Source organism: Camelina sativa, chromosome 1, assembly GCF_030686135.1.
Source record: "Camelina sativa cultivar CO46 ecotype springtype chromosome 1, ASM3068613v1".
Classification (NCBI taxonomy): Eukaryota; Viridiplantae; Streptophyta; class Magnoliopsida; order Brassicales; family Brassicaceae; genus Camelina; species Camelina sativa.
In genome coordinates this window covers 14,573,841-14,636,845 of record NC_141880.1, presented here as the reverse complement: position 1 = coordinate 14,636,845, position 63,005 = coordinate 14,573,841, and the positions used below count along the sequence as shown (strand labels likewise).

General features: G+C 35.3%; 8 protein-coding genes, 1 long non-coding RNA gene and 3 pseudogenes across 12 annotated transcripts; 5 read left to right on the top strand and 7 right to left on the bottom strand.

The window, feature by feature from the left end:
* Positions 1–8,444: 8,444 nt before the first annotated feature.
* LOC104792075 (putative inactive receptor-like kinase BSK12) lies at positions 8,445–10,880 on the bottom strand. Its single transcript, XM_010518113.2, has 9 exons — positions 10,530–10,880; positions 10,305–10,440; positions 9,911–10,038; positions 9,749–9,815; positions 9,586–9,671; positions 9,267–9,455; positions 9,012–9,173; positions 8,812–8,922; positions 8,445–8,763 (listed from the first exon to the last, which is right to left on the bottom strand). The coding sequence occupies exons 1-9, from the start codon at positions 10,854–10,856 to the stop codon at positions 8,521–8,523; spliced, it is 1,449 nt and encodes a 482-aa protein (XP_010516415.2). The 5' UTR covers positions 10,857–10,880; the 3' UTR covers positions 8,445–8,520.
* A 2,680-nt stretch (positions 10,881–13,560) lies between these two features.
* Positions 13,561–14,501, bottom strand: LOC147949933 (uncharacterized; annotated as a pseudogene).
* A 1,617-nt stretch (positions 14,502–16,118) lies between these two features.
* LOC104792067 (uncharacterized) lies at positions 16,119–18,110 on the top strand (annotated as a pseudogene).
* A 2,567-nt stretch (positions 18,111–20,677) lies between these two features.
* Positions 20,678–22,455, bottom strand: LOC104708514 (putative inactive receptor-like kinase BSK12). The gene is made up of 8 exons (XM_087509056.1): positions 22,425–22,455; positions 22,132–22,343; positions 21,907–22,042; positions 21,616–21,743; positions 21,452–21,521; positions 21,287–21,372; positions 20,930–21,118; positions 20,678–20,842 (listed from the first exon to the last, which is right to left on the bottom strand). The coding sequence occupies exons 1-8, from the start codon at positions 22,453–22,455 to the stop codon at positions 20,729–20,731; spliced, it is 966 nt and encodes a 321-aa protein (XP_087365182.1). The 3' UTR covers positions 20,678–20,728.
* Positions 22,456–29,711: 7,256 nt separating this feature from the next.
* On the top strand, positions 29,712–30,491 carry LOC147949932 (uncharacterized). The gene has a single exon (XM_087511411.1). The coding sequence runs from the start codon at positions 29,712–29,714 to the stop codon at positions 30,489–30,491; it is 780 nt and encodes a 259-aa protein (XP_087367537.1).
* Positions 30,492–33,219: 2,728 nt separating this feature from the next.
* On the top strand, positions 33,220–35,178 carry LOC104792058 (iron-sulfur assembly protein IscA-like 1, mitochondrial). Its single transcript, XM_010518088.3, has 3 exons — positions 33,220–33,572; positions 34,579–34,696; positions 34,784–35,178. The coding sequence occupies exons 1-3, from the start codon at positions 33,380–33,382 to the stop codon at positions 34,872–34,874; spliced, it is 402 nt and encodes a 133-aa protein (XP_010516390.1). The 5' UTR covers positions 33,220–33,379; the 3' UTR covers positions 34,875–35,178.
* Positions 35,179–37,770: 2,592 nt separating this feature from the next.
* On the bottom strand, positions 37,771–39,079 carry LOC104792047 (transcription factor MYB7-like). Of its 3 annotated transcripts, none has more exons than XM_087459157.1 (3): positions 38,817–39,079; positions 38,135–38,726; positions 37,771–37,887 (listed from the first exon to the last, which is right to left on the bottom strand). In XM_087459157.1, the coding sequence occupies exons 1-2, from the start codon at positions 39,077–39,079 to the stop codon at positions 38,174–38,176; spliced, it is 816 nt and encodes a 271-aa protein (XP_087315283.1). In that variant the 3' UTR covers positions 37,771–37,887; positions 38,135–38,173. The 3 variants fall into 3 exon arrangements, with proteins under 3 accessions (XP_087315283.1, XP_087315275.1, XP_087315278.1); XM_087459149.1 differs by having other exon boundaries at positions 37,771–37,872; XM_087459152.1 differs by having other exon boundaries at positions 38,143–38,726.
* LOC109125849 (uncharacterized) lies at positions 38,319–39,446 on the top strand. Its single transcript, XR_002032966.2, has 3 exons — positions 38,319–38,458; positions 38,701–38,995; positions 39,063–39,446. It is a non-coding gene; the product is annotated as an uncharacterized LOC109125849 (long non-coding RNA).
* Positions 39,447–42,005: 2,559 nt separating this feature from the next.
* On the bottom strand, positions 42,006–45,229 carry LOC104792033 (L-ascorbate peroxidase 3). 2 transcript variants are annotated; one of them, XM_010518060.3, is made up of 10 exons: positions 45,024–45,229; positions 44,795–44,936; positions 44,548–44,672; positions 44,162–44,211; positions 43,371–43,436; positions 43,236–43,284; positions 42,979–43,061; positions 42,820–42,899; positions 42,615–42,720; positions 42,006–42,495 (listed from the first exon to the last, which is right to left on the bottom strand). In XM_010518060.3, the coding sequence occupies exons 2-10, from the start codon at positions 44,905–44,907 to the stop codon at positions 42,295–42,297; spliced, it is 873 nt and encodes a 290-aa protein (XP_010516362.2). In that variant the 5' UTR covers positions 44,908–44,936; positions 45,024–45,229; the 3' UTR covers positions 42,006–42,294. The 2 variants fall into 2 exon arrangements, with proteins under 2 accessions (XP_010516362.2, XP_019083899.2); XM_019228354.2 differs by lacking the exon at positions 45,024–45,229 and having other exon boundaries at positions 44,795–44,982.
* Positions 45,230–49,661: 4,432 nt separating this feature from the next.
* Positions 49,662–51,927, bottom strand: LOC147949931 (uncharacterized; annotated as a pseudogene).
* A 2,783-nt stretch (positions 51,928–54,710) lies between these two features.
* LOC104792024 (L-ascorbate peroxidase 3) lies at positions 54,711–57,472 on the top strand. The gene is made up of 9 exons (XM_010518048.3): positions 54,711–55,017; positions 55,148–55,272; positions 55,436–55,485; positions 56,195–56,260; positions 56,353–56,401; positions 56,580–56,662; positions 56,756–56,835; positions 56,933–57,038; positions 57,135–57,472. Exons 1-9 carry the CDS (start codon positions 54,902–54,904, stop codon positions 57,330–57,332), a joined length of 873 nt encoding a protein of 290 aa, XP_010516350.1. The 5' UTR covers positions 54,711–54,901; the 3' UTR covers positions 57,333–57,472.
* Positions 57,473–58,270: 798 nt separating this feature from the next.
* Positions 58,271–62,788, bottom strand: LOC104792009 (beta-galactosidase 13). Its single transcript, XM_010518037.3, has 18 exons — positions 62,326–62,788; positions 62,140–62,235; positions 61,932–62,044; positions 61,760–61,826; positions 61,570–61,662; positions 61,311–61,454; positions 61,130–61,224; positions 60,947–61,052; positions 60,783–60,867; positions 60,554–60,672; positions 60,301–60,468; positions 60,042–60,217; positions 59,806–59,915; positions 59,606–59,715; positions 59,409–59,519; positions 59,233–59,337; positions 58,643–59,137; positions 58,271–58,551 (listed from the first exon to the last, which is right to left on the bottom strand). Exons 1-18 carry the CDS (start codon positions 62,551–62,553, stop codon positions 58,417–58,419), a joined length of 2,556 nt encoding a protein of 851 aa, XP_010516339.1. The 5' UTR covers positions 62,554–62,788; the 3' UTR covers positions 58,271–58,416.
* Between the last annotated feature and the right edge of the window lie 217 nt (positions 62,789–63,005).

Genomic DNA, 63,005 nt, shown 5'->3' with positions numbered 1-63,005 from the left:
TTTGATGTTGTTTGAGTTAATTTTTGAGGTTTAAAGAAAAATGATCGACGAAAAACACATTTTATTAGCTATACATGTGTTCATATTACTTTATCTGCAAGAAATTTGTAATTTTGTAGTATGAAATATTTTGGTTCGAGAAGTTTCAATACATGTGGATCTAAAACCACTACAAGAAAACATGGAATTACCGACTGCAATTTGCGACTTAAAACACAGTCGCTAAATTTAGCGACTGAATTGCGATTGTTTTGCTACTCAATAGCTACACAAACAAAACAGTCGCCAAATAGACGCTAATTCGATACTAATGTAAAATGTCTCATTTTAGTCGCCAATGTGCGCATTGGCGACTAATTTGGCGACCAAGTTTTCAGTCGCCAACCTTTGCGACTAAGCAGCTACTATTTAGCGACTGATTTATTTAATTTGGGCCTTAAACCAAATTTGGTCCGTAAGAAAACGGCCCAAACCCAAATCTATCTCATCTTCATCTCGAGAAAACCCTAATCCCTCATTTCTCTTCTTCCCCGAGAAAACCTTAGATCTCAATTGCTCTCAATCGAGAACCCTAAATCGTTGTTCCCGTTCTTGTTTCTCTTTTGTTGTTGATGGCCGGAGTAAAGAAAAGAGGAGGAGGAAGAAGAAACTCCTCAAATCCGACCACTCGAACCTCACAACCGGAGAATCGAAGACCCGCGAATCTTCCCAGCCAGTATGCCTTCACGCCGGCGAACCAACGAGACCTAGACACTGATTCTCAGGGAATTCCTGTCCCAATCCTCCAGCCTCCAGCGAGACCGATGGCTAATTATGGAGACTATCCAACTCCGAAAAACCTGTTCCATAACTCGAGGAGCTTTCCAGGAGCTTTCCAGGAGCAGCCCCTTCCGGCGAAACTCCAATCAGGCGTCCTTTTCCTCAACCTCTCGCCTCTGCGATGGATCCACCAGAATTCTCGAGTCCACTTCGACAATCTCCTCAACTATCAGTCACGAATCATCCTCGACAGTCTCCTCAGGTCTCGACTCTACCTCGACAGTCTCCACTACCTCGACAGTCTCCTCAGGTCTCAAATCATCATCCATTGTCTTCTCAACCTCGAGCTGGCTCTGGATCGCACCACAGTTCTCAAGCGCAGAACTCGCATCAGAAAAGAAGAAGACCAAGCTGATTCTGATGATGACGGTTTAAGGGACTCACATCTCCCAACTGATGTACTCGCTTCTTTACATACCATGCTCGTCGAGCCAGGCCGTGAGTTGTACACCACTGTCCTCTCTCCCACATTAGAGCGTGGAACTACTTGGTAAGGATTGTGTGTGTAGATTAGATTGATTAGAGTGATTAGAACGATTAGAATGATTAGAATTGAATTAGTAGGTTTGTTATTGTTGTCGATTAGTTTAGTAGGTTTGTTGATTGGATCAGTAGGTTTGTTGTTGTTGTCGATTAGTTGTTGATTAGATTAGTAGGTTTGTTGTTGATTATAATTTAACTTTCAATTTGTTTGTGTTTTCAGGTTTGGTAAGGATAAGGGTCAGATTACAAAAGTGTTTACAAACAAGTTTGATGGGCCATATTACAGTTGGATTTGTGTTCCTAATCAAAGAAGAGAAAGATACTTCTTGGAATTCGCGGTAAACTTCTACTCCTTACAATTTTATTTATTTATTTATAGTATTTTTTGGGATTGGTTGATCACTAACACTTTTCTTCTTTTGTAGAAAACACACACCTGGGATCCCTCACTAACCGATGTGGTTCAGGAAAAGTTCTATACCACTTGTAAAAACCGTATGAAAGACATGGTTTCCAAGGCAGCAGCTCAGCGAGATCATGCAAAACCAAGTTGGATTGAGAAAACTCTTTGGAAAGAAATGTGTGACTATTGGAACACAGAAGAAGCCATGGCAAAGAGTGCAACCGCTTCAGCAGCTAGAATGTCTGACCGTAATGGTCTTGGCCCTCACAAGCATGTATCAGGGCCAAAGTCTTACTTACAAATCGAACAAGAGATGGTGACTTATCCTTTTCAATGTTTAATAAGTTACATCAAATGGTTCATTATCTAACCTTTTCATTGTCTAACTTTTCAGGAAGTTGAATTGGGAAGACCGCTAACTATTCCTGAAGTTTTCGTTAGGACTCATACCAGAAAAGATGGGACTTTTGTGGATAAGAAGGCGTAAGCAGTTCATGAGGCATATAAGAAAAAAAGGGAAGCTAAGTTGGTTGCTCTGGACAATGACGAGTCTTCTCATGGTATATCACGTCGATCGGAGCTATCTCACGAGGAGGATGATTAGCTATTTCTTCAGGTAATGTTGCTTCTTTCTAATATGCTATTAAGTTTTTCATTGGTAAGTAATGATGTTAACTTTTTCTCTGTTTTGTTATGCAGTCTACTTTCATAAGCGATAGAGGAACATACTTTGGAGTTTGAAGCCTAGGGAGTTTCATCAATGGCAAGCGGAAGTTCCCTGAAAGCTCTTCTTCTTTCAAAAGCCTGCAACAACAGCTTGAAGAAGCTAACCGCAAAATAGAGCAACAAGCAGCTCTACAAGCAGAGCTCGAAGCTGAGGCTTCCCGGGTTGCAGCTGAGCAACAAGCAGAGATCAAACGCTTGGTGAGCTTCCTCAAGACTAACCCAAACTATGTTGCCTTCGTCGAGTCTGAAACGAATAACCCTGACCCTGCTCATGTTCAAAGTTAGGTGGGTCCTTCACTATCCCTCATTCCCTCATGACCTAAACATTTGTAATGTTTGTACTTAAACATTTGGAAGTTGTGTTTGGATGTTTATTTTAGAACTTATGTATGTTGAGACTTCTTTGTTTAATTTCATGTTTGTTAAGTTTTTGTTATAGTTTTCATAATCTGTTTTGGTATTACAAAATCAAATAATTCAATTTGACCCAATTTACAAGATTAAAACCTGATAAATCGATAATTAAACAGTCGTAAAACAGTCACGAAAACGTACACAGATTAGTAACCAAAACAGTCGCAAATGAGTAGCCAAATCAGTCACTATAGCGTTGCAACTCAGTCGCCATTTTAGCGACTATTTCGCGACGGAACAACGACCAAAACTATTAGTCGCCAATTCGTAGCTATTTGCCGGCTGTTTAGCGGCTTATTATTAGTGACGCTCTTTTTAGCAACAACGGTTTTCAGTCGCCAAGCAGTTGTTACTACGTATTTGCGATTGTTTAGTGACTGTTTTTGTAGTCGGCAATTCCATGTTTTCTTGTAGTGAACTGAATAAATATACGAGTTAAAGTGAAAAGACTCGACCCACTTTTTTTTTTAATATCTTATTAAACTTGTGATCTCATACTCTTTAACAACCTAACCCCAATCAACCAACAACGGATACCATAAAACGATATCATTAATCCAATAACCAATAAACCAAAAATTAATTCATCATAAACAGTCATAAAACTTCCAACAAAGTAACTAAACATTAAACTAGCAACCTAGCAACATTCTAACGATTCAACTTTAGCAACCCAACAGAAGCCAAACAATACATAAACGAGCCACTAAAACATCCTCCTCATCTTCGCCTTGATTCCACGATCACACTTTGTCTTTATCTGCACCACAAACACAAATGAGATGCGTGCGTATAATCATAAATACTCTGTAAGGTGATCCTCCCATCTACTAAGCTATACACACAAGGGAAAAGATAAACACAATCAATACACAAAGAAACAAGCAAACCCGACAACTCTGAACGCACGCGTCGACTCTACAAACCTTGTGCCAGCCGATGCAACGTCCTTAGCCTGCATCGACCAATGCACTCTTTGCAACGACCGATGCAATCCTCCAAATCCCTAACTGCGTCGACCGATGCACTCCTTGCATCCTTGCATCGACCGATGAAATTCCTTGCGTCTTCGACAAATCCCAAACTGCGTCGACTGATGCAGACCTTCCATCGATCGTTGCAGTCGTGCGAAGCATCGCTGAACACGATCTCCTTTGACTTCTCTTGGCTCTGTGGATCCAGAAACGTCCCCAAAGGCCACAAAACTCACGACAAACACTCACACACATGCAAGCAAGCAATCAACAACCAAATTCACACAAAACAAGCATCTAATCGCTTAGATCAGCCACAGTCACACAATCACCTTTGAGAATGATGAATCTGATTCTAAAACCCACGAAAATAGCCTCCGAGAAAGCTCCTTTCACGTCCTCAGCCTCAGATCTCCACTCACAGAGACATATCTCTCTAAAAACGGCTTAGAACTCACCAAGAACGCTCTCAGAAACCTTTAGAAGTTTTTCTCTCTTTCTTTTTCTCTCGGGAACGACTTAAGTGGCTAAACCTCTCTATAACGTCGAGCATTCTCCTTTTCTATCCGTCCTTAGGGTTTCCAAACCAAAAACTCAACAAAACGAGCATTTAACTTAAGTCGTCCCACAAATGTATACCTATCATCGACCGACGTAACCTTGCGTCGATCGATGCACATCCCAAATTGGGATTTTGGTTCGCGGGCGTTACAGAAAGTATCAATAATTAAGTGCATGTGGTGACTATGCAGATCCATGAAATTTAACGAGAAAAGAGGTAATGATTTTGGGTTTGGAGTTTGATGGGTTAACAAGTTATGTGGTAGTCTAAAAAGAAGGTTTTAAATAATTATTCAGTGGAAGAATGTGAATAAACTGACGAGGAATAGGAAAAAGAAGAGTATAACGAAGAACCAGACGATAAAAGTAATGATGACAATCATCATGAAAATTTGAGAATGAAAATGACGAGAAAGAATATGAAGAGGAAGAAAACAGTGGAAAAAAATACGAAGACATAGATGATACGGTCAATTAAATATGAGAAAACAAGATTAATTCATGATTCTAAAAATGGTTTGTTTGTCTAGTGATCAAATAAATGGTTTAGTATATGCAAGATCACCAGTTTGAATGTTCGATCCGCCTCGCCTCAAAATCCAGTTAAATTCATGATTCTTTTGATCAGATTTGACTTTTTAGCACAACTGATATTTATATTTTTTGTTAAATGTGTATCTGCAATAAAAGTTTTGCCTAAATAGTAATTTAAAGTTTTCTGTAAGATAATATTTCATAATTGTCATCGATCATATATAACTAGATAAGACCAACGTTATTACGCGGGTAAAAATTAAAATTATTTAGAATAATTAAGTAGTAATATACATGTTTTTAGAATTAATCTTGTAACATTTTAATATTGAATATAAACCTATCATATTTCATTTTAATACATTCTCAGTTCAATTATATAAGAATTTTAAGGCTTTCTTTTGCTCTATTTTATAATATTTTCTCTAATTTCTACGTACAATTTCTATTAATATAACAATTTATGACTATTTGAACTATGCAGTATATTTTTTTATTGGTTGAAATTTTATAAATGACAAAATATTTATTGTTTATTAATCTTTGTGTTTTTACCTTAAAACTTTTATAGGATTGGAAGTACCATTTAAATATCTATACCCTCATAATAAACCATATTTTAAGTTTAATTATACATTTCATCTTAATGCATATAACTAAATATTTTATATCAGACACAATTAATACATTATATCAAATCTGTATCTTAGTAAGAATCATAAATACAAATAAAAATTAACAAAATACAATTCACAACAAAAAACTGAATCAACATTATTTAAGATGTATTTGTTATGTTGTTATCTAATAAGTACTAATTTTACCTCATGTCATAATCAGTTTTAAATGAGTGAAATTTATAAAATAAAAACATATATAAAAACATAGAGACATTCTCATCAAATAACTTAATATTCATTCCTATAAATTATAATTTATTTCGAATTATCTTATGTTTTAACATATGCATTACAAAAATACATGTGTTGAAATTATAAAATCAAATGTAAAAAATATTACTAATATTCTTAAGAGAATTTGTTAGAAATACCCTTTTTGGTATACCCCTTTTCAAAAATACTTTTTTTTGAACATTTTTATTTTTACACTCTTTTACACAATTACAACATGTTAAATTAATTTTTGGAATTTTTTTTAGGTTTGAGGGATTTTATTTTGGTATTTGGAATTTAGGGCCTAGAATTTAGTTGTTTTATACATAGAAAAGACGGATTTTTGAAAATAGACAACATGATAGAGTATTTCTTAAAAGTGACATAGGAAAAGTGATATTTTTGAAAATCACCCTATTTTTAAATGATTTTTTTAAAGATGATACATATTAATATTTGAAAAAAATAAACTTAAATAAATTTCAGTGCTAGACATTCAGTTTAGTAATCACATGTCTATTTCATCGTAAATCCATAATTCACTTCTTCATGTATTAGAGTTAAAATTTTAATAAAAAATAATATGAGCATCGTATGAGATAATATGTATATTGGTTAGTATTTTAAATTTAACAATAAAATAATCAGTAAAAAATCAGTTAACATCCACAAAAATTTTGGAAATCCAAAAATATCCTAGATATTATTCTTCTATATGTCATAATTTTATAAGTAATACTTTTGTCAATTCTCATTAATTAACCAAAATATCTTGCCTACAAACTCAATTTTTCTATTATTTTTAGGTTTTTCATTTTACTACATGCATTAAAATCTTTAAGATAAAACATCTAAAACTATAGTAATACACATCATGTATTGAAATTTTTTCTTTTTAAGTTTATATTACAACGATAAATACAATTAATATCTGACTAAAATTATGTTAATAACTTATGTTATTCTTTTTAACTTTGTTATTCATTATTTATTGATTAATATACATGCTTAATAAATTAAGTTTTTGATTACACATGTCAAATTTTATCAAGAACACATGTATAAATTATAAAATATATTGATTTTGTTAGTTTTCCTTTTTGATTTAGAAAATAAATTTTTAAAAATATAAATATGTAAAATTCTGTAGATATAATTAAGTTTTCCTACTACGTTTATAAAAAAAATAAATAAATAACATGTGTCAACATCTGAATGATACAATTGACATGTGTCACGATCTCGTTAATTAGTAATTTTGTCATAAAACTTTATATAATAAGATTTTCACCAAAATTTGTCAAGTAAACCTACCCATTGCATGGGTTCAAAACCTAGTAATTTTAAAAATTTATAAATTTTCATACAAATTATTAGTGATATTTGGAAAATCGGTATAGTAAAACTGGTAATTCTCAAAATTTATAAAAATAAATATGTAATCTAAACTAATTTTACATTACTTTATTCGGTGATAAAAATAGTGAGGTTTAGTAAGAATGAATTTATAAATTAATTATCAATATATGCATAGGTTATGTTCCTACCAAAAAAAAAAACATAAATTGTGTTGTACAATTTACTTGTAAATTATCTAGACTCTAGTAACTAAGGCAGAAATAACATTTTCAAAAACATTATAACTCTGCAAAAACAGATCGGTTTTGTAAAACGAACGCGAGAGAAATCATCAAGGATACGATTAAAGTTACTTGAGTTTTAGTATGCAAGGCTTTAAGTGTTGCAACAAGCTCTGTTGTGATGACTCTTTTTATACTCGCATTTCAAACATTCAGATCAGTAACATCCTTTCCATCAATCATCTCAAGATCCTAGAATCAGGAGAACAACAAGTTAACAACTCACTAAGTTGTGGCTTGTGTTGCAAGAATTTGACAATGAAAGAGAATCTAATGATCACAATTCACAAAAGTCAAGGTGAGGACTTGAACAAAATCACTTACTTGGCTTGAAAGAATTTGGATTCCAGTAAGCAGATTCACAAGAAATCTTTATGTCACACTCTCTGTATTCACGTTCCCTACAATGAGAATATAAGCATCATTTTCTGATATGAATAGTCTGAAGAGACTAGAGAGGAGCAGCAAATTGAGTACTTCTCGTTCTTCGATCACAATCGACGATCTCCACAATGTAATATAACCTCTATATTCTAAACTTGGATCTTGTCTACTTTTCCTGTCACAAACTACAATACGTGTGAGTACGGACTACGGAGACATGACCACAAGAACAAGACATGAGATCTTTAATATATGTGACAAAACTTTACACACCCATTTCTTGCCACACTTGTGTGTTCATGTTCTTGAATTTTGTTGATTGAATATTATCTAAATCCAAGACAAGAGGGTTGCTAACACCGTTGTTGAACTTGTTGTTTCTCTTCTAGTTTCATGCATGATTGTTATACACTTAACCTTTTATAAGAGTTAAGCTAAGTAGTCTACGTGCCATCTCCATAGACAAACATTGGATCTTTACACAAATAAGACTTTCTTCCTCTATCTATAAACCCAAATGCAAAAGATGAAAATGAAGATTCACATAAAAAGAGGTTTCAGCTTGTTTTAATTCTAAACTCAGAATTTACACAAGACTTCTCTCAATCAGAAACAAACAAAAATGTCAAATCTATTATTATTAATTCACATTTTATCCTAAAGGAAATATGCAAAATCAAGATCCTTTCTCACTGTTGATGTCTCTTTGCTTCAAGAATAGCTGCTTCTTTCAACATATAAGTAGAGTCAGAGTTCATGTTGAGTTTGGCTAAGGCCACAGACTGCAAGTAGAAGGCGGTTGGCCAATCCGGGTACACATTTTGTGCTGTCATCCCATCAAGGAGAGAGTTATCTGGCTCATTGCAGAACAGATAGCTTATACTACGCCTGGCATAAACACTTGGGTACACCAGTTTCCTATTCTCAATGAACTGTGAATACCAATATGCTTGCTGAAAGGCAGAGAATGTTATAACTACCTGCGAATAAAAGGCGATGGCGGTTTTAAAGTCTTGCTCTTCGAAGGCTTGGTCACCTTGTTTTCGTACGTCTTGAAGTTCTTGCACCTCTGTCCATTCTCTGAAAGATGACTTAACTCATGAACAAATAAAATAATAGTTAGCCTCTTTGATGCCAAATTAGTTGTAAGTCATGTTTAAGAATTGATGAGTTTGGTTACCTCGATTAAATCCTTGTCATCGTTGTATGCTGTCGACACCAGGATTTGATGAATAGATGCAAGGTCCATTCTCGAACAGGCCTCTCCTAGTGGCGAAAGATGAGTTGACGATGATGCCTCCTCTTGTTGCGTTGTCGTTTCAATCACTTCATGAGATGGAACCTACAAGCAGGAAGATCAAGTTTAACATGAATGCGAGATTAAAAAAAAAAACAAAGAATGACGAAATTATGAATATGATGATAAGGTCATTACTTGTGGTCTAGTTAGCAAGGTTTCAAGCGTTGCAACAATCTCTCTTGTGGTGGGACTCTCTTGATCCTCGTGCCGCAGATATTGAGTGGCGAGTTTGAAAACTGTGGTAGCTTCATCCATGGAGAACCTCCCCTTCAGGTATGGATCTACCAACTGGTCAAGAGTCTTTCCAAGTATCATCTCAGGAGCCTAGAAAGCAAGATAATAACAACTAATTAATCGACTTATATATGACTTGTGTTGCAAGAAATTAACAATGGTAGAAATTAATAAGATGAATGGTTTATTCACACAACTAAGAAAGCAAGAGATGACTTACATGGCTTGGAGGAATTTGCTTCCCACTTATCAGATTCACAAGGATAGTGCCAAATCTGTACGTCACATTTTGAGGGTTCACACTTCCTGAAAATGAGAGTATACCATCACATTTTGATCATAATAGTAAGAATGATACGAAGAGAGAAATGCGTATTTGTTACCTGTTGATCTTTGATCATCATTGATCCCCTTCACCAAGCCGAAACTGGATAGACACGCATCACCATCCTTCAACACATCCATTATAAAACAGTGTAGCATCCTTATAAGATCACACGAGAGAAGACATAGGCATGATGAAAATATTGTTTTAAATTACACACCTTATCAAACAGAACTGTGTAAGCACTTAGATTATTGTACAAGTCAAAACCAGCGGTATTGCAATAATCCAATGCTTCCGCTATATGATACGCCACTCGCAACCTCATTGACCATTCCATGTTTTTCTCTGTCAATCACACAACCGATACAAACTTCAATAACAGAGAATACTAACACGTTCTGATTCAACCGTTCCTACAAGCAGATACATGTACAGATCTAAATCAACAATGCAGACGCTCTATGTCTTTAGATTCAAAACAGAGAACCCAATAAGCTCTGTTTCAATCGATTCTACATGCACAAATCACAATCATGTCACACAAACCAACAACGCAGCGTCGTTAACCTCAGATTCACAAAAGAAGAAGATGAAGAGAGGAGGAATCATACGATGGAACAAACGCTTAGCAAGAGTATCGTTAGGCATGAACTCTGCAACAAGAAACCCTTCATCTCCATCGCTGCAGTATCCTAACAACTTGACGAGTCTCTTGTGCTTTAGCTTCCCAACTTCTTTTGCGACTTTCTGAAAGAGAAAGAGTCAAACCAATCAAAAGAGATCAACGAACGTCGCAAAGTTGATAAGCTTTACAGGAAAAGAAAAGGTTACGGTACCGCGAAGTAGTCAGGATGATCCTCCTGAGGCGTAATCTTGAATACTTTGACAGCGACGAAGCCAAGATTCTCTGATAAAAGACCTTTGAAGACGACATTGGAAGATTCTTCTCGGTTCTCTGATATGATCTCGTCGGAACTGAAGTTCTTGGTAGCCGTCGTGAGATCGGAGAGGGAGAACTCTGTGAAAGGCCAGTTGATGAATCCGTCGTTCTTGAGTTCGTCGTTATTGACTTCATCGTTCTTGGGTTCGACATGCTGAGTCTGTGGCTGTTGCGGAGGAGGTTGATCGTTCACGAGAGGCGTTGAGACGCAACAACCACCCATGGTTTCGTTTTTGCCGGCAAAAGCAGAGTATCCAAAGCGTTCTTTGCGAGAAAGATGAAGAGAGAGACCGTTGGGATTGATTATGAGAAAACTTTCACATAAAAGTAGTTATTTGTTGCTTTATATATTGTTAAAATTGTCACGAATGATAGTATTGTTAAGCAGGAATTTACTCAATTCACTAACCTATTTGAAGTTAGTAAATTATTCTCTCTCCAACACAAAAAGCAGAACGAACGAAGAACTCGCGAATCTCTCTCTTGTTTGTCTTTTCAAAGCTTGGAAATTAAAATGGCAAAATCGGTAATAAAGGGAGATTTGTGTTTTTTTGTTTCTTGTATTTTTTTATTGGGCTTAATTTTTGGAGCCCAAAACTTTCTAGTCCATCACGAGTTTTCCAGTTTAGGTTTCAACCGAGCATAGGTTAATCAGATCTTATTAATCTACTAGAAGTAGACTAGCGCATCTATAACTTTATAATAATTTTAATATATCTTAGATTTATTAAATATTTAAAATTTTATACTTTCTGTTGATAAATTATCTTATATTTGTTACTTATTTTGTTTTTTAATAAGTATTCACAGTTACTTAAAATGAATGATTATTGATTAGTTAAACATTAAGCTGAAAACTTTTGTTAATATAAAAGGCTACTTCAAAATATTTAGTTTATATCCCATAATATATAGAGCTCTTCATGTAATGATGCACAATCAAGACGTATAAATATTTTTTACGTTGGAAAAAGAACATTGATTACATATAAAATTAAATGCGGCTGAGCATGAACATTATGTGTTAGTTTGTCCGCTTTTAACATAATCTATAAAACATCAATATCTTCTAAAACCAGAAACCTCCAAGAAGAACGAGACAATAGCTTGAATTTCTCGAATAACCTCTTCTTGTGCCGAAACTCATGCTATTTCTTCATTCTCTGTGTAATAAATTTCATTAATTAGATAATTAAAGATAGCATAAATAATTTTGATATTTATATATTACCAGCATGCTTCACACATGCTTAAAAACTTTATTATTATAATTTGAATGTTTTAGCAATAAAATAATTTAATTTTAATGAATTATACAAATGACTTCAAACACATTTGTGTTCTAGAAGTAGAATTCTTTCTGTTTCTTGATTAATTGCATTTGGAAAAGAAAGTTCTATGTTAGGTATTTCTATATTTTAATCACATACTTTGTATCTATTGAACATACTAAATGCAAACTGAATTTTAGTTTAGAATTGAGTTAAAAAATGTTATAAATATATATTGATATATTATTCTAAATATTTTTCTCTTTATATATATATATATAGAGATATGTTGTATTATACGCAAAATGACCAACGAAAAAGAGTAAAATACCATTTTATTATCGAGTTACTTTTTTAGTGTTAACTACATAACCTAAGAGAACAATAAAATAATTGTTCACCAGATATGTTTTTTTTTCTTTCTATGTTTTTATTTCTATAAACCATGTAATTAATGGGTGGAATAAGAGATAACTCAAATTTTCCTACTTCTCAAAGACATTGTTTTTCTTTTTGGTTCCCTCCGTCTCTCTCTCTAGAATGTAACTAGGATTAGCTTAATTAGGGTGATATTTGGATCTTTCGAATTAATAAAAACATGGTAGATGTGAGTCTTGTGAAATGCGTATTGGTGAAACTTGCACACATGGTCAAATCCCATTGTCTTTCTCTGCTTGCGGGTAAGCACTATCATGACATCATCAACAATCGATCATGGCTAGAAAAAATATGAGACGAAAAAAGTGCATACATAGTATAACCCATACAAAAATGTTGTGAAAAGAAATTAGATGTTAATTATATTTAAAGAAAATAATTAAGACTAAAGTGTGTAAGAAAATAAAAACTGAATTTGGAAGAATCACATGGCTTTGAAAACCCATATCATGAGTTATATATCACCTAGACGTCCAAATCTTCCTCGACCCTTAACTCTAAACATCGCAAAACCTTTTTTTATTAGAAGTCATAACCTGTCAATAAAATAAAGGACTATGGAAATGGTTATGGGAAACAAAGTTAATAAATATATAGAAACACAGTTGTAACGTTAAGGAACAAATTTAAAGTAATATTATTTGAAACAGTTAATATTTGTTTAAACTCATTTTCATGGGTAATACATACAAACACACTTGTATAAAATATAGCATGGTAATAAGTAGCATAAATATTGTGACTAAGATATAGAATCTATTATGGTTTATGAATTATGATCAAAAACTAATATTTTTATATTTAAAATTTATCAAATGGATAAAAAGAAAAACAAATTACAACATTAATATACAAAATAGGCATTCGAAACACCATTTACAAGTGAGAATGTGTTATGTGCCTAAGACCTTCTTCATCTAACTCTTTCTAATAAACAACCACATTTCAGATGTTCACTTCTGTATATGCTTCAAAATTTCAACTTAACTTATTTATTTCAAAACCTATAAATGTCACATAAAGAAAAAAAGTTTAATATTACAAAATTTAGAAAATTATGTGAGAGGTAGAATATGATGTTAGATGAAGACTTTGTCTAGCTATTTATAGATAAATTTTTTAGTAGTATGAGAGGTTTTTCATATTTTTTTGGTCAAACATTATGGAAGTTATGATTAAATTTCAAAGAATATTTTTTTTTTCGACAAATCAAATATATTATATCGCAAAGAGTTTTACATGATACATGAGTCACTCAAATACAACCAATGACACAAATATAGGAAATTGAATATAATTTCGATGAAAGAGTGGAAGTGACCCTGCTTTCTAATAAAGCCTTACAGGCTAACAGATAAAATCTGTTACGTCCCTCCTTCACATACTCGTAATTGGCTATCACCTTATAGATGAAACTCCAAAATGCTTTTCGCATTACTTTTGTTAATAGAAAAAACTGAATAGTTGCTTGGAGTGATTCTGAATCTTGTCTTCTGAAACTCAAAGCGATATGCTGGAAATGCCTAACCCATCGTTGCCGATTATTGAACATGATTTTCCTTTTCATAGACGTAGAAATTTCCGACCAAAGGAAAGAGAAATAATCATCATCATAGTCACTCACCACAACTGTCATTCCCATCACGCTCGTGTCTTGGACACATCAAGTGAATAAAACGACGAACCAGTTTTAGTAGAAGAAAGGGTTTCAACCAGGAAAAGTTATCACCATCATCATTCATCGCCTTCATTTTAACACCACATCTATTTCGGATTCTGATTAGCAGACTGATTCCTCCATTAATTCCAGGATCAAAAACCCATGTTAAAACTCCATACCTTTGGGTAAGAGAACATTCACCGGTTGAAACCCGGAAATTCCACCGGCAGTGACCGAGCACACCGGAAAAAAACTTTCTACAAAGAAAGACATCACAATTCTTTCGAATCGACACTACGTGAAACGAGCGACAATGGAGATGAGATGAATCTCTCATATATATTAGTGAAATCTCAACGATTTGATAGATAATCCAAATCAAGGATTGATCTGATGGGGTGACCATAGTCTGATTTGGAAATGATGGACTTAGTCCATGTAACACCATTGTCGTGAAGAGGCAAGTTGCGTGGGTTTGATAATCTCGATTTGCCAGTTTTAGTTACTGAAATTTTAAATCTGTGTGGTAATTAGGAGATGTAAAAGCAATTGCACAAAGAAAACAAAACAAACGATGGCCGATGCCGGAGAAGCCGACGCTGGCCGGAAAAGGTGGAGAACGAGGGTTTTGCTGTGAAACGGTTGGTTTGAGGAAACGCCTATGGCGAGAGAGGAAAACCCTATTTCAGAGTATAAATATACCATAAGTTTTGTCTGTATTTTTTTTTCTGTAAAACACTAATTGAATTGCAATTAATACATTAAAGTGTATTCATTTGATGAAAGATTTGCTTTTCAATTTTTTCAAACATCATGGAAGTTACATTTTAAAGAAATAATATGCAATAAATTGTGTTAATGATTAATATTCAAGAAATATAAAATATCATATTGTTTTATATTTTGAAATTATTTTAGAATAAATTGATTTGATCTTTTGGCACAAAAACTGTGAAACAAATATTATACTTTTTTGTCCAAATAACCATCACATTATAGTTTTCCAAAATTATGATATTAATATTTAAATCTTTAATTATCGGATTTTTTTTGTCAATATCGTAAATTTAATTATGATAATATTTAATTCTTTCTTATTTGAAAATTATAATGTTATGATAATTATATATAATATTTGATAAATGATATCTATGATAAACATAATATATACATTGTGCAAGTGTTTCAAAAATAATATGTTAAAAGTGAGAAGTAATATAAACAAATATAAAAACTGAGGAAAATAGTCGGTAGATATAAGACAATGCATAAACTGATGGTATTCTTTCAAATCAAACCTAAGTAATTATGTTCATAATTTAATTTTATAGAAACAAATTTTTTAAAAATTTAAACTAATTTACTTAAATATAGAAATTTAATGTTGGTATAGTTCCACCATCTTACTTAAATTTGATTCCGCTTGTCCCCGTGAAAATTATATAAGATTCAAACATAGAAATTAAATCCAAGAATTCAAACCTATAAATTTACTTTAATGTTGGTATAGTTACAAGATGAAACCAAGAAAGTATGTTGATGGTTTAACCAAGAAATTTAATTTAATTTAATGTTGGTTTAATCTAATGTTGATGGGTTTTTTTTGGTTTTATGGGCTTGTAGTTAATTAGGTCCAAAAAAAAATACAGTTGTCAGAAATATAGCAATCCAAGTGTCATCTTCTTAGTAAAAGTTGAAAAAAACCTTCTCATATTATATAATTTAATTTAATTTAATGTTGGTTTAATCTAATGTTGATGGGTTTTTTTTTGTTTTATGGGCTTGTAGTTAATTGAGTCCAAACTATAGTTAATTAGGTCCAAAAAAAACAAATACAGCTCCTGAGAAATATAGCAAGTCAAGTGTAATGTTCTTAGCAAAAGTTGAAAACCAACTTCTCATATTCTATAAGATTTGACACTAATTAATTGATCGAGAATCTAAAAGAATCGGGAAATCTTAGCGAAAGCTAACTGCAAAGAAAAGTTATTCTTTGTTTACATGCAAAGAAAAAGTTATTCTTTGTTTGCATGCAATGAATAAGCAGAACATTATTTATTACCACTAGAAGAAAACTTTTAGAATCAAATTTTCAATTATTTATAGTGAAAATTTGTTAAGAACTTGATATCAATCTTGTTTGATAAAATAATTTTAAAAAGAGCCCTGAGCAGACGTACAATAAAGAAAGACTAAAAGAGTGTGTGACATGTATTCTAACGGTGCATTTCATGAGGTTGAAAAGGATGGCAAACTATTACTGATGTACCATCACCCTAAGTATTGTCCTATACCACAAACACAGTCCCCAACCTTTTCCACTGACCTTCCTCTCCAACCTCTTTTCTTATGCCCTCGATTACGACGGCTGAAGTACATGTCTTCTAGAAGTTCAGACACTTTTCCGCTTAGTTCTTCCCCAGAGTACGTCTTTCCTACAACAAGAAACTCTAATGATCATCATGTACTCCCTTTGTTTTGGTGCAACAATAGAGAATTTGATGCCAATGGTGGATGCCACATATGCCAAGGCTCAAATTTCGGCACAGACTATTATTTTTGTAACTACTGTAGCGTAAAATTACACAAAGAATGCGTTCAATCTCCACCTAAAATCAAACACCCTTTCCATCCTGAGCATTCTCTCCAACTTTTCTTTCATGATGATATGTCTCGCAAAATTGAGTGTTTGTGTTGCGGAAGAAGAGCACATTGGTTGGTTTATCATTGTACCATATGTCAGACTTTTATGCATCCAATCTGTGCGATGAACCCAATCCCCTTTGTTATAGACCCACCAAAAAATCATGTCCACTCTCTCACCTTTTTCCCTAAACAAACTTCCTTAACTTGTAACCTTTGTGGTATCTTGAGAAAAATTTATCCCACCTACGTTTGTTTCAGATGTAACTTTGTTGCTCATAATGATTGTATGAATTTCCCACACATCATCAAGATATCACGTCATCGCCATCGTATCTCCTTCACTCTTTCCCTTCCATCTAGAGAATGGTTTTGTGGAGTTTGTCGTTCAAGTATTAGCGCTGATTATGCTGCATATACTTGTGACACATGTAGCGATTATGTTGTTCATTCAATATGCGCTATTGGGAAGGATGTGTGGGATGGAAAAGAACTCGAAGGTGTACCAGAAATATTGGATATAACACAAGATGATGGGCCGTTCAAGGTGATATCTGAAGGAGTGATACTTTATTTTCTTCATGACCATCATCTCCGACTCGAGGTTAGCAAATCGAAAACATGCTTTGTCAAGCGTGTGTCCTTCCTATATATGAAGGTAACTTCTATGTTTGTATGGAGTGTGAGTTCATCCTCCATGAAACATGTGCTAAAGCTCCTCGTAGAATCCAGCATGCGTTACATCCTCATCCACTTATATTGGAGGTCCCCAAGAGATATACTTACAATAATGTCCATTACAACATTGTCCATTGCGACACTTGTGGTCGTCGTTCTCTTGGCTTTGCCTATGGGTGTAGGATAGGGGTATGTGACTTCAAGCTAGATGTAAGGTGTGCTTCAATTTCTGAGCCGTTTTATTACGAAGGTCATGAACATCCCGTGTTCCTAGCTTTAGGCGCAGGAATAAAACTCATATGTCACGTATGCAAAATAAAATGTCTAAAACCATTAAATTGCATCAAATGCAATTTTATTATGTTTCAAGTGCGCAACCTTGCCATACAAAGCAAGGTATAAGCATAACACACACTTTCTTACAATTGCATGTGGTGAAGAAGTAAGTGAGAAAGAATGGTGTGAAGTATGCGAACGTAATTTAAAAGATACTTGCACAAAAGTATTCTACTGGTGCAACGAGTGTTACACCACTTGTCATATTGAATGCTTAATTGGTAGAGACCCATATATGATGCCCGGTCAATACTTTAATAAATGGGTAATAACGGCTCAAGTTCTTCGCAAATGTAATACTTCTCGACCATTATGTGGTTCTTGCAAGAACCGCTGTCTGGGGAGAATATATGATTTAGGCCACCGTATAGCATGTTCATATGAATGTATTTAAACATATTTATCTATCCCTCTGAATAAAGTATATATATAAGTTTCTCTTTTACTCTCAGTTTGGTATTTATTAACTGATAATGTCTTTAAACTATTTATCATCCGTTAAGGCAATGGCTTTGGTGATTTAAAATTCAAACAAGAAGAAATGAGATTTGCAAATGCATTGCTCAATAAATAAAATATGTCAATGTTAAACATCATTGCAATGCCGCTAGACTTTAAAACTTAACCAGTCACTCAAACCTAAACCTGATTTTAGGACAAACGATCTGCAACTAGAGAACTGCATTTACACATTTGCACTTCACATCAGAGTCTTTTTATGATAAATAGAAACAGCCATTCGCTCCACACTTTATGTACATCTCAAAACAAAAACAGTGGAGACTGAATGGTTTAACTAAACGATAAAACGAACTATACCTTCTTTGGTTCAAAATTGAAAATACACAGATTCAGATCTACAAATCATTGAGTATATAACGAAAGAATCTTCTTCAAAGACAGACATCTCTATCTGTCACTTGTTTGTGTTTTTTGTTTCTTGTATTTTCTTATTGGGCTTAATTTTTTGAGGTCAAAACTTTCCAATCCATTGAGAGTATTCTGGTTTAGTGATTTGAATTTGATGTTTACTGTATATGACATTTACTGTATTTTTATATAAATACTATGTATTAGTATATGTGAATAAATAAGGAATTTTATCATTTCTAAAAATACCATTTTTTATTAAACATTTTCGAGAGGGAATTATTAATAGCATAAACAGGTAAAAAACTGAAAACAACTTAAAAATACATATATATATATATATATTACTTTATATGTGTATATTTTTCACATAAACATATTTATATACTAACTACTTAAAAATACACATATATATATATATATATTACTTTATATGTGTATATTTTTAAAATTTTAACTTTCTTTTCTTTATCAAAAAAAAAATTAAAATGCATACTTAAATATACTAAAAATATTAAAAAAAATCTTGAAGGAAAACTAACAAAATAGCAACAAATAAAACATTTTGTAAGAGAAGTTGTCTCTGGATCTTATTATGGTTGCTCTAGAAATATATGGATAAAAACGTTTTTCAAGCCACGCAGCTAGAGCCGTTGATATTGTTACTCAGGCTTTATGTGAAAAAAAAAACATTATAGGAGGAAGCGCAACTACAATCAGAGGAGTCTGGGGTTGTCGGGGCAATCCAGGTTCAAGTATCTCATTGTCAGATCGATGGCTCCTTGAAAGCATCAAATCTCAATTCAAGACAGGGATGGTGGTGTTGTGACTGTGAGAATTAAACTTTACTGTTGGGAACAAAGTGTCTTCGACGAAGCCCATCTCCTCTTAACTTAGAGTTAGAAGCTCTCTTATGGGTCATGGGGAGTATTCTTTCTAAAGAAGTTGTTTGCGAGAGATTTGAGACAGATTGTGTAGAATTAGTTGTGATGGTCCACAAGTCCCTGAAGATTGACCGGCGTTCTCGAACCTTCTTGATGATTTCTATTTGCTCTGGGCTTCCTTCCCTAGCTTTACCCCTGTCTAAAATCTCACGCTCGTCGAATTTGAGGACGAATTCTCTCGCTTGGTCGTTCAGATCGTTAATTGTAAAAAATTCCTTTGTAAACTCATTTCCTCTGGTTTGGACAACCAATCTTGGGGTTCTATTTTAATTAATGTTTGGTTGAAAAAAAAAACAGATTGTAAGAGTGTCAATCAATCAATTATATTTTGATATTTATCAGTAAACAAATTAACATCTATTTTAAGTGTCATTTCATAATGGCTAAAAGAGTTGATACATCTTAAATCAAACAAATGTAAAATCAAATACATTAACAATCATCAAAGTTATGATGAATTAGTGAATTCTTTTTTTTTTTGTCACGAACCGAGATTGGTTTTCATTAAATCAAAGTTGGTACAATAGGTAAGGAAAGTAAAGCCTATTTAGCTAACGCATCAGCTCTCCTATTCCTGTCCCTTGTACGAATTCAAAAGAAACATAATCGAAATTGAGAGATAAGTAGAGGATGTCGTGGTGAATCCCGTGAAGCTCCTTGAAAGAAGCCTCCAAATTTAGCGCTTTGATCAACTGTAGTGAATCTGAAGCGAATGAAACTCTCTTGAAACCCAGATCAAGAACTTGGTGGATGGCCAGGAGTAAAGCGGATGCTTCTGCCAGTAATGGGGAGATGAGATAATAAATTCTTTTCCATTTCATAATCAATCTTTATCTAGTGAGATTGTTGTTCTTGGCGTATCATCATGATGCATCTCCGTTATGAAATTTTATAATCTGGTCTCGTACAGTCATATCCATAGTCTCAAAAAAACAAAATAGGTTCATCGCTGTCTCCACCATGATGGTTTTCTATAACGACTATTTCCAAAACAATACAGTTATGATATATATCATGAGTTGATTACTTAATTGGTGAAGATTCGTGTTCTGAAAGTGAGCAAGAACTGGACGACAAAAAAAAAAAAAAAAGAGTGAGCAAGAACTGAAATAAAAAGAAGGTTTAACAAACCAAAAGAAAAAGTCTATAGAACATTTTTTTTATCCAAGAGAAACTCTTGCAAAATCAAGAATCTTCACCCCCTACTAAGCATATTGCTTCAAGACGAGTAGCTCTGTTGAGACTTTTAAAGGATTCATTGCTCATGTTGAGCTTGGCTAGTACCACAGTGTCCAAGTTGTTGCTGTTGACTCGAAGATGATGCCTCATCGTGCTGCTTTGCCAGTTCGAGCATTTCAAGAGATGGAATCTACAAGCAAAAAGATCGGATTTATCAAACGAATGCGAAAGAAATCATCAAGGATAGAGATACGGTTACAGTAAGCCCCCTTCTTACTTGCGTTTTAGTATACAAGTCTTTAAGTGTTGCAACAAGCTCTGTTGTGATAAGACTCTTTCTGTACTCGCATTGCAAACATTCAGTGGCGAGTGCTAAAACTGTGGCAGCTTCTTCTTTAGAGAAATTTCCATTTAGATTTGGATCCATCAGATCAGTAACATCCTTCCCATTGATCATCTCAGGAGCCTAGAATCAGAAGAATAACAACTCAGTAATATGTAGCTTGTGTTGCAAGAAATTGACAGTGAAAAGAGAATCTAATGATCACAGTCACAAAATCAAGATGAATTGGTTGATCCATAAGATTAATAAGCTACTAAGAAAGCAAGAGAGGACTTGAACAGAATCACTTACTTGGATTGGAAGAATTTGGATTCCAGTAAGCAGATTCACAAGGATGGTACCAAATCTGTATGTCACACTCTCAGTGGTCACGTTTCCTACAATGAGAATATAAAACATCACACATTCTGAAATGAAATAATCTGAAACGACTAGACAATATCACAAACTGATTACTTTTCGTTCTTCGATCACAATCGACGACCTCCTTCACCAAGCCAAAACTGGATAGACACGCATCACCATCCTTCAACATATCCATTAAACAGTTTAGCATCCTTATAAGATCACACGAGAAAAGGCATAGGCGCATGATGAAAATATTGTTTTACATAACATACCTTATCAAACAGAACTGTGTAAGCACTTAGATTACTGTATGAGACAAAACCAGCGGTATTGCAATAGTCCAATGCTTCGGCTATATGATACGCAACTCGCAACCTCATTGACCATTCCATGTCTTTCTCTGTGAATCACAACCGATTAAAACTTCAAAAACAGAGAATACTAACAAGTTCTGATTCAAGCGTTCCTACAATAAGATACACTTGTAAAGATCTAAATCAACAACGTAGCCTCTTTAACCTCAGATTCAAAAAAGAAGAAGATGAAGAGAGGAGTAGTCATACGATAGAACAAACGCTTAGCAAGAGTATCGTTAGGCATGAACTCTGCAACAAGAAACCCTTCATCTTCATCGCTGCAGTATCCTAACAACTTGACGAGTCTCTTGTGCTTTAGCTCCCCAACTTCTTTTGCATCTTCCTGAACGAAACAGAGTCAAACCCATCAAAACAGATCAATGAACGTTGCGAAAGTGATAAACTTTAGAGGGAAAAGAGAAGGGTACGTACCGCGAAGTAGTCAGGATGATCCCAAGGCGTAATCTTGAATCTTTTGACAGCGACGAAGCCAAGATTCTCTGATAAAAGACCTTTGAAGACGACATTGGAAGAGTCTTCTGCGTTCTCTGATATAATCTCTTCGGAGCTAAAGTTCTTGGTCGCCGTTGTGAGATCGGAGAGGAAGAACTCTGTGAAAGGCCAGTTGACGAATCCATCGTTCTTGGGTTCGTCGTTCTTGACTTCATCGTTCTTACGTTCGACATGCTGAGTCTGTGGCTGTTGTGGAGGAGGTTGATCGTTCTCGAGAGGCGTGGAGACGCAACAACCACCCATGGTTTCGTTTTCGCCGGTAAAAGCAGAGTATCCAAAGCGTTCTTTGCGAGAGAGATGAAGAGGGCGAGAGAGACTGTTGGGTTTGGTTATTATATTTATATAAGTAGTTTTAATTGTTGCTCTATAATCTATATATAATGTGCAATCATTAAAATTACTTGTATTATTGATCATGTTCTAGCTATGTCCGTACTGTTAGAGATTGATGAGAGTCTAGGAATGGAAGAATTATATATTGACTCTCATAAGAATATGGTTACAATGTACAAGCATATATATAGGAATAACATTTAACCTACTTTCCTAACTAGTGAGATCATATAGAATATTTACAAATTATTGATATGATTATGAAAGATTTACATATCTTCTAGATATCCTCTTATACGCCCCCTCAATTTCAAGTTAGTGAAATGTGGAACTAATGGCTTGAGATTAATCTTAGTAGAATGGTAGAGCTCGTGCTTGAACAACACCATCCAATCTTGCTTTCGACATCTTGGTGGTGACGAAGTTAGATCCTGTATAGATCGGGTGATGGTTGTAAGCTGACGTGATTTTGTTTGATTTTTTTTTAGTGATTTGAAACAAATAAAATTTTGATGAAGTATCGATGGTTTAAAAACTGGAAAATAAGATGGTTTTTTTAAAAAATAAAAAAATAATTAAAAGAAGCACTATGGCTTGATTCAAAGGCTCATAAGAAACTTGAATGAGAAAAACATTTTTTTTTTAGAATAAAAAGATGAAGCACTTAGTTTAGAGTGAGAGATCAATGATGATAGACCTGAACAAAAAAAAAAAAAAAAAGCTTGATAGCTTAGATTCAGAGGTTCATGATGAACTTGAATTGCAGAAGCACTTGGCTGAGGCTCATAAGAAGCTTGAATGAAAGATAAAAAGAAGAAGCATTTGGCTTAGATTTAGAGATCATAGATCTGAACAAAGAGAAACTCGATAGCTTAGATTCAGAAGCTCATGATGAACTTGAATGTGTAAGCACTTTGCTTAATAACATAAAATAAAAATATAACAGTTTGATCGTTAGATCTAAACTCAGGAGCAAACCTGCTCTCATACCATGTTAGAGATTGATGAGAGTCTAGGAATGGAAGAATTATATATTGACTCTCATAAGAATATGGTTACAATGTACAAGCATATATATAGGAATAACATTTAACCTACTTTCCTAACTAGTGAGATCATATAGAATATTTACAAATCATTGATATGATTATGATAGATTTACATATCTTCTAGATATCCTCTTATACGTACGACCGTCCGTATGTGTGTCCAATAAGGCCCGTCCGTACGTGTGTCCAATAAGGCCGACTACCATCGACGTATGGAGTAGAGATGAGGCCTTACCATATGTGAAAGCCCAAGAGAAGGATCTAGAAGTCTCCTTGTAGCCGTTAATGGATAAGGTCACGGGTTGCTTCACGTTAGGAGACCAAGACAAGTCGCTTTCACCATTGGGATCTGCTTATTCTCTCTCTCTATGTCCCTATCACCTAGTTGTCGAGTGTAGAAGGGAAAACCCTAGTCTCCCTTGATATTTAAAGACATTAGACTACATTGTAAAGATAACACTTATGGAATACAATTCTCTTTGTCGATTCTCTCTTCATGTTTATCACTTTACTTCCGCTTAAGTCTAACATGGTATCAGAGCAAGTTTCTCGATCTATGACACTCTAAACTTCCTCTTCTTAAGTCTATTCTACTCTATTCCTAATCTCTAGATACTCCTTACACTCTCTACACTCACTCGCTTATATACTCTCTACACTCACTTGCTTCAATACTCCTTGCTATGGACACCACAAAGCCTATTGTAACTCCGGTAGTACTCAAGGGCTCAAACTACTTATTGTGGAAACGCACCACAAAGACCGCACTTAGTGGCCGGGTACTATGGATCCATGTTGAGACAGACCAACTCCCCAAGAAGACCATGAAGGAAGACGGTAAAGAAGAAAAGGAAGAAGACAAGGAGGCTGATCTTGAGAGGGAAGTCAAGTGGTTCCAAGAAGATCAGACCGTGCTTGCCATTCTTCAAAACTCACAGGACGCTCCTATCCTTGAAGCATACTCCTATTGTGAGACGGCCACGGAGTTGTGGGAGACACTTGTGAACGTTTATGGGAACGTAACCAACTTGACTCGAGTATTTGAAGTCAAGAAGGCTATCAACGGTCTCCACCAAGAAGACTTGGAGTTCACGAAGCATTTTGGGAAGTTTAGGTCCTTATGGGCCGAACTAGAGATGCTCCGACCAAGCACCATCGATCCGGCTATCCTGAATGAGAGAAAAGAGCAAGATAAGGTCTTTGGCCTCCTACTAACTCTCAATCCGGCATTTAACGACCTCATTAAACACATACTTAGAAGTGATAAGCTCCCAACACTCGAAGATGTGTGCTCTCAAGTTCAGAAAGAACAAGGCTCGCTTGGTCTCTTCAGCGGCAAAGAAGAGTTACTCACCGCCAACAAAGGAGTCTACAAGCATGAGGACAGGAAAGTGGTGGTGTGCAACCACTGTAAGAAAAGGGGTCATGTGAAGGACAAATGTTGGATCCTTCACCCTCATCTTAAGCCGGCGAAGTTCAAGGCAAATCTCTCACAAGAAGGGGCGAGTGGTCACAGTACCGGTCCTATGAACCAAGGAGGCGCAGCAGCTACGGCCATGGCAGCCTCCTATGGAGATCTTGTGAGGAAATCTGACTTGGAGGCTCTTATCAGATCCATCAACGCACTAAAGGAATCCGGTACCTCTTTCTTTGCTTCAAAACCTAGTAAATCTCTTGTTGTTGATTCAGGGGCTTCTCACCATATGATAAGTAATCCTAGTCTCATACACAACATAAAACCTGCCCTAGGAAATGTTATTATTGCTAATGGGGATTACATACCAGTTAAAGGAATAGGAGACTTGAAACTGTTTGATAAGAATTCAAAAGCTTTCTTTATGCCTAATTTTACCTCTAATCTCTTATCGGTTAAAAGAGCAACTACTGATTTAAACTGTTATACTATCTTTGGACCTAATAGTGTACATTTTCAGGATATTGAGACTGGCAAGATTCTTGGGAAAGGAGATGCTAGAGGAGATCTCTATGTCCTAGAGAATGCTTCATCAAATTCACCTACATTATTTTCGCTTATATCGAGTCTTAGTAGTATTTCTAGTGATGTGTGGTATGCTAGACTAGGCCATCCCACTCTAGAGCATTTGAATTAATGTTTCCTTTGATAATTCAAGTTGTGAGTCTTGTATTCTTGGAAAACATTGCAAGTCTATTTTTCCTAAATCTACTACTATCTATGAACATTGCTTTGATTTAGTGCATTCTCATGTGTGGACTTCTCCTTGTCTATCTAGAGATAATAACAAGTATTTTGTAACTTTTATTGATGAAAAATCTAAGTACACATGGCTTACATTGTTACCTTCCAAAGATAGAGTCTATGATGCCTTTGTTAACTTTCAGAATTATGTGACTAATCACTTTAATGCTAAAATAAAGGTACTAAGATCAGATAATGGAGGAGAATACACAAGTCACAAACTCAAAGAACATTTAGCAAAGCATGGCATACTCCAACAAACAAGTTGTCCCTACACGCCCCAACAAAATGGTGTAGCTGAAAGAAAAAATCGACATCTCATGGAAGTGGCAAGATCGATGATGTTTCATACCAATGTCACAAAACGGTTTTGGGGTGATGCCGTGATGATGGCGTGTTATTTAATCAATAGGACACCAACAAAAGTCTTACAAGACCTGTCTCCATATGAGGTACTGAACAAGGTTAAACCCTCTCTTACGCACTTACGTGTATTTGGTTGCGTATGTTTTGTTCTTATCCCAGGTGAACAAAGGAGTAAGCTCGACGCCAAGAGCACTAGGTGCATGTTTATAGGCTACTCGTCAAGCCAAAAGGGATATAAGTGCTATGACCCCTCCACTGGCCGTACTCTTATCTCTAGGGATGTGAAATTCCTTGAAGGTCAAGGTTACTATGAAAAGAAAGATTGGGAAATCTTGAAGGACCTATCTCACTCTCCTTCGGACCGGGCCACCAACTTACGCTTTCTTCTCAATCACCTTGGTCTCACTACACCTCCTGATCCGACGCAGTTCTCCCCAGCCTCCTCATCGGCTCCTAGTGAATCCCAACCAGGGAACATTGATGTTCATGAGGATGTTCCATCTCAACCGATGGAGGACATCTTTGCATCTGAACCTGTACCAATAACCGATGTACCCACCACGACACTAGAAGATGAGCTGGCCCCAACAAACGACCATGCGGCCACAATCACTGATCCCTAGCCAACATTTGTACCTCGGAGAAGTGAACGCCTCAAGTTTCACCCATCTACTTCGAAAAATAAGCGCGTCTACTTCAACAATCAAGCGGTCGCTCATCCAATTCAGGCTGTTTGTTCACTTGCCCTGTTCCCTCCTGATCATGCAGCCTTCCTAGGCAAACTTGACGACCATTTCATTCCTCAGACGTATGATGAAGCAAAAGAACACCAAGTGTGGGTTGATGCTGTGGCGGATGAAACTGGCGCTATGGTCCGGAACCATACGTGGGACGAAGCGGACCTCTCTAAAGGAAAGAAGGTTGTCAGTTCTAAATGGGTCTTTACTATCAAATTTTTGAGTAACGGTGATATTGAGCATCACAAAGCTCGCCTGGTGGCTCGGGAGTTCACTCAAACGTATGGCACCGACTACACGGACACCTTTGCTTCGGTCGCCAAACTTCACACTGTTCGAGTTGTCCTCTCTTTGGCCACCAATTTGTCTTGGGATCTTTGGCAAATGGATGTCAAGAACGCCTTTCTTCAGGGGGAGCTTGAGGATGAAGTATACATGCGTCCACCTCCTGGCCTAGAAGACATAGTCACTCCAGGCAAGGTTCTCCGTTTACGCAAGGCCATCTATGGCCTGAAATAGTCTCCCCGTGCCTGGTATCACAAGCTCAGCTCCACTCTTCGGAGTCATGGTTTTCGTCGTTCTGAAGCTGATCATACTCTCTTCTCTCGCCGCACCACCGGTGGTCTCGTCGTGGTCCTTATCTATGTTGATGATATTATTGTCTCTGGTGATGATAAGGACGGTATTAAGGAAACTAAAGCCTTTCTTCATTCTCAATTTGATATTAAAGACCTTGGTGAGCTGAACTATTTTCTTGGCATTGAAATATATCGCTCCTCGGAGGGATTATTTCTGTCTCAAAGAAAATACGCTCTTGATCTTTTAAGTGAAACAGGTAAACTTGGTGTAAAACCGGCCCCTACACCACTTGAAGACGGCTACCAGGCCAAGCGAAAGGAGGCACACAAGAGGACCATCGGACAAGAGGCCCCGCTTGATCCAATTGACGCACCATATGATGATGTGATGCGATATAGGCGTCTTGTAGGTAAGTTGATTTACCTTACTATCACACGACCTGATCTATGTTATGCTGTGAACCAGGTGAGCCAATTCATGAAGGCGCCAACCAAATATCATTGGAGCATGGTGGAAAGGATCCTAGGCTATCTCAAAGGAAGTCCGGGCCAAGGTATATAGATGGGAAAGAACTCCAATACCGAGATCGTGGGCTACTGTAATGCAGACTACGCCGGCGATACATTAGATAGACGCTCAACCACGGGATACTGCACGTTCATTGGTGGGAATCTGGTCACATGGAAATCTAAGAAACAAAAGGTTGTGTCGTGTTCGAGTGCTGAAGCCGAGTATAGAGCTATGAGGAAGCTCACCAACGAGCTAACATGGCTAAAGGCACTCCTCAAGGATCTTGGTATCGAGTCGAAGAAGCCAATCATCATGCACAGCGACAATGAAGCGGCTATTCACATCGCAACCAACTCAGTCTTCCATGAGAGAACTAAGCACATTGAAGTAGATTGCCACAAAGTTTGAGAGAAGATTGAAGAGGGGATAACACTTCCGTGCCACACTCGGAGTGAGGATCAACTGGTCGATATATTCACTAAGGCTGCATGTCCAAAGGTTTGCGCACACATCCATAGTAAACTTGGACTTGTAGACCTCACTCGCCCATGATCGACTTCTCTAACACATGGACATCACACTCTTTTTCCCTTAACATAGTTTTGTCCCATGAGGCTTCCTATGTTAAGGTTTTTAATGAGGTGATGCTTCATGGGTTCCAAGCTTAGCCATTTCATAAGGCTAAGCTTGAGGGGGAGTATTGATCATGTTCTAGCTATGTCCATACGGCCGTCCGTACGGTCGTTCGTACGTGTGTCCAATAAGGCCCGTCCGTACGTGTGTCCAATAAGGCCGACTACCATCGACGTATGGAGTAGAGATGAGGCCTTACCATATGTGAAAGCCCAAGAGAAGGATCTAGAAATCTCCTTGTAGCCGTTAATGGATAAGGTCACGGGTTGCTTCACGTTAGGAGACCAAGACAAGTCACTTTCACCATTGGGATCTGCTTATTCTCTCTCTCTATGTCCCTATCACCTAGTTGTCGATTGTAGAAGGGAAAACCCTAGTCTCCCTTGATATTTAAAGACATTAGACTACATTGTAAAGATAACACTTATGGAATACAATTCTCTTTGTCGATTCTCTCTTCATGTTTATCACTTTACTTCCGCTTAAGTCTAACATGTATAACCATATTTCATGGTCCAAAACAAAACTAATGTACCATCTTGTGGTTGCAGGAAGACAGAATTATCAAAATCGAGGTTGGCTCGAATATGAAGGGAAAACATAAAGGAGTGCAGAAAAGGTTACTTGAGATCAATTCCAAGGGCGTTTTACACACCTTGTTGTTGCCACAGTCTTAATCTTGCACTTTGTGATATGGCAAACACTTCTCCAAAGGCAGTATCATTTTTTGGAATCATTCAGCGAATTTATTGTTTCTTTACATCTTCAAACAACCGATTGAAAATATTTGAGGATAAGGTGGGAGGTCTAACACTTAAGTCTTTATCACATACTCGATGGGAGAGTCATGTTGAAAGTGTTAAGGCAATACGCTTTCATGCTCCCAAAATCATGGATGCTTTAGTTTACATTGCTGAGAATAGTGATGATCCGAAAGAACAAAGTGAAGCTGAATGTCATGCAATAAGTGAAACACATGGAATTGGAAGCTTTCAGTTCTTGGTTTCAATGGTTATTTGGTATAATCTTCTTTTTGCTGTGAACATTGTTAGTAAGAGTCTGCAATTCGTGGATATGAACATAGATGTTGCTATCTCTCAGTTGAAAGGGTTGGTTTCTTATTTTCAAACGTACAGAGACTCAGGTTTTGAGAAAGCAAAGTTGGAAGCTAAAGAAATTGCAGATTTGATGGAGATTGAGGCAGTATTTCCCGAAAAAGCAAAGCGAGTCATTATAAGAAAAAGAAATTATGGTGAAGAATCAGAGAGAGTTACAGGAAGTGTGCTTTTATCACCAGAGGAGAGCTTCAGAGTTGATTACTTCATCCACATTATGGACCAAGCTTTATGCTCGCTTAAGACAAGATTTGAACAATTTGAGAGGTATGAACAAATATTTGGCTTTTTATTTGATTTGAAGAAATTGCAGTCAGCGAGCGATGAGAGTTTGATGGCATCTTGTACTAATCTTGAGAAGTCTCTAACTCATGGGAAACTTTCGGATATTGTTGGTAATGATTTGTTCTGTGAACTAAAGATTCTAAGAGAAGCTTTACCATCAGGAACTAAGAGGCCAATTCAAGTGTTAGACTTCTTGAAACAGGTTGAAGATTGTTATCCTAATGCATGGATCGCTTATCGAATATTGATCACGGTTCCAGTTTCAGTTGCATCTGCTGAGAGAAGCTTTTCAAAGCTGAAGTTGATAAAATCTTATCTTCGTTCGAGTATGTCACAAGAAAGACTAAGCGACTTGGCTATCTTGTTTATTGAAAGTGAGCTGGTTAAGAGTGTTGATTTTGAGAGTTTGGTTTACGATTTTGTAGCACAGAAGGGAAGAAAAGTTATGTTTTAGAAATAAGATTTAGGTTCTATGATTGTTTTTTTCCGGATTATGTTGCTTATCATTTTAATAAAAAAAATTTAGGCCTTTTTTTTAAAGATCGCTTCCGGTCTGTATAATGCTAGGCACGGTTCTGTGTGTACCAATGCAAACACATTCCTCCACTTTATTGAGAGAAGAGATGTTGAAGCAGCCAGTTTGGTCGGAACTCTGGACAAGATGTCGCCTAGAACCTCATGAGGGAGCCAGCTGATTGCATCTTCGGAGCCAACATCCAACTTTTTGGTATCCATAGTGACAGTCAGAAGCACTCTCTTCCTTATAAGTAATTGCCTGAAACATGAAGTCAGCTCAGAGTGATTTAACTGCTGTGGACAAAAGCCATAACGCACCAAACGAAAAAAAAAAAAAAATTGGATATTTCTAAAACCTAGCAAGAGCTCAAAAGTGTCTGAATGTTATAAAAATAACCAGAGAGATAGCAAAGAAGAGAGAAGTTCCACAAACAATGAAAGACAGATTTCACAATTACAAAAATTTGAACACGCAACTAGACAGATGAATTAATACGAAAAGCTAAAGGTTCAAGCTTTATGCAAAGGAAGATTCGAGCTCGAGTAAACACGAGAAAACCGATTAGTATCAAACTACTACAACAGCCTCATTGCAAAACCAGTCTAGGTATAATCTAGTGGAAGCTCAAAAGAACAACAATTTAAGCGCTTGTAAGAACCCAGAGGAAATCATAAGGAAACAGAGATCATAGAAGATTCAAATCCTACAATTGCAATTAAACAATGATGGTTCCACGAAACTTTTAAAAAGGGTAATAGCTTCAACCTTTTCGTTTACCGATTGAATTGAAAGATCTGGCTTTCTGGCAAGAGGAACTGATATATATACTGAAATCGGCGCTAGGGATGTCAAACGGCACTATGGGCTAAACCAGTCCAAATTATAATGGTCCGGTTATGGTTAGTGGTTACACTCAAAATTGAATTGAAGCGGACATTTGGGTTCAAAACCCAACTTACCAAGGTTTTTTTTTCTTTTTTTTTGTCACTCAAACGAGGTTTTTTTACCAAGGTTTCTTAATTTGAGAAAACTCTTTTTCTTTCTTTTATTTCGTTTTCCTCAAAAATAAAAAATTTTCTTTTATTTTCTTTTTCTAAATAACAAAATAGTGGAATAAAATTTTATAGATTTATTTTCCTTCTAAAAATAATAATTTGAACGTGTAGATAATTAAAAATGTCAAATGGTAAAAAAATATGCAAAAGATGTATCATTCTTCGTTAATCATCATGCATTGAATGTAAAACAGTATAAATTAGATGTGAATAATGAAACACTGAAAAATCAATTTTATAAAAGGGTCATTGGCACTTAGACCTACTTTCTCTCAATTTTATTGCACTTAGACCTATTTTTTACATACACATTTATTTGATTTTTATTTGCCAAGTCGATAGAAAATCTAATCATCTAATCATCTAATCTATAAGAAACCTTAGCCAAAAATTTCATCTCCAAAACTTGGGATCTTTCTCTATATGAACCTTGTTATCACAAAGTCTAAATCTACACTCAATTTCGGATTACAAAATTTATTATAATAATGTCTGTTTTGAAAATGAGATATTTGGAAAAACACTCTATTTATATATCTTTTTGCAAAATTACCTGTTATTGTTGGCCATTTTTAATGATACTCTTTTCTATATACAAAATAATTAAATTTTAAACCCTAAACTCCAAATACTAAAACTCTAACCCCTGAAAACTATATCCTTAATTAAATGTAAAATAGAGAACCCAAACCTAAAAAATGTCTAAAAATTAATTTAACAAAAGACTATAAAAGGGTAAATTTTCTTCTAAATATCATCCTTATAAAACAATTGTTATGTTGTATTTTCAAAATATAATGATAGAAAATGCTCTACAACATATCATAAAATAGCAAATTTTTGTTTTAAGTTTCAATTTCTACATATTCATCATTTGTTTTTGTGCGCCAGATATTCATCATTTTCATTTTAATAGTTTTAGAGACTATCAGACAATTGATATTATTATTTATAAATTTGAATTTATTTATGTCATGTGTATAAGTTAATCAGTCTATAGTATTTGTAATTTATTGGGAATAATGTTTTCTAAATATCACACATTCAATTCCAAAACGATAAATTTATAACATTGGAAAATCTAATCTTATTTTGCTAAAATTATCCCAATTCATAATTTTTAATAATTTAATCAATTAAAAATACATCTATAATTAATATCACTATGAATTAATAAAAAATTTTGGTTTCAATATTATTAAGAGAAATTCCTTTAAATACCACTAAAAAGGTTTTTTTCCAAAAATATTACATTTTAGTATTTTTTTCCAAAAATACCACAAAAGTTTTTTTTTCAAAATTACCACAAACACAAAAAATTGATTTTTAAGGATGTAGAATTTTTTTTAGGTTTGGGTTGATACATTTAGTTTTAGAATATAGTTTTTAGGGGTAGGGTTTATTATTTAGAATTTAGGAATTCGTTTTTAGTATTAGAACTTTAATTCAATTATGTGGTATTTTTGAAAAAAATTATGAAATTATCCTAAAAAGCTAAATTGTGGTATTTTTGGAATAAAAATCTATTTTAGTGGTATTTATGACAATTGTCCTATTATTAATTTATAATGTTTTACTGTATTTATAAATAGTATTTTTTAAAGACATTTGCATTTTATTTAATTAGAAGAAAAAAAACTAGACTTGTTCATTTTTCTAACCTTGGGTTAAAAAAAGTAGAAGGAGACATCATCGGCTTCTAGCTTTTTGATTATGTTCGTGAAACTATAATAAATTCTCCGAGGATTCGATTCGATTCAATTCCGATAGATGAAGGCTTCTGGAGTTTTAGCGGCTGCGGCGGCGAGGGTTGGACCGGCGTTGAGGAAGCAAGTATTAACCTTGACGGACGAAGCTGCCTCTAGGGTTCATCATCTCTTGCAACAGCGCCAAAAGCCTTTCTTAAGATTAGGCGTGAAGGCTCGTGGCTGTAACGGATTGTCCTATACCCTTAATTACGCTGGTACGAGTCCGACTGCTCTTCGATTTTTCATTTTCTGGGTTGGTTTCAAATTACAGCCTTTGATTTTGGGTGGAATCAAGTTTCAATTTTGATTTTAGAGTTTTGAAATTGTGAATTTTGATCTTGTTCTGTGTTTTTGTTGTTCTTATTTCTCTATTTGATAGCCATAGCCTAAGGAGATATAGATACTAGACTTTGGTTAAAATTGAGATTGTGTAGTGTGTTCAATATTGTTGTATCTGGTTTTTGGTTCATTAGTGATTGCTGTATAAGTGTATAGTCAATGATTCTGCGGATGTTTCTTGTCGTATGAGACTGATACAGGGACACTAGTTGAATGCATTGGTTTCCCTTGAAGTCTCTAGATGTTCATGACAGGTTTCATACTGGGGTTTTAGTTCGTTGACGAAAAAGCTGTGTTTGCATTGCTATGTTATAAGTGTTATCTAGTTTACCGTATAACATTCAGCGATTGTTTCTTGTCTTCAAGTGTGTAGATGTTCGCATCGCGCTTGGTAGAATTATTCATGTTCTGTAATTTTTGGTAGTCAGTTCTTGTCTTCAAGTGTTATCTGCCTGATTCATTCTTTTGTATCTTAGATTTGGTAAATCCGTCCCAATCTTGATAGTTAATACTGGTAGAGTGGGTAGTTCCATAATCGTTTTTTTGTTTGTTGTCACACTTGATAGTTAGGTTTGGCAGATATATATCATTTTGTTGCTCCAGCATTATTCATGTTCTGTAACTTTTGGTAGTCAGTTCTACATTCGTTTTTGTTTATATCTTTATGGCTGAATAGGCAAAAGGACTAGATAAGCCAACAAAGTACTGTACACGAGTATCAATATATGGTTCAAGGTGTTATAGTGTACTTATCAGCTAATGCACAATTTCTTAATTATATCTCTGAAACATCGTCAAAGTTGCGTGCTATGTTACATGCTGTTGATCGTGTGTCTTGAGCCTTTGTTTATGTATATATCTCTTTGCGAGTGCCTGTTTCAGATGAGAAAGGGAAGTTTGATGAGCTGGTGGAGGAGAAAGGTGTGAGGATACTTGTTGAGCCAAAGGCTTTAATGCATGTGATTGGAACCAAGATGGATTTTGTAGATGATAAACTCAGGTTTGGACCTCTGTCACATTTCAAACCCAAAGTCGCTTGCCGATTTGTAAAACCATATTATTAACCTCTTTTGCTTTAATTGCACAGATCAGAGTTTGTGTTCATCAATCCTAACTCCCAAGGGCAATGCGGTTGTGGTGAATCGTTTATGACAACATCTACCTCCAGTGGTAAGTAGATTGGTAGTCGACACACGGGGATGCATTGTTACAGCACTATCATATATTATACTGTTACCAGAATCAACATTCATGAGAGACAAAAGGCTTTCCAATAAGAATTGAGTTTTTATGTTTGTGTACAACTTTAGGCATAGATTGGTCATTCCATTGCTTACACATTAGAAGCTGCCTGGTTGTTGCCAATGTGTTATCTATAACGGGTTCTTGTTCTAGTGATATCTTGAGATCAATTCATGTATTAAAATGTTGGATTATGTAAATTAATTTATGAATACTACTGAGGCCTTCGATATAGAATTCGTTTCTCTTGTATATAGATATGTTACTGAAGAATGAGAGTCTGTTGGCCGTCCCTGGACAGGCTTTTCAGTTCAAAGATTAGGATCGGTTTGGTCTAGTCCGTTTCAAGTCTAAGTCTACTGTTGGCTGGAGTTACTGCATTTCGAGTTTTTGATTATAGGTTGACACGTCTAGCTTGTCTCGACTATAACCAAAACCAGAACTGTATTTCAAAATGAGGATTCAAAATCAGGTTGTATCAAAATAAGAATGTTTAGTTTGGACAAACCTAATATGATCTGACCGAATCAATTTTTAAACTGAACTACATATTAATATGGTATAATTGGATTCATTTTTGCTATATAAAGACTATTCATTTTTTTTTAATAATGGAAATAATACCCAAAAGGCCAAAACCATAAAAACTTATATATATGTTTAATCGGAAATCCCAAAACCAAAAAAAATAAAACTCAACCCGAAACCGAACCAAAGTCTAGATCCAAGAACCTAGATTCATAAATAAGCCAAACATATCCGGTCATCACAACAGTTGGACTTGTCTACCAAAACTACCACATAGGCCGATAGAAGCCAAACTGTTAAGTAAAGATTAAAGAGGATATAGACCCATCACTCATGTCTCTATAAACCACTATTCAATAATGTCTGTTATTTGAAATAAATGAGTTCATTGACGTTCATGTAAAGTCTCAGACTACAATATGAACAGAACCTTAAACTATATAGTATATAGACATATAGACGAATCATATCGTTATAAAATAGATAATGTCGTCACAAATAGACGTATCAAATCTCCCAAAAATTGCACCTAACACTTTTGGAAAAGGTAATACTACTAAACCAAAAAAAAAAAAAAAAGGTTATAAAGCAGATTAATTTGGTGTAAACGCATGTGATGACCCTTCTTTGAAGCATCATATTCGTTACACGTTTACTCTTCTTAGTCCCTACTAAACAGAGAAAATATGAAGAGTAAACGTTTACTCTTCTTAGTCCCTTCTATGTTTCAACCTTGGAATAGAACTCTAACTAGTTAATTCATCACTTAGATTGAAACAAAATATAACTTAGTTATTCATCATTTAAATTCGAACGACGTCACTAACACAAATCATTACGTAGGTTGATATATCATGGTTTTTGCGGTTTTTAACTATGATATAAGGAGTCTTTTAGAGTCTTTTGATTTGTTTTTATGTTATTTTTGAGTCTTTACAGGTTATCTAGGAATTTGGCACGGATGGAACGAAATGGAGCAATTTGGATCGTTTTGGAGCCTTTAACCGAAGAAATCAATTTGGAGTCTGATCAACTGACCAGTGTCGATCGACAATGCAGGAGCATCGATCGACATCCAGGTTTGAGTCATGAAACTCATTTTGTATCGATGACCAGTTGGTTTGAATTGACCACCGGCAGAACTCAACCTGAAATTTTCAACTGATCTCCATTCTCCTTGACTGATCTTGTTCTCGATACGATTCATCAGATTCTTTTTCACTGTAGCATGAATCTTTGTTCCCTGAAAATGACATTGCTGTTAAACTACTAAAATTAAGTTGAATATGGGTTGCTTATGTATATAATAATGGTAGCCCCATATCATAATTACCTAAGCATCAGCGAGTACCATGTCAAATGATTCACCAAATTGTGTTGCATCGGTTCTCCAGGTATGAAGGACACGGACTTGCACTTTCCAGGACGTTTTGAAAGGTTTGACATCTCGAAGGAAAGCGTAGGAAGCAGCCATTGGAAGGTAAGTTTATTAGTTTGGACTGGAGAATTGATGATTTTGTGATGATTTTACGCTACTTGTTGATGAGATATTTATAGGTGATTCACATATGCAATAATAATGAAAGCATAATATCTCTGATTCTATTAATTTCCAAGATTTTTCGAATATTAATGTTTGAGGTTAGGGAAATTTGGATTTTGTTGATAAAACTAAGAAATTTTTTGAGAGTTTGATGGATTAAATCGTGGAATTTTTGATTGATGAAGCGATGATTAAGGTAATTTGGTTTATTAGTTGGTTATGATTTATTTAGTTAGCCGATCTTGATTGTTGTGATGATTTAGTCTTAAAGTTTCAAATATTAAGGTTTCAGTTTAGGGAAGTTTAGATTTTTATGATAATAATAAGCGATATATTGAGATTAATCTGGGAAATATTAAGGTTTTTGTTTTATATCAAATATGGAATAACTAATGGGTAAGGCTTTTCTTTTGCAGTGGATTGCGTAGAAACTGAATCAATAGGACTCGAAGCCCACAAAATTTAGTTTCCGGGTTATTTTGAGAAAGGACGCGGATCCTTGAACACAACGGGTCGGGTAATGTTGTAATTATATTTTTGACCAATTTACCCCTTCCAATTTCAATAAATACTCTCCTTTATGATTAATTGAATGACAATCTGGGAAATTTTGAGCAATTTTCGAATTTGTACTTCTCTTTTGTATATATATAGAGATAAGATCGAAACAGAGACTTTAACGCTCGACCAACGTCTTACTAACTCATCTCAAATTCATACTAACCTATCTTAATTTATCTACGTACACTTAAATTCAAAACAATTGAACTCAAACTCGATTAATCTGATTTGAAAATTTCAAGTTAATATACAAAAGTTGGGAAATAAGGGAAAACAAAGATCAAGTAAAAAAAAAAAAGAGTCTAAGAGCATAATTACTAGTAGTTACTCTCAAGGATACTCTCACTTAAAAATTAAATAATAATGATAAAGTAAATCAAAGAGAGAGAAACGCTTCTCCACTAAGCATCTGAAGCATCGGTTCTTTAAGATATAGCTGTTTATGATTGGCCAATTTTTTTTTACAGATTTTTTATTTAAATATATAATAATATTATAATAAAATAATTAAAATATAGTATTTTGAGTAACAAGGAAGCAGTTCTCGGATGATGATGGTCTAACATTATCACACAACTACAAATTATCATTTCGCTAATTCATTTATTTCATTTCCAAGCTTCTAAAATCCAAAACTCTTGTCTTCAAACCCAAGAAGTCATAGCCAACGCCACTACTGCTAATATCAATCGAAGAAGAATACCTAATGCTACTACTATCCTCTGTCTGACATTTCGCAGTTTCACTACTACACTCCATGCCGTTTTCAATGTAAAAACGGGACGCAGTGTAAGGATGAGATCTTTCTCTATGGTTTTGGCATGGTGGACTTATCTTAAGCTCAAGATTCAAATCTGGACATATTGCTTCGTCAACAACAACAACTGGGTAGTACTCAACGCTCTCTTCTTTACAGCTTAACCCATTTAGATTCTTTTTACTTTGCTTCTGGTCCACAGACTTCTCTGTTTTCTCAAACTTTGACCCAAAGGAAACATCTTTTACAGTTTGGTCCTCTATTTTCGCCTCGTTGATTGCTCTGTGGGTAGAGGGATCAATCCCTTTACTCAAAAGCTTCCTTTTTATATGTGTGTTCCAGTAGTTCTTGATCTCGTTATCTGTTCTTCCAGGTAATCTCGCCGCAATTAAAGACCACCTAATGAAGAGAAAAAACAGAACATAAGTTTCAAGAAACAGAACATAAGGTTTTGAAAACAGAGCATATAGATTAAAAAGAGGGACTTACTTGTTGCCGAGGAGACTATGAAGCTTGATGATAAGTTCATCTTCATCATGTGTAAAGTTTCCTCTTTTGAGATCAGGTCGGAGGTAGTTAATCCAGCGGAGACGACAGCTTTTACCACAACGGAGGAGACCAGCGGCTCTAGGAAGAGATCGCCAACAGCCTTCGCCATGAGACTTGATGTAAGAGACAAGTCTCTCGTCTTCTTCTTTAGTCCAAGCACCTTTATTCATGTGTTCTTTCTCACAGCAAGGAGATCTCCCCATAGCTATTTTCTTGTGATGATGATGATGATGATGATGATGATGATGATGCTTTTGATTCTGTTGCTGAGGGTTTTATGGTGAAAGGAGGAGGGAAGGTTGGAGGTGGAAGGTGAGCCTAATTGGCTTCTAGAAGAGAGTTGGTAGGACACGTTTGAAGGAGTGGCTGGTGGGGCTCTTCCTCTTATTATTAATTTTAATTTCTTTTGTTTTATATTTTCTTTTACATCAAACTATAACTGCCACATTCACATATTCAATATTCACTAGTTTTTTTTTTCTTTTTTCCATTCAATGTAGATCTCAAAAGTGTCAAAACTATACATTGTTCACAACTTTTGTTTTTCTTGCAGTCCATCAAATATCAAAATGAAATGCTAAAAATTTTGCGGTTCAACAATACAAAACCATCATGTCTTTTATCGTTTAACCTCTTACTACCATGTTTTTTTACCATCACTAACGTTTAATAGTTTCGAACCGTTATTACCAAGTAACATAATGTTAATATGTTTTTCGAATATTAAATTTTATCTATGCATGCAGTTTTGAAGAGGTTGAACAGCTTTGTGGTTGATTTCGGTTTTGATGCCATACTCCAAAAAAAAAGCTACTGTCGACGAAGTATGTGAAACTTTTGTTTTCATCGTGGAACTTCCACCGTGGAAGTGTATAACCCCGCCTATAGTGCTGACCAAGAAAACACAATTTATTGTATTGGGGTTGAAACACTCTTTTTATCAGCCAATTTATCAAGAAACGTTTATTTATGCATACAAATTATTTCTTTTAAAGGTGTTAATAGTTAATTGCACATTTTGAAATTTAAAACATAAAACATAACATTGCATGGGAGATGAAAAGAAAATGTAGTCCTAGTCATGTTATGATCTACATAAACAATGACTCAACCAAAATGATGAATCACAAGAATACAAGCTTCTGATTAGTTTAAGTGGTATTTGATAATACATACTTAAATGCTAAATAAAAATTAGCAAACCCCTATATATATTTCCAAAACCCAAACTTTGGCAAAATTCACACCTTAGTCAAAATGTGAACACCATTACACCGTTGAATTATATATATTTTTAATGCAACCACGTGTCACCGGTTTTGTATCCTCAAAATATAATAAAACACAAATACAAACAGATAAATACACAGAAAATAAAAAGAAGTAGGTGTTCTAGAATATCAATGTTTGTACCAAACTCTTATACATCACTATCATCTTGTTGGGGACAAAGCCCCTATGTGCCCATACGTGACGCCTTGTGGATGAATAGTCCAACTTCATTTAATACATAATTATTTATTTATCATAACCCCTAACTCTTTTTTCTTTCATTTAAATGATTGATTGATGGTTAAAAATGTTTGTTGGATAAAAGGTTTATTTTTATTTTTATTTAATTAATTGGTTGCGGTTTTTAGATTGCTTGCTCTAGTTATTGTTTAGTTATTTTAATGACATTTGTTAGGACAAGGCTTGGTTGATAAGTTAAATTAAGCTCCTCAATATTATAACTAGTAAGTAGTACGTACCTTTGAACCTAAAAGATAAACCTATAGTTTATCATATGATGATATACGTAATACGTCCGCATATATAAAGTTATAAACTAATGTCAGTTTTAAAATGTTTAAGACTCAAGTTCGGTTCGTAATTGATGGTACAGTTTTAATAAACAATATTCATCTCTATATTGTTGCTTGAAACGTGGTCATAATTAAAATACTTTAAAAAAAATAGAGTTGATCAGATCCTAATTAAAGACCTGATCAATTGTAAAAGTTGCTTGATTAAGCACATAATATATCCATGAAAAAAAGAAATCGAACAAGATATCTCCAAACAAAACATGCATGATCAAAAAACGAGAAAAGGAAAACCCCATGAAATGTCTTGTATACAACGTTCGAGAAACCAACCTCAGGATTTTCATATTAAACCATGTAATACTAAAGAAGAATAAGTGGTTCTAGTTTATATCCAAAGTCGTAGGTTCAGGAAAAGTGTAGAAATTGTAATTGGTTAAAAAGACAAGAAAGTAAAAGTATGTTTTGAAGGACATTTTTACATAAGAAAATGAAATAGTTAAAAAAAAAAAAAGAGGAAATAGCGGTTTACAATAAAAGAGAATGTCATGGCCCGACCTTTACCTTAATTACAATGTACCAAGACAGATTGCAACATACTACACCGATCATCTTAAAAAGTTGTTCTAACTACTTTATTCTAATTACCATATTAACCCTCCTCATTTTTATGTGTGTTTGTGTCTGCAACTGCAATCTCCATCTATACTACTATCATACAAACGTAAATGATCAAAAGTACGAATATTGGCCGATTCCAAAAAAAAAGAAAAAAAAGAATCACACATAATACTGAAATCTCAATACAAAACTAAAACACGAATCAATAAAAGAGTAAAAAATAATACTTGGCTGATCCAGAAGAATGCATACACAAAATATTATCCTAAACATTAGAAATTAAAAAAAAAAAAAATTGGAGGACATGCATAAAACCAAAAAAAGTCTAAGGAAGCTTCGTACCTAACAATACCAACCATGTCAAGTCCTCGATAGGGTTCGGTTTCAGGTGAGTCCCACTTGTTGTGTGTAAGGTGTGTGGTGGGTACTTTTTCACCAATCTTTATTTCATTTTATTGCCTACTTGATAGTTGATACATGTATTAAAAAGATCTCAATGTTACGTAGAGTACGAGGCAACCATAGAGATCTCAAATTGGTTTTCCAATGTCAAATCTAATTCAAATGGAACCAACCACTCTGAGTCTCTGAACCACACTTAACCGAAATAACAAACTAAACGACCACTTAGAAATCTGAAAACCGGAAACAAATAAGAACTGAACCAATTCTAACCAACAATTAGTCCTAAAGATACGTCCGGTTAAGATCCGAATCATATATTATATACCGATGAACCGATCCATAGTAGATTCGTTTTTACAATGTTCTTCCCTTAAATTGAAAAACCTGAACGAAAACATAAACTGAGCAGCCAAAACCACTGAAAGTGCCGATCACTAACTGTTGGATGAGTTCTCTTTGTCGCAGAAATAAACATAATATAAGAACTAGTTCATATTATCTTGATAAATGCATGCAAAGACTTTCAACAAAAGCCATAAAATCCAGAGAGAAGGTTATAGAGGACTCGTTTCTTCTTTCTATCTCATTTACTTCATCCTTTTACGAACTTCATTGAAGATGCTAAAGGCCACAACAGCAGCAACGACTGCGACTCCACGCTTTGAAAGTTCTAATTTCAGAGTTATGATCCACTCAGTCTCCTCGGTAACTGAAGCCGTTGGTGAGAACCCGAGCTCTGAAAGTTTCTTGTGTGCCTCTGCATAGTCGCTAAAGAATACATCTTCGTCCTGTTGTAAAATAAAAGACAAGAAGAAGAAAAATCAAGAGGCCACTTGCAACACCAATCTTGGCTTGTCTCAAATTGGTTTCTTGGATCAGAATAAAAGATAGGCTTTCAGAATAGTACCTTCGCGTAAAGCTCAACATAACGTCGGAACTCCGGGACATCCAACAAAGTCTCATCTGTCGAAAGTTTCAGCAAACCCTCTGATTCTTTTCCTTTTAGCAATTCCCTGAGACCAACAGAGATTAGGATTAAACCATCTAGTAATCAGTCAGAACTATTTGTTGTACCCAAAGAGAATACTGTCCATGAGTTTAGTGGATCTTACACAAAGTACGAATTATCAAACTTAAGAGGATCTCGAGTCCATGGTCCATCGAAACCTGATCTCTCTAGATGAGCCCTTCCCTAAACATTGAAGTCTAATTAAGAACTTTTATACTTTATACCAAACGACGAATGTGAATCGTGCAGTCAAAGAATTTACCAGAGTATGTGCCCCTGAGAGTGCCACGATATCTTTATCAGACAGTCCCATCCGGTAGAAGACATCTTTAAGATGTTTGAAACCTACATGTCCAGTAGCAGACAGAACTTAACCCCTTATTGAGGAAGAATACTTTCAAAATGATCATTCTATTGTACATTGTGTATTTGCTACTCAAATACAAAGTTTAGGTATTTAATTTTCTGTAAAACATATATAGTGGAGTTTGTGATTAATGGAAAAAGATTTCATCCTACCTTGATTAGCATCCGGAAGTCTTCCTTCGTCGGTGCAGGCATTTGAATCCTATAAGAGTAAAACATATATTTTATTTAGTAAAATGCTTTTGGAAGTAAGCTGTTAAACCATCTTAAAAGGTTAACAAATCTTACTTTTCTTCCCGGAACAAAATTGATGTCAGGTCCACCAGTAATTTCAACTGCTACAACACCCGCAAGCTGAAAAATGACAGAGCCATTTATCGAGTGAAAACGACTCAGATTAAAAACATGCTTGCTATATGATACCAAATGGAGAAAACGATAATACAATTCAGGATATAAGCATCTGCCAAAAATATGTACGCTTCATATAATCAAGGGCTAAATAGAACAACACTGATGAGCATAGTTTCAGGCAACCAATTGAAATGTTCATGCAGCCTTATTTGACACTACCAGATTCATGAAATGTTTCACAAATTCACAGTCAAAGACCAAGTGTCACTTTTTATATTCTGGTCTTTCGTGTCCGTGATGCAAATTTTCTAGCACAGAAATGGTTACTTCTTGTTATATCTCCTCCATAATTGTGACATTGACACCATAAATTTGCGCCTAAAAATACCAAAGAGACCATTAGTGTGAAGAATCTTCACATTACAAAATAGCCAAATTAATAGTACAATCCTGAAGCATAATTGTCAATTCCCCTGTTACTACACCCTGAGGACAACTCAATCGAATATATCTATCTAACAAACTAACACTTCTGATGAGTTTCTGAGACACAAGTGATATATTTTCCTGAGATTTCTAAAGAAAGACTGAAAGAGCATAAATAACAAGGCAATAGGAAATTATACTACCAACACAACTACACAAAAGGGATCGATCTAATGCTGATCTTTGTTTACAGTCTTAAATCCAGTAGAAACCTTTATGCAAAATTCGTTTTCAGGTACCTGGTATAGGTCCGCATAAGTGATTTTGGGATGTTTAGCTTTCACGTCCTCTGAAATATCAAAGAATCAACATCAAATTCAGAAATTTTCTCAAGTCAGTAGACAAGATAATACACCACATAAGTACAAGGTAAAGGTTGCTAACATAAATGAGTACATTAGACACACAGTAACAAATTGAACATGTGAGAACTATAAATCCACAGGACCACTAGTAGAACGATCGTATTACATAGCCAACACATAGTCATCTCTAGGTCTATGTATAAAACGTTCAAAATGTGATAGATCTCATCAGCTATGAACAAATTGAGTGTACTCAATCACTGAATCTCAATTCCAAACCCTAATCCACAGAGAATGAAAAGAAAAAGAAAAAAACGCACCACAGAGATCGATAGCGATCTTCAAACCACTATTAGCACCATGATTATACTCTTCTTCGTTCCTAATGGAACCATTAGGTCCACCGGTCTTCGATTTAGCGTCATAGGTTCCAGCGTCATGCCACCTTTTCACAAACCAGAGAACACAAAACATGAAATCGCACAACATCCACGAGATTTCTCAAGTTCGTAGCACTCAAATATGAGAGAATCGGAAAAAAAAAAAAAAACGGAAATGGAAACTTACGCTAATCGGAGCATGATCGGAGCGCAATTCTTGTTAGCGATGAGAGCACGGAGCTCACGGCGAGCTTTCTTGATCTCCTTAAGGTAAACCGCGTCAACCACGAGTTCCGCCATTGTTGTTACTCTTTGAGTCTGGAGAGGTTCTAGAAAAAGGAGACATTTCATTTTAGCGGCAATATAATTTTCGATTAAACAATGGCATTTTTGTTGGATCTATTAAATTAGCTTACCAATTTGGATTGACGTTAACCTAAACCTTTCTAACGAGTGTTGACCTGAGCTGACCACTTTCTCTTTTTAATATATATACAAGTAAGATTTAGTCTCTTTCGGATGCTACAGCCGATATGGGATACTGGGATTTACTTCCTCATTTACACGAGAAATCGTTTGAGGACTCCTTAAATTTCAAGGGAAAATCTGAAAACTCCTCCATATAAAACATTTTTTATTTTGATTTATTTTTAAATCAAAAACTAAGACAATTACAATCATATCCTAGTATAAACCTAGAAATTACCAAAAATACCTAACCCAACTTCAAACTCAATCGGATCTAGAGGTCTCATTGGATCTATCTCTACTCTACTATTTTTTTAATTCCAAAGACTACAACGTCTCTTTCTCTCTCTCTTCGTGAAAAACTAGGGGATACTAATCGAGAGATCCTTTGCTCTCTTTAAATGTTGTGTTGTTCGATCGATTGTGGTCAGTCATCGATTGTTAGCAAGATGGTGAAGACGAGGTGGACTAAAAAGAGGAAAATTGTCGAGGAAGAACAAGATTCAGGGACGGCGGAGATTTCTCAGCCGGCGGATCTCCCTGCGGTTGGTGATGGAGATGGTGAGGACGAAGTCAAAAGGAGTGATAAAAAGGATGAGGGAGTTGACTCAGAGACTGCGGGAGAAGAAGAGAAGGGAGTCGAAGAGGATGTCGGAAGCGACGAAGGAGAAGAAGAGAGCGAGCCAGATCCCGATGGTGAAGAAGAAGTAGATTCAGACGCATCCTTGGGATAGACTGATTCGGGAGACTCCACCGAGGAAATGGTACGTAGTACCGATTGATTGACCATGTAGAAGTAGGGAAAACATGTTTTTCTAGGTTTGTAATACTAGGATAACATAATATAACTGTTTGGGTTTGGAAAACTAGTATATCTAGGTATAACTATATGTATTGGAAAAACTTGGTTTTACTTGGTAGAACTATTAATTTGGTATAACCTGGTAATACTTGGGACTACTGTTTGTTGCAGGATGCCGATGATGATGAACCGATGGCACTACAACCTTTAAAAATGTACTTTCCAGCGGCGGAGTATAAGAAGAAGATTAAGTTAGGTATGAGGTGTTATGTAAAGGAACTTTTGACAACTTTTGAAAAATTGAAGCATCCGCTCACTACGTTTGAGAGGAATTGATTTGAGAACCATCCACAGTTCAAACACATTTGGCACTTGCCAAAGGACAAAAATCACAAGGTTATGGGCATGTGGATGCTACTTCTCCGAACGGTATGGATTGAAAAGAAAAAGGAAGTTTGGTTTGTTGTTAATGGCGTGCCCATCCGTTATAGTATCAAGGAACATGCCTTGTTATCAGGATTCAATTGCCAAAACTATCCAATTGACTATAACAAAGTTGGAAGCAAGAACTTTGTGAACAATCATTTCAAGAATAAGAAGGTTACTCGTGAAGAAGTGAGAGAAAAGCTCAAGGAGATGGTACCTATGGAACGGTCTCGAGATAGGTTGAAGATGGCTGTCTTATACTTCTTATCCAACATTGTTAACGCACCGACAAAGACAGGAGAACAAGCAACAAAAATTGATGAATTTTTGCAAAATGCGGTTAGTGATCTTAATTTTTGTAAGACGTTTCCTTGGGGGAGATATTCCTTTGATTACATGCTGGAAGAGATTGCTCACACGATGGATCATTTCCATGGGACTGTCACTGAAGGTGTATTATGGCCAGTTGCAGGTTTATGTATTCCTTTGGAGGTAAGTAAAATATATTTAGTATTGGATGTTGCGTGTTGTTCTTATAATTGAAGTTAAGTCTAACTATATGTTTGTTGTGTAGCTTTTAGCATTCGAGGCGATTCAACACTTGAGGAGTCAATTCATAAAAGATAATCCAGGAGCAGACGTTACATGTCCTAGGATGTGCAGGAGAAAGTTCAAGAAATGTGAACTGAGAGGGTTTCCTCTTGAGAAAATAAATGATGAACTTGGTACAATTAAGGTTAGTTTTTATAGTTATTATTAACATCCTATTTATCCTTTGCATTTGAATGAGTTTCAGGTAAAAAGTTTTAATCTTTATATGTTTGCAGGACATAGATAATATCGTAATACCTGAAGATGATAATGAGAAGTCTCTTCTGACAAAAATCACTGAAGAAGAAGAAGACGTCGATGATGTACATGATGTTGTTGTCAACAGTTGGATGCAATGTTATGAAAGAGGATATCATGTCTGGTTTGAAAATATGTTCAATGACGATGTTCAGTCCCGAGCAGAAGTAGGGGGAGTAGGAGGGGAACCTGAGAAAGTGAACGAGGATCTTGCCTTGATTGAAGGACCGGTATACCCTAGTGTATCTGATTTGGTGGATCTCCTAAACTCCTTTAAAAATGAGATGGGAGAGAAGATGGAAGGAATTGTGGATAGGCTTAATGAGTGGGAAGAAAAAGTTGCAACATTGGGAGAAAGAGTTGCATCATTGGAAGAGAAATCGAAGGTAAGATTTGGTCTTTTTGGTAATACTAGAGTATAACAGTTCGTTGGTTATACTTGCTAAAACTAGATTATTTGATTGCAGACGCGTGAAGACAGTGGATACCATTCAGACCTTGCACCAGAAGGTACGGCTGGTCCTGCAGACCCACCACCAAAGCGAATGACAAGGTCATCAAGAAATCAAGGGTGAAGACTAATCTTCGTGTTTTGTATGGTTTTTGTAAACCTTGGATGTTGTGTTATTTTGATTTTGTCTTTGGGAAACTTGGTAAAACTTAGTAAAACTATGTTGTATTGATTTTGTCTTTGGGAAACTTGGTAAAACTATGTTGTATTGATTTTGTCTTTGGGCAACTTGGTAAAACTTAGTAAAACTATGTTGTTTTGATTTTGTCTTTGGGAAACTTGGTAAAACTTAGTAAAACTATGTTGTTTTGATTTTGTCTTTGGGACACTTGGTAAAACTTAGTAAAACTTTGTAAAACTATGTTGTTTTAATTTTGTCTTTGGGAAACTTGGTAAAACTTAGTAAAACTATGTTGTTTGATTTTGTCTTTGGGAAACTTGGTAAAACTTAGTAAAACTATGTTGTTTAACTTGGTAAAACTTAGTAAAACTATGTTGTTTTACTTAATAAAACATGATAGAACATAGAGAAAGTCTTACAACACATAGATAAAGGAAGATAGGGAAGTCTTACAACACATAGATAAGTAGTACATAGTAGATAAATTAGTCAGAATCAAGGCCTTGGATTAACTAGTTCCTTCAGTTTTGCAATATCTTTAGCATTGGAATCCGCAATATTCATCACAAACTCTTTTAGGTTTGCAATCTGCATATGCATTTGCTCCATCTGAAATCCGAGGTTTCGGAGCTTCATGGACTGCTCATTAACCTCCATCCTTAATTTGTTCACCTCTTTTTTTCACAGCATCATCCCCGTTTTTACGAACATGGAAGCCATTGTCCTGCATAAAACTTGGTAAATACACTAGAATTTATAACGACAATAAACGAATCAAAGCCATTACACTAAAATCACCTCAAACACAATGCATTTGAAGTATCTCCTTCCTTCGTTTGGAGAAATCTCTTCGATGATGCGTGCACCACATGAACAAAAAGTAGGAATGTCGTAGTCACCATCACCATCAGCGTAGGCATATGATCCGTCGATTAGTTTTTTGCTCCTTTTCATATCTCTGTAGTATGGATCCTCCTCATCCATCTTAGCAACCTTAATGAAATTTAGATAAGAATTGGAATAATAAGATAGAGAATTGATGGATAATGTCGAATATTTCTAGAAGAGAGAATGGAGAGAGATCTCGAGAAAGTGATATAATATAATTTGGGGATTTTTGAAATTTTAGGGATTTTTGAATTTTTGGGGGATTTTGAAATTTTGGGATTTTTGAAATTTTGGGTAATTTTGAATTTTTCAGAAATTTTGGAGAGGGAAATCGAAATCGAATTCTCTCAAAATTTTTACCCCCATGTGCGCCGTTTTTTCCCCACGTGCGCTGTTATTTCAATCAACGTAGTATTACCAGTGATTTTAGTTGTACCAAAGTCCCAAATAGTTGTACTTTTGATGTTTTACCATTTATTTAGTATTACATATCATTAACATTTGCTTTTCTAGTTTTACAACTGATTTATAGTGTTTAAGGTATGATTAATGGTGTTTTATGAAGTCATATTTGTAAAAAATTAGTTTTTGTAACTTTGTCATCCTACAATGCATATTATTACACAAGTGATGATTAAAGTATAAGGAACATATTGTTTAGTTTGCTTGATAACAACCTACTTTAATATAGTTTGTAATTTATTTTTGTTAAACTTCTTTATCGGTTATTTATGATGTTTTCAAAGTGTTGTTTTACGTCGACTCAATATTTTTTCAATTTTTATTTAGGCATAATTCTTATTTTCAATCAACATAGTTTTATCAGTTGTACATGTTTTACCAGTTGTACCTGTATTACCAAGTTGTACCAGAGTATAACAGAACCAAAATATAATATTACCAAGTTGCAACAGAACCAAAATATAGTATTACCAAGATGCAACAGAACCAAAATATAGTATTACCAAGTTGCAACAGAACCAAAATTATTAGACAATACTACCATTCCCAAATATCAACCATTGGAGTCTTTGTCTCAGCCTCCTCTTATTTTGTGTCCTTGGCCGCTTTTCCCCAACCGATGGATTCCTTTTAACTTTCTTTCTTCCCTGCTTGTTTTTCCGAGGCGGAGGTATGATTTTTTTTGTTTTTGGTCTCATCTGGGACATCCCATTGCGACCTGTCTGGCTCTAAATATATTGTCCTATAATACGCCATTACCCACAACTTTGTCCAATAATATTTTGAACACAACTCATGTAGTTGGAGCTCATGACTTCTATCATCATGCCTTAAGAATTCGATAAAAGCGGCTACAGCGTGTAAGCAAGGATACCTTTCAATATCGAACACCTTGGAACTGCAACTCTTCTGAAGCAAATTCACGAAATAAGGCTTTCCATCACAATCGACGACATTGTATTCAAGTTCAAAACTGTTTAGCTCTGTCACAATCAATTTCTCAGCAATAGGCCATAATTTGTGGAGTATGTTCTCCACTAAAGGCACCAATTTGTTATCAATTGTTCCAGCCACAAAATCCTTCCGATGATCATTAAACCATCTAGAAAACATCGCTATGATTGTATCAAGCAGGGGTATTAGGGAGTACTTTCTTGCATCCTTGAAGACATTGTTCATAGATTCCACACAATTGCTTGTATCTAAGTTGTATCTTTCTCCAGGAAAACAACACCTTGCCCATTTTTCTTTCACAGTATTCTCCTCAAGATAAGCGGCAGCAGAAGGATATCGCGTCTTAAACGCAATATATGCAGTGTTGAAATTAGCCACTGTGTAATGCCTACTCAACTCCATGAATCTCCAAGCGACTACGTCTTTGTTGACGTTTATAACATGACTTTTGACATTTTGAGACAAATGCCAAATACAATATCCATGACGAGCCTGGGAATACACATTAGCTATGGCACCGATAAGTCTTGCATTTCTATCACTAATAAATACCAATTCAGAAGTGTCTGGTATAACAGTTCTCAGCATCTCCAAAAACCAAGTCCAACTTTCATCTTTCTCACCATTGAGTATACCAAACGCTATGGGATAGTGGTGACGATTAGGATCTTGAGCCGAGGCAAAAATAAGTACACCACTGTATCCGTTCTTGAGCCAAGTTGCATCCACAATTATCATTTTTCTCATTACTTGAAACCCTTCAATGCTAACTTCCAAAGCTATGAATAAATACTTGAATCATTCCTTTTCATCCAATTCCACACGTGTTATTGTGCCCTCATTCACCTTCTCTAACATGTGCAAATAGCAATACAACATCTTGTAACTATCTTCAGAGCTACCGCGCAAATCGGTAATAGCTTGATTTTTTCCTCTCAACGCTATCGAGTATGATATATTCACACCTAATTTGGTCTTCACAAGATCCATGATCATTTTAGGAGTTGGAGTATCCATTTTTCCAGGAAAATGATCATGCAAAAGAGTTGCGACTAATTCTGGTGTTCCATGCCTTTTCACGATGCTGTTGGTTCTACTTTGACTTGCCCTAGAGCATGTATGCATATTGGTGTACCTTCTAATCGAGAAAATATCTGTATTTGTAATCCTTCCGGTTTGTAAACGCCATTTGCACAGATCTTTAGTACATTTAAGCACCAAACGTACAGGATCAGACTTCTTAATAAGAAAACCAAAACTGAGAGCAAATGCGCCTTTATTCACCACATCTTGCAATGCCTTCTTATTAGGAAATTCTTGACGGAGACTCAAACCCAATCCGTCTTCTCATGGCCCTACATACTGACTAGCTTCTACAACAGGTTGGGGCTCTACATATTCATCACCCATATCCGATCTAACTATATCGTTATCCACAGCTTCATCACAAGATACAATTCCATCAATTTTGCTTTTACTACCATCAACCTCCTTTATCGGCTCAAATTGTTCTTTTTCTGCATACAAAGTGATGGCATTACATCCTACTTCATCACAGTTCATACCAGTAGAACTTTCCACCACTTTCGACACTTGCATGGGCTCTTCGAGATTAGTGATGACCTCCACATATAATATACATCTACGACTCTCCTTATCAATGGACAATAGATAAACTTTCATATCCTCATCGTCAATAATAGTCCATGGATCCCCACTTCCCACCAGCAGTGCATTGTAAGTCAACCGAAGTGTAGCTTCACTTTCATCTAATGCAAGCTTCTTGTATATCCTAGCTTCTACCATCGACAAAGTTATCTTCTCAACCGATGTCTTCATCATTAAACTATACATGAGACCTTGACATTTAAAATGTATGATGACGCTCATTGTATCCTGCCAAAACAATACAAAACTCTGTTCAGTATTACCAAGTTCTACTAGATATTACCAGTTTTGATAGTTGTACTACGTTGAATAGTAATACTAGTTTTACCAAGTTTTACTTACTAACTCGTTATACTATATAAAACAGTAATACCCAGTTTTACCAAGTTCTACTATCGCCACACATAAACAAATTAAATCGTTGCAAGTTCTCTAATCTGGAATTCACTACGATTCCACAAATGAAATCTATTTCTTGCTAATTCAAACTACTAATCGAACTAAAAACAATGAAATAACACCCAATGTACATACCCCAATAATGGAATTAAGCTCAATGCAGATTATGGAATTCCAGATTTACTTATCTGCAATTCACTACGAATCCACAAATGAAGAGAAGAACTTACTTGAAGGCGTCTTCAATGCAGATTCTGGAAGGCACAACGCCGATGGAGAAGAGGATCTCGAGGGGGAGCTTGACTCTCCTTGACGGCCGTGGAGAGAGCTCGAGCTCGATTTCTCGTTTTTTGTTTTTTTTTTTATTATTATTATTATTCAAATTTAATTATTAAAAATCAAAAATAGAAAAATAAGAAGGAAGGGTAAGTCTGTCCGTTCACATTACTCTGAATGGATAAGGGATATGTAGATTAAAGAGGGAGATAAGAGATTTTTGCCACAGCAGAGTGGACTCCTGAGACGATTCCTCCATTTACACTCACATTTTCTTCACTTTTTTTTTTTAATTTTAAATTCCACGCATTTTACATGATATATAATCAAAATAAATATAATTACAATAAGACCATCTAAAAAAATTAAACTTTTAATAAAAATATTTTACTTTAAAAAAAAATATCCTATATTTTTCGTGATATATGTTTTTTTTTACAATGCAGAAATTATATTTATTTGTAATTATATGAAATCTGAGTTGAAAGTTAGTTTATTTAACAGTTAATAATATAAACAAACATTTTACCCTTCCTTTTTTGGGTAAAATGTATCCTAATATATTTGAAAATGCCCCTATAATCTACTAGTAAACACATATTTCCAACCCTAATATCCATCATACATATATGGTATATACAATAATAACAAGGTGATTTTTAAAAATAATTTAATTACTGATATAAAACTTAATCATAAAATCTATATATTATTTTTTTTGAAGTATATTTTATGTTCTAATCTTATAATTATGCTTCTTTAAAATTTTAATTGCAATATCCCTACAAAATTGCACAAAATTCAAAAAGTAAAATATATTAAATTGACCAATTAGTTTTATTCTGATAAAATTGACAATATCTATAAATTTCTTAAAATCGCTACCAAATCAAGAAAGTTCTTCAAATCAACAAAATATCATATAAATATACAAACAATTTTTTTGAAAAAAAAAACTCTCTACCATCTCCCCAAAAATACAAAATATCATAATGATGCAAACATTTTTTTTTAATAAAAATCTCTACCATCTTCCTAACACTCAAAAATGTTCAAAAAGACAAATTCCGATATGAAAAATTCAAATTTTACAAAATGAGAGAAAAATCGGGCGAGTGAATCCCACGCGCGGCGATTTTTCTCTTCCAAACACTTTTTTTTTCTGATTACAACCTCTTGCACCGACGTCGGGTCCTCTGTCAATTCCGGTGACGGTGAGGACCCCTCGGCCCATGGTTCTTCATTCGTGACTCGTTGCATCTTCCCGGTGAAGCTGTTGGACGAAATCAAGGAAGCAGTGGAGAGGAGAAGAATCTGCGAGACACTGATGGTAAGAGCTCTACCGGAGGTGTTGCTACGCGGAGTGGAAGAGGGAGATTCACGGCGAGGAATGAGAGAAGAAGGTAGATAGATCTGGAGACCGGAGATTCTGGAGGTTTCACGGGATCGGTTATGATAGGGGAGGTAGTCTCCGATCCGGCGAAGCTACGCCACTATCGAAGGTCTTCTTATCTACTCCCTGCTGCCTCTCTCTCTCACGACTAAGCACGGATCCTCCACGACAAAGGACAGATCGGATCTCTTCCTCCTTCTCAAAACGGGTCTACGGTGGCAGGATGGCAACAGATCTTGGATCACCATCATCCAGGCTCACCGGAGGTCCTGTTCTGATTGAGTATCCACAAATGTGGACGGCGGCTGCAAACTAGTTTTTCGTTTGTAGATTAGGGTTCACGTAGTCCCGGTTTAATCTGGTTCGTGAACCCGGCCGGTTTTGTTTTTCCAACCGGTTTAGTCTGGTTTGATGTAAATGAGTTGGACCTCTTGGGGTTTTTGTATGGGCCTATTCTGGAAGTAGCCCATTGGACATTATATTTTTATAAATTGAATACCTTTTAACAAAAAAAAAATTCAAATTTTCACAAACAAACATAACATGCAAACTAAATTATAAATAATTTTAAAAATATAGGTATGCGGTATACGGTAGATTAAAATTTAGTATGTATATAACAATCGTATTCATCATGCATGTTAGAGTTTGAATTTATACTAAGTAATACTAGTTGCTAGTTAATACATGTATTATTAATAAAAGAATTCATTGGAATATTTCGGTATGTTTGAGTTTTAAAAAATGTGGATACAAAAAACATGCCTGTCGTTTACAAAAACTCTATATCACTCGTGCCGTTTCAGTGACATAAAAATGACATGCATGTCTAACGTCAAACACTAAAAGAGATAGCCAAATGTGGTCCACCAGAGGTTAGTATACTGCCGAGAACAGAAGATCACTACTGACACCGATCCATCTATTCGCGTTTTCCCCATTGGGTGCTTTATCTCTTCGGCTCAAACTTCAACGAATTAAAAAAAAAAAAAAAAGAAGATATTTCCAAAAATTATTTGTTATATCTTCTTCTTCCACACGCTCTTCTCACTCTGCTCAGTCTCCGAGAAAATAACAATGGCGGTACCGGTGGTGGTTGACGCTGATTACCTCAAGGAGATCAATAAGGCTCGCCGTGAACTCCGTGCTCTCATCTCTAAGAAGAATTGCGCTCCGATCATGCTCCGATTAGCGTAAGTTTCCATTGACTACGACGACGAGAGGGTTTTGAGAAATCTCACCATTGTTGTGTGAATTTGTTTTCGCTACTCAGTGATTTTGATTTGTTTTGAGTTGTTGTTTGTCTTCGTTGGTTTTGTGAAGGTGGCACGACGCTGGAACTTATGATGCTGAATCGAAGACTGGTGGACCTAATGGTTCGATTAGGAACGAACAGGAGTATAGTCATGGTGCTAATAGTGGTTTGAAGATCGCTCTCGATCTCTGTGGTTCGTTTTTTTTCGTTTTACAATTCTGCGTATTAGGGATCAGATACTTCGTTTTTGGGGATTAGAGTTGATTCTGCTAAGTATCACATAATCGTTTTATAAACCGACCTTAATTAAAATGACTATGTGGTGTTGATGTATCAATTTGCCTTTGACATTTCAGAGGACGTGAAAACTAAACATCCCAAAATCAGTTATGCTGACTTATACCAGGTAACTAGAAACGAATTTTGCAATGAACTTTTATGATTTGCATAGTCATAGAAGTAAGACTCATGGTGTAGAGACAGGGGAATTGACAATTGTGTAAACTCATCAAAATGTTAGTGTGTTAGATAAATTCGGTTGAGTTGTGTGATTGCGGTCCTCAGGGTGTAGAAACAGGGGGACTTGACAATTTGTGCTTCATGATTGAAATATTTGGCGTTTTTGCAGTGTGAAAATGCTTGTCACATATGAAAAATAGTGGTCTTGTTTTGTTTTGTATTCTATTCAAATGTAAGAATCATGGAGGATTTTTACAAAACGTCAATTCCATTTCTGTGCTAGGGAGATGCACTCACCAAAGACCATAAAAAAGTGCCACTTGATCGTCGATTGTAAATTTTTGAAAATTTCCTAAATTTGGCTGTGTCAGTGAAGCTGCATTACCATTTCGATTGGTTTCCTTACACTGTTCACTCATCATTGGTTTCCTGTTTTAGCCTGGACTTGCATGTTTTTGCTTTCACACCTATATCACATTTTCTAAGACTGTACATACCATGATTTGTACCACCGTTTTTTTCCTTTGGTATCTTAATGTTAAGGCTATAGCTGTGAATTCCTAAAACAAATGTTCACAAGCAGGGCTGCTATTATCTTACAGCTAGCAAATTTCGGATCTCAGTCATTCACATGAAATTGATTCTGTCATTTTCAGCTTGCTGGTGTGGTAGCGGTTGAAGTTACTGGTGGCCCTGACATCAGTTTTGTTCCTGGCCGAATAGTAATACTTTCTTAGCCAATATGATGAATGGTATTACAGCTTACTTCCAAATGCAATTAACTATATATTAGCTGTATGTTTCACTCTTATAGGATTCAAATGACTGCACGGACGAAGGAAGACTTCCTGATGCTCATCAAGGTTGGAGGAATTTTCAATTCATTACATACACGCGTTTTACAGAAAAAAAATATAAACATAGATGATGATCACATGGAATACTTGGAGGGTCGTGGAGTTTCGTACAACAAAATCTTCAAATTTGAATGTTATCTTCCTAAATGAGGGTTTGAAGTTATGCCTGGTATTTTGCATGTAGGTTTCAAACATCTCAAAGATGTCTTCTACCGGATGGGGCTGTCTGATAAAGATATTGTGGCACTCTCAGGGGCACATACTCTGGTAAATTCTCTGTTCCACAATTGACAATGGTCATTTGGCTTTATATATATGATATGTATGGGGTTTTAAAAAAAATTAAATTTCAACATTTAGGGAAGAGGTCATCCAGAGCGATCAGGGTTTGATGGACCATGGACTCAAGATCCTCTTAAGTTTGATAACTCATACTTTGTGTAAGATCTTCTAAATCAGTGGGCATATTGATTTTGTGGGAGACACCTAGTTGTTTTGTTTACTGAATTGTTTAAACCATGATCACTGTTGGTACAGGGAATTGCTGAAAGAAGAAGAATCAGAGGGCTTGCTGAAACTTTCAACGGACAAGACTTTGTTGGAAGTCCCGGAGTTCCGTCACTACGTCGAGCTTTACGCAAAGGTATAATTATGAGAGTCTATCTTAGCCATGATTATGATGCAAGTGGCGTTTTGTTTCTTAACAAGTATAAGTTTCTAAAATTTTGTCCCTTAACAGGACGAAGATGCATTCTTTAAAGACTATGCAGAGTCACACAAGAAACTCTCAGAGCTCGGGTTCACACCAACATCTTCAGTCACTAAGGTGATAACAGACAACAGCGCGGTGCTGGCACAGAGTGCAGTCGGGGTTGCAGTCGCTGCTGCTGTGGTGGCTTTTGGCTACTTCTATGAAATTCGCAAAAGGATGAAGTAAATAAAATAGAAATAAGAAACGATTCTCCTTTTATATCTCTTGTTTTTTTTTTGGAGTTCATGTTTGGTAGTGATGGTGGTTCTTCCATAATTGTCATAACATGTTTTGGTTCTTATGAAGAAAATTATATTTCATGAAAATGGTAAAATGATTTAACTCTAAAAATTAAGATTAAAAACATTATTTAGGCATTTAGTCATTTTTCTTATAATAAGTATCCGGATGAGGATGTAATTAGCCTAACAGATGAGTGTTTATTCAATGCATTACCGAGAAGAAGTAGAACAACCAAAAATGGAACATAATATAGTATTTACAGAGTTGGACCTAAGAATTTCGGGCCTCAAGAAGAAATAGAATCATATTTTTCATAGTAAATTATACACCTAAAAATAATATCTAAAAAACTTCTTGTTTTTAAAATATAGTGTAGATTTCACCTAAGAATAGTTAATGACAATAACATAAAAATACATTTTTAACCATATTCAACATCAATGAGTCAAGGCACCGGGAACTTGCTAATTTCAATATTTCTAGTTGCTAACATAATCAACCTTACTTTTACGAATCAAAGTTGGAAGTTCATTATACATCACGTAAAATTTTCAAATTTATCTCCTACGATAAAACTTTCTAATAGACTCGGAGATTGTGGTGGGTTTCTTCAGATGGAGTAAAGTGATCTTGATCTATTCATTTTCCTAGTACATTGTTATGGCTTTATGTCGAAATATTGGATAGTTCATATATCTAATTTTGTATAGTGAAACCATTGCGGACAGATAGCAAACTATGTGTTTTTTTTTGCTCTAGTAGATTTTCATTTATTTGATTATATGCCAGGTTTTGTTAATTCGTTTATGCTCGATGATGTTGCTTTTATATTTCCGATGCAACTTTTATATTTTTTTTTCATAAAAAATTGGCATACAAAAAAAATGAAAAATCTCTTTAATTCTTAATTTTTTTTTACAGCAAAATGTTTTAATTTATAAATTCAAAAAATGGAACAAAAATCAATGCATAATTTACATATCTACAAAACATAATTACATTAAGTATAAAAACGTTCAACGAATCCTTAGTTTTTCTTGTCATGACCACACTTGACTTGCACAGCAAGCTTCCTCGCAACTTTGGGGCATGAATCCTTTTTGTCTTGCTGGAACGTACTCTTGTTCACCGGAATCGCACACTGTGCTTTGCCCAAACAGTACTGCCAAAAACCAAAAAAAAAAAGTTTGCGTTACGTCTTTCATGTAACATTAGCTACAATTTACAAACATAAGCCAAGTTTTCATTTTTACCTTCTCGACGACTTGCTTAGAGACAGGAGCATTACAAGTTCCAAGAGTGAAGTTTCCACAAGTTCCATTCGGATTACCAAAGCTAGCGAATTCCACAGCGGAGATCTTCTTTGTGCCGGAACATTTGAGTTTAGCCGTGAGTTGCACGTCATCAGTGATGGCTTGGACTTGGTCATTCTTCCTGGTCCAGTGTCGGACACTAGGAGTGTAGTTTTCTCCAATAAAAGAACATACCGTGTCTCTATTGACGATTACAAAGTCAATGAGCTCTGGCTTCACATTCGGTTCTTCCTCGAATATAACTAGAAGGTTTTTCTTGGGCTTCAAGAAAGACCTAGGGATGTGATACTCAACTTGGGTAGGCTGTCCTAAAGGCGATAAAAACGACATCCAGTATCGACCAACACCTTCTCCGTTCACCCAAATCAAACCTTTACCCATTCCATTCATCCTAATTGCTGCTGCGCTTTGGCTCTCTGGCGCATCAAAGTATGTCTGCAATATCTCAAACATTTGTTCATTAGATCACAATTCTTGTTTCTCAAGGTACCTCAAAATTATTTGCTGAAAGTTTTTGAGTTTTTTCCCACCTGGTACCATGTAAGCCCTGGTTCTTTTCCTGAGAGTTTCTGCCATTTAACCTTCTTCAATCCTTCCTCGGCGTGGATTCCAAGCCTTTCGCCTTCCATACCCACCTGTAGATTTTGAAAATAAGATCAACATTGCCATGACAATCGAGGTTAAGTAATTAAGATCCATGACAAACCTTGTTTCCCCATTTGAATTGTTGAGTGAGATCAAATGGTCCAGAGCTCAAGCCTAAGATAGAAACACTACGTGGACCTGTGTACCTATGCTCCATGTAAGATCCACTATCCTGTTTATACAAAACATTCATATATCAAAACTGAATGTTGTTGTTATTGCTAAATCTTTTTAAGAACATCTATGTTAAATTCTTACTGGAAATCCAGTTAAAACTCCCAGCATGGCGAGGTGGTTCTCTCCTTCTTTTAGAGAAACTGGCTTCTGAAAGACGAAACTCTTCTCTTCATGGCTACCATGTCCGTTTCCTGAACAAGCTCATTACTTAGGTCAGATTTTTTTGTAAATTTTAACCAATCATCAAAATGTTTTAGCCCATCGATGGTTCTTAATCTTACCAAGGTATTCTCCATTGAGCCATACATGCAACGCGTGGCCAAGACTAGCGATCCTTAGAGTAGGCTTACCTCCTTTCTTCTTAGAGAGATCACTGTCATCTATTTTAAAGCTGCATGGAAAATTAAACAAAGTGATATTTCCTATATATATATATGTGTGATGTGTCCATTATGATTTTTTTCTTCTTCTTCCTTTTTCATTTCATAAGAGATAGTCCAGTTATATCCTTACTTACCTTGTAGTGTACCATCCGTAATCAGTCTCGTCTTTGGTCAAGCCGTAGAGCTCAACGGGCACATAAGAGTCACCCTTGATCTTACTTGGCACTGTCTCAGCAAACACTTTGAAATCAAAATTCTTATTCGCTTTTTTTGACTTCATGTAGTTTCTTGAAGTATGATGAGAGACGATCTGAAACAAAATAGCAACCAAAATAAAATAAAATTCATGATTCATTTTCTTTTTTCCTTTATGGATTTTTTGAATGTCATTACCTCTGCGGTGTTATAAACAATGATTTTGCAGTCAGGGAGAATACTGATGGAGCGAGGAGGAATAACATATTCCTTGCCCTTAAATTTGATATTTTCTGCAGATTCTGTGTTGTTGTTCGCTAGAAAAGCCGCACAAACTTTTGTTCCAGGCTGCTCGTAGTATCGAATCTGCAATTACAAAACAATACATAAATATTTTCTAAGAAAGATTCAAAATTTTGGAATCTTCCACTATGTATATAGAAGTCATTGCCTCTGTTTCATTGCTAGGCCTCTCGACTCGAGGCTGTCCCCATAGAAGTGCCTTCTTGCACAAGTTGAGTGCGTTGTGAAGATGCTTGAGATGACCGTACTTAGGCTCTTTTTCCAATCCTAGTATATAACAAGAAAAGAGCAAATGAGAACATACATATTAATCTGTGATTCAATTTTATTTATTCACAACGATCATATGCTATAATTGTTTTTTTATTTAGTTTTACCGTATTCATCAAGAGGTGCATCATCGTAGTAACGAGTGGTCACATAATGTGCAGAGGTTCTTCCAAAGTTGGTACCTCCATAATACTATAGGAAAACAAAAATTGAGTAACATTCACAATCATATAAATCACTTGTTATTTAATTCGGTTTTTTGGCCCCTTACCATGTAGTAGTTAACATGGCTTCCATTCTTGGAGAAAAACCGGGCAACAGAAAAGGCAATATCTTCTACAGATCTTTGTGTTGGGGGATCGCCAAAAACTCGGAACCTACAATCAAGTTACAAGACATTTTATGCAATTGTTTCATGAAGATACTAATTAAGGAGTTCAAGTGAAGAACTCACTGAGTAGTCCAGTTCTCTGTCCATAAAGACGGCTTGTTGTCTTTGTTTGGACCAGGGAATGTATCACCGCAATGTCGTCCGTTACAAGCGTTGATCTGTTAGAAACATTGAAGTTTTCTTGGTTTAATGTTTTGTGATTTATGTTTTTATAATCATTAATGTGTTATAAAAGATGACTTACCATAGGATCAGGAGCATCATTTTGCTTACACATAACCCATGGGATCCCCAAATCCATCGAGTGTACCAACTTAGATGCCCACTTAATGTACTTTAATCCATCTTCTTTATATGCTCGTTGAACTGCACTATACTCATTCTCTATCTGAATCCAATTCCCAATTTACAAAATGTTATGATTTATATATCTTACAAAAGTGTTTTTAGGTTTTATTCTTTATGTTTTTTTTTTTTTTTTTTTTTTTTGTGGTCAATGTTACCTGTCCTAATATAATGGGACCTCCTTGTGAAGCAAAAAGCTTCTCCTTCTTCATCATGTCAAGTATCACCTTAACGTACCTCTCTGTATGTTCCTACAACCAATCGTATTCTCCAATTTCTTTAATTGTTCCATCATCACACACATATCTACTTATCATACATACACATATGTGCATATTACTAAGATACCTTGAAAGGTTCATTATCGGTACGGAAGAAGATCCCGGGAACTTCTCTCAGCCAGTAAGGAAGTCCTCTGATGTTTCATTATAACCATAAACCATAAAACATGTCACATTATAAGAGACTTTTAATTTATTTGAATTTTGAGAGACTCAAATAACATAAGAAAGAAACATACCCATGAGTCCATTCAGCTTGAATAAAAGGTCCAAGCCTCAAAGTGACATACATACCGTTCTTCTCAATCAATTTTATGAACTTCACCAAATCGGATCTACCCGAAAAATTGAACTGTCCCAAACAACAAAAGAAAATTTCCTCAAAACAATGAGATGAATCTTCTCTCTGTTTACTTTTTTTTTTTTTTTGTTAATATTTTACATTACCTTTCCCTGCTCAGGTTCATGCACATTCCAAAAAACATATGTCTGAATCGTGTTCAACCCGCCTTGTTTCGCTCTCTTGATGATGTTTGGCCACATCTGAACAAACCCCACATCAGATATTCTCAAAAATCAAGTCAATACTGAAAGATAAAACGACTTTAACTAAGTATTGTATGGATGATTTACTTCAGGAGTGCTACGAGGGTAATGTATGGAGCCAGAGTAAAGGAGTTCTCTATTTCCATTGATGATCAAAGACGTTCCATCATAAGTTACTTCTTTCTTTTTATCAACCGAAGTCTTCTTCTCTTTCTCTTTCTCTTTGTCATTGCTTGAGAGAGCTCTAGAGAAGGAGAGGAGAATCACGAGAATGGCTAATAAAAGCCATGAATGATCAGAAGAATGTATTCTCATTTGACTTTTTTTTTTTTTTTTCTTTTTCTTTTCTTTTAGTTTTTTAAACCCACCCAAAGGGATCTCTTCTTTGCCGGAGGAATTATAAAAATGAGGAGAAGTCAAATTATAGACTCTTAAGAAAAAAGAAAAAGAAATAAGATGAATGTTTGGTAGAGAACACAAGGTTTCAGAGAAATTCACGCATCTTAGTTTGAGATTTCACTTTTTGTTTATTTCCTTATATTCTCCTTTCATTTTGTTTTCGTTGTTTCGTTATATTTTCTATCTTTAGGGTTTTTGTTTGAAGAGCCTAATTTGGTGGGCAAACACACAATGTCTTCTCTCAATCAAGGGCTCTCACCACCAAAAGGAAATTGTGAGAGAATGCTTATGTTGAGATCGTACGTAGACACTTGGTTCATCTTAACAAACATATATCTTTATTTCAATTTTATTTTATTTTATAAACA

What these genes read in the sequence shown, in the direction of transcription:
- LOC104792075 (XM_010518113.2), bottom strand. Translation starts at nt 10,856, where the DNA reads ATGGGTGGTTGTTGCGTCTCAACGCCTCTCGTGAACGATCAACCTCCT. An exon ending in ATCATCCTGACTACTTCGCG is followed by an intron (nt 10,441 to 10,529) that starts GTACCGTAACCT and finishes TTTCTCTTTCAG; the next exon opens with AAAGTCGCAAAAGAAGTTGG. An exon ending in AGCAAATTCCTCCAAGCCAT is followed by an intron (nt 9,456 to 9,585) that starts GTAAGTCATCTC and finishes CTTGCTTTCTAG; the next exon opens with GCTCCTGAGATGATACTTGG.
- LOC104708514 (XM_087509056.1), bottom strand. Translation starts at nt 22,455, where the DNA reads ATGGGTGGTTGTTGCGTCTCCACGCCTCTCG. An exon ending in TTGCGTCTCCACGCCTCTCG is followed by an intron (nt 22,344 to 22,424) that starts AGAACGATCAAC and finishes ACGACGAACCCA; the next exon opens with AGAACGATGGATTCGTCAAC. An exon ending in ACTTGTATACTAAAACGCAA is followed by an intron (nt 20,843 to 20,929) that starts GTAAGAAGGGGG and finishes TTTTGCTTGTAG; the next exon opens with ATTCCATCTCTTGAAATGCT.
- LOC147949932 (XM_087511411.1), top strand. Translation starts at nt 29,712, where the DNA reads ATGAACATAGATGTTGCTATCTCTCAGTTGAAAGGGTTGGTTTCTTAT.
- LOC104792058 (XM_010518088.3), top strand. Translation starts at nt 33,380, where the DNA reads ATGAAGGCTTCTGGAGTTTTAGCGGCTGCGGCGGCGAGGGTTGGACCG. An exon ending in CTATACCCTTAATTACGCTG is followed by an intron (nt 33,573 to 34,578) that starts GTACGAGTCCGA and finishes TGCCTGTTTCAG; the next exon opens with ATGAGAAAGGGAAGTTTGAT. An exon ending in TTTGTAGATGATAAACTCAG is followed by an intron (nt 34,697 to 34,783) that starts GTTTGGACCTCT and finishes TTAATTGCACAG; the next exon opens with ATCAGAGTTTGTGTTCATCA.
- LOC104792047 (XM_087459157.1), bottom strand. Translation starts at nt 39,079, where the DNA reads ATGGGGAGATCTCCTTGCTGTGAGAAAGAACACATGAATAAAGGTGCT. An exon ending in CATAGTCTCCTCGGCAACAA is followed by an intron (nt 38,727 to 38,816) that starts GTAAGTCCCTCT and finishes TCTCTTCATTAG; the next exon opens with GTGGTCTTTAATTGCGGCGA.
- LOC104792033 (XM_019228354.2), bottom strand. Translation starts at nt 44,958, where the DNA reads ATGAAATGTCTCCTTTTTCTAGAACCTCTCCAGACTCAAAGAGTAACA. An exon ending in GATCGCTATCGATCTCTGTG is followed by an intron (nt 44,212 to 44,547) that starts GTGCGTTTTTTT and finishes TTGATATTTCAG; the next exon opens with AGGACGTGAAAGCTAAACAT. An exon ending in CTTATGCGGACCTATACCAG is followed by an intron (nt 43,437 to 44,161) that starts GTACCTGAAAAC and finishes GTCATTTTTCAG; the next exon opens with CTTGCGGGTGTTGTAGCAGT.
- LOC104792024 (XM_010518048.3), top strand. Translation starts at nt 54,902, where the DNA reads ATGGCGGTACCGGTGGTGGTTGACGCTGATTACCTCAAGGAGATCAAT. An exon ending in GATCGCTCTCGATCTCTGTG is followed by an intron (nt 55,273 to 55,435) that starts GTTCGTTTTTTT and finishes TTGACATTTCAG; the next exon opens with AGGACGTGAAAACTAAACAT. An exon ending in GTTATGCTGACTTATACCAG is followed by an intron (nt 55,486 to 56,194) that starts GTAACTAGAAAC and finishes TGTCATTTTCAG; the next exon opens with CTTGCTGGTGTGGTAGCGGT.
- LOC104792009 (XM_010518037.3), bottom strand. Translation starts at nt 62,553, where the DNA reads ATGAGAATACATTCTTCTGATCATTCATGGCTTTTATTAGCCATTCTC. An exon ending in ACCCTCGTAGCACTCCTGAA is followed by an intron (nt 62,236 to 62,325) that starts GTAAATCATCCA and finishes GGGTTTGTTCAG; the next exon opens with ATGTGGCCAAACATCATCAA. An exon ending in GGCCTAGCAATGAAACAGAG is followed by an intron (nt 60,469 to 60,553) that starts GCAATGACTTCT and finishes TTGTAATTGCAG; the next exon opens with ATTCGATACTACGAGCAGCC.